The sequence below is a fragment of the Hermetia illucens genome, chromosome 4 (genome assembly GCF_905115235.1).
Source record: "Hermetia illucens chromosome 4, iHerIll2.2.curated.20191125, whole genome shotgun sequence".
Lineage (NCBI taxonomy): Eukaryota > Metazoa > Arthropoda > Insecta > Diptera > Stratiomyidae > Hermetia > Hermetia illucens.
In genome coordinates, this window is record NC_051852.1 from 157,929,038 (window position 1) to 157,984,026 (window position 54,989).

The following is a 54,989-nucleotide window of genomic DNA, read 5'->3' on the forward strand; positions in this document are numbered from 1 at the left end:
CGGGATTTGATGTATTCCTTTAAAAATCGAATATTCTCGTTGTCTCTCGCAATTATTTCCTTCAGCGTCAACACTGAACTTTGGTTGAACTTTGAACACTGACTTTTGGTTGGGTACCATTTCTAAGAGATTAGATTTTTGTTTACTACTTGTAGTCTAGTCTAAAATTGATAGACAAGGGGTACCTTCTGCAATTTTATAAATGTACATATATATTTCGGGGGCGTGTCAAATGTCTTATAGACGGTTTTGTCAACATCCTAAGTAAGTGCATTAGCTGGAAGCCATGTATCTATCTTAGCTGGTAGTTCGCTCATTTTATTCTTGGTTTCTTCTCAGGTTTCAGCTTCAGTTACTGCAGCTGCATTGTCGGCATATGCCAGGTTATTATCAGTTATTTCTGTTAGCAGATCATTCACATATGTATAGAAAGAAAAGTAATGGACTTAATAGAGAACCTTGCAGCACTCCAGTTTTAATTTCTTTATAGTCACTAAATATAATTTCTACTCTTATTCTCTACTGTATATTTGTTAGGTAACTACTTAGTAGTTTTAGTGTATTACCTCTTATTCCATAACAGTGCATTTTATTTAATTCACGATTTAGAGTATCAAACGCTTTTGCTAATTCAATGAAAGTTGCTATAAATGGTTTACTTTTATCCAAATAATTATATAAAACAATATAAGCTAAGGCATCTTTGGTTCCTACTCCTTTAATAAAACCAAATTGGTTTCTAGATAATATATTATGTTTTTTTTAAATTTAAAGATTCTCTCATAAACGAGTTTTTCAAATATGTTAGAAATTAAAGAAACTGGTTTGTAGCTTTTAGCTTTGCTGCCATCATTGGTTTTAAAAACTGGCACTACTCCGGCTTTTTTCGAAACACAGAAACTTCTACACATAAATTAAAAATGTTTGCTGGAGGTTCCGCTATACATACAGATATAGTTTTCAATACTTCTTAGAATTATTTTTAATATCAGTCTTTTTGTATCTGGAATTGAAGATACAACAATTATTTCATTTATTAATAATTCAATCGATATATTGATATCATAAAGCAGAAATTCATTCCGTTTGTTTTTATTTGCAATTATTCTTGGTTTTTTTTATAATTAATACCATACCAAGTATGATCGGTTCCATTATCAATTCTTTCTTTAATTGCAACAAAAGGAGTATAATAATCAGAAAAAACAGTACTTATCCAAATAGATTCAAAGACAAGAATACTAGTTTTAATGAAAATATTATCAATGCAAGACCCTCCACTTCCATTATCAGAAGGTCTTGTTACATCTTGAAACAGGGGATGAAAACTTTCATGAAAAGATTACTTAGATGCCCCAGGCTTATCAGATTTAATTCTAATAGATCAATGTTGAAATCTCCAATAATAAAATGATTTTTGCTGTTTTGACAACTAATCAAATACTCTTTTAGGCATTGTATAAATTCAGTTTTGGGTAGATCATGTGATCTATACAAAGTAGAGATTTCAATTTCACAGTTTGATTCTAGGTGAGTCCTTAACCTGCCATATTCCAGGTTTTATATAGTCTCTTTGAAATTTTATTTAATATATAATACAACACTGTCAGCTTGATTTATTTTATTAATTGGTAGTAATTATAGCATTGTAAATTCCAAGTTTCAGAACATATTATAATTGTTGGCTTATTTGTTAATCTTTCAAGAAAAAAATTGAAGTTTATCATTACAAGATAATATTCCTGAAAAAATAGTTTCCATTTGTAATATTTAATAATCTTCACCCACAAAACTATCCATTTCTTACTTCTATTTTTATTGCTGAGAATAATAAATTTTTGCTGTGATAGATGCGTTTCAATCTTCTCCCGATTGTAACATCAATTCTATTAAAATTTTGCTGTACTGTAAAAGATACTGTTCTGTGAAAGTACACTGATGAAGTCAGAGCATTTTCCCATTTTTGGTTTACTATATCTCTGGATAATAAATTTTAAGGGTTGCATTTTAAAAAATTTTAAAAGTCAATAAATTTTCAAATGCTCACGATAATGAAGGTATTATAGATTAATTAGATTAATTAATTTTTGGCATCTGTAATTTTATGTTCAGTTACATATAACATTAAGTTATTATAAACTAAAATAAATTTTACAAATAGATGGACTTATATTAAGTTTATCAGAAATAGATACATGTATCTAAATTCAAGCTATTTACAAAATGACAAAAACATTGAAACGGGCTGTCATTGGCATCACTTTGAACAACATTCTCCCCTATATTTGTATTTGCTTGAAGACAAACAGATTTGTGCCCAACAGTGTATCACACAACCTAGAGTTGAACGTTTTTCGCGAGATGGAACCAAATCTAATCTAATCAGGCTCTATTGTCGCGTATTCAGTAGCTAAGTGCAAATCATAACTTTATTAAATTCAATTTATTTTGTCATTTACTTGTTGATCTACGTCGATATATTACATAAAACCCGGGTACACTGAGACTGCGCATAGATTCCCCACCTTAGGTGGCCATACTAGGAAATGCGTCGTGCTTAGATTATGATATTTTAAATCATTCGCGATCCAATCGATATGTGAACAGAAGAATGATTGTGATAATTTTGGAACAACATTAAGTGTGAGGTTTTAATATATAAACATGTTACATACGATTAGAAATATCTCGTTTGTTTCTAGATAAGAGTGCTCATTGGGCTTTCTTCCAGGAACATTTTTTCTATAAAGTTAGTGTGGGTCTAAGCCCTGGTTCGAAAGGTTTTAGTGTAGTCGAGGAAAACCCACGAGATGGGTCCATTACTAATATTCGCAGTTGGTATCGTTTTCCCTGCATTGATCAGTGCTGGACCATATCCGAATTTCCATTCGGAATTGGAATTGCAGCTACTGGACCAAGAAAAAGATTGGTGGGAGTCAAGCTCCTTGTACCAAATATATCCTAGATCGTTCAAGGATAGTGATGGCGATGGTATCGGCGATATTAAAGGTATGTTGAAAACTCTAGAATAGTAAAAACTTCACCCCATCCATACAAAAATTAATCAAATTTAAGCACCTAAGATACATTTTTGTAGAAGTAGCCCTTCTTAGGGGCTGATCCTTTGTAATACGCTGCAGTTCGTGGGGATGTGCTGGGGACGTGGGTTGAATGGACTCAAGATAGCAGATACTGGGTCAAGTGTTCTGCGACTGCAGTCAGCACTGCCTCTGCTTGAGCTGGAATCAGAGGTTTGACCTGACTCCACGATGAAGTACTTGGTCTGTTGACTGGTGTGGGTGTCCCTGAGACGAATCAGGACGTCTTCTTCGTGGGCCGAAACTTAGCCGCTGGCAGAGGAGCTGCATGTACCTTTTTTGTTAGTTGGGAAGTCCTGGGTGGCTTTTGCACTGGAGTTTCTAATTGATGGCCTAGATGCAGTTGCGATTGGACCGGAAAATCCGCATCCTAAATTCGTGATGTGCTGGGCCTTAGTTCGAAAGACGGATTGTCCTCGTCGTATTCCAGGAAGGCTGGTTTCAGTCTTTCGGTAGAAATATTTACCTGTCGCCTGTTAAGGTCCACCTTGAACAGTACGGGCAAAATGCGGTGAATGACGCGGTGAGGTCCAGTGAATGGCTTTTCCAACGATCTTTTTGCGGCATCCACCCCAAAGAAGACGTGTGTTCAGGACTTTAAGTCCTTCTGCATAAATGAGGTTCGGTTGGTGCGGTGAGTGATGGTCGTTGGGCGAACCTGTTTGAGATGCTGATAGATTTGGCTGAGAAATACGCTGGGATCACTCTCGACGAGTCCAACCCAGGAACTATTCACCTAGCAACCGTAATGGGGTGCCGAATAACAGCTCTCATGCGTTCAAGTCTTGAAAGGACGGTGCCATGGTTCGATCGCGCGTTTGATGCCGGATGATATGTGTTTTGGCTAAGGCAGTGAAAAGTGACGATTCAAACAGAGCTCCCTGATCAGTGGTTATAACCCTAGGCACCCCGTAGCACGATACCCACGTCGCGACGAATGCGTCAGCAACGGAGTCGGTAGACTGGTCTGCCAGCGGTGTGGCTTTCAACGGGAGAATCTGTTCAGCATCCTCAAACAATACCTGTACCCGCGTAAAAGGGAAGGGGACCCACAATGTTCAAGTGAACCTGCCCGAATCTCCCGTCGGGCACGTCGAATGGCTGCGACGGTTTTTTTTTGTATGCTGGTCGACGTAGGCCGTTACGAGTCCATTACATTATGTCCTCTTGCATGCCTGGTCAGACGATAATCGCGTTCAGCGTGGAATGGCCTTCTGAATATACGCCTTTGAAGCGCGGCTGAAGCGAACGGTCGGACGTCCACTGATTGCTCTATGAGTGATGTTGAATTATCAGCACGCTTTTTGGAGCTGTTGGTCCTTCGTCAGTATCAAACGTTGTTGGTAGTGAAATAACGTCAACGCGCGAGAGTGCGTCAGCTACCACGTTTGCTTCTCCCCCGACGTAAACGATGTTGGTTAAAAATTCGGCTATGTACATCAGGTAGCGTACCTGACGACGCGATGCTTTATCGGCCTTTTGCCTGAACACCTAGATCAACGGCTTATGTTCGTCTTGATAACAAACTACACGCCCTTCGAAAACTGACGTAAGTGTCGAATGCTGCAGTTGATGGCCAACAGCTCTCTGTCGAACGTGCTGTATTTATGTTCGGAGGTTGAAAGCTTCCGGTGAAAAATTGCAGACGCGACAAGGATATCGTCGACGTAGCACACAAAAATTGAGCCCTCGCAACACTTCGACCATGAAGCGCTGAAAGGTCTGAGCGGCGTTCCATAGGCGATTGGCATTTGGTGGAACGCTGTTTGAAGGTCAATCTTGGCGAAAACGCGTTTTTTGTTGAGTCCGGCGACGATATGTTGTGTCGCATTGGATATCGATCCTGGGTTGTTATCGCGTTTAATCTACGGAAATCCCCACATGACCTCCAAGTTCCGTCCTTGTTGTCCCAAAGCCTGTCCGATGGTTGGCGATAACTCATGTAATCAAACTCCTTTCTTGCTACCTCCAGTCGATCGCGCTTTAGACGTCGAGGTCACTCTGCAACGGGCGGTCCGTTGGTAACAATGTGATGTTAACAATGTGGTATTGGACTCCATGTAGGCAATTGGCTTGAACGGCGGGGTTTGTTTTGTTGGGGAACTCTTTGAATAGCTGGTGGTACGTTGAGTTATCGATACTCCACACAGGCCAAGAGTCCACGCGATGACAACTTAGGGTATGGTTCAACGATTTGTTGGTTTCTGATATCGATTATTAGGCCATATTTCTTAATAATATCGGCACCAATGATTGACCACTGGTCGTCGGCAATGAAAAATTTCCAGGAGAATTCCCTGCGCAGACCAAGGTGATCACTTGCTGGCCGTGTGTGCTAATACACGATCCTTTGGAGGCGAAAAGTTTGGTGTCGCCGCCGGCTTTGATATTTCACGGTGGCGAGACAACTGATACGTCCGCACCCGTATCTATTAAAACTTCAGTCCGGTATGTTTGTTAAGGATATCGAGGCGACTTTGTTTGATGGCGATTCCAACCGCAGAATCTGCAAGCGCGGTAACTAGTTTTCCGATGACTCGCCCCTGGAAACCCAAGAACAAGGTTTTTTCGTGCGTATTCTCGAAATTTGTCCGAATAGCTGAGTGGTTAGAACACAAGGGTGTCGTACGGAAGGTCACGGTTCAAATCTCACTAGTGGCAGTGGGGTTTGTATCGTGATTTGACATCGGAAACCAGTCGACTCAGCTGCGAATGAATACCTGAATCAAATTAGGGTAATAATCTCGGGCGAGCGCAATACTGACCACCTTGCCTCCTATAGGGTACTATAATCCTGTAGTGTACCGTTACGGTCTTGAATGAAGTGCTCTAATACACTTCAAGGCCCTGATCTAATATGGATTGTTGCACCAACGATTATTATTACTATTCTCGGAATTTCCTTTTGAAATAGCACAAAGAGCTAGAATATAATTCCCGATTTTTTTTGGAATCCGCGCGTTTACCCCGGCTGGTATCGCGACGGCTTGGGAATCGGTTCGCACCCATTCGATTGCCAACTCCTTTCGGAAGTTTTCTTCCGCTGGAGGCCACTGGGCACTTGAACTTCTAAGATCTCATCGGTCGTCCCGACAACCGTGACACATTCGTAGCTTCTGATATGCTGAGGATGGCATGGACGCTATCTGGTAGGCGTTGCAGTCACAACGATTTGAGGACGGCGTCGGTAACTTTGTTACCTGTTTTTATCCTCATTCTGCGGAGAAGCAGTGTTTGATTTCCGAGTTGCAGATCCGTATGCTGCTCATGCAGTTCAACCTTCTCTGACACGGCATAAGCAGTAATAATCCTGTTTTTGACTGTTCGATATCGGCCAGTGAGTGGCGGTGACTCAGTAATTTTGGCCACTTGGCAAAAACCTCCGAATCCAATTCGCCCGCTACTTTGTCGAACTGGAGATCGTCCTTTGTCATCCGGTGTGTGCGGAATTCCGCTTCTGCACGCGCAAATCACAGAACTGGCAGCGCTTTCCAGATCGGAGACAACCGAAAAGCAGTTAGGCTGTTGATTTCGCTCTCCTACTGGTCACTTGGAGAGCTGTGGGCATGATCGAACTTCTCCTCCGCCATGCTGAATGGGGCATACAGGGCAGTAAGGCTGAAGCGGAAAATCCGTGAATTACGCATGAAATACGCAAACGATACGTTGATTCGCGTTATTTCCCTCGTCTGAACGTCACCAATGTAAGAGCTTGACTGGATTCGGTAAAATAAAAAGACTTAGTTTTGGAATTAACATACAAAGCAATACCGTTTGATATTCGCAACTCCGTTACAACTCCAAGTACAATAAAGTATGCAATAACGACGCCAGCCATTTGGTTGCTCCAATTCGACTGTTATGTTGCTAACCGAATAAGCGCCCCTGGTGGTGAGACCTTTTGGCACCTGAAGTGAGGTGCGCTTGAGGCGCTACAGTCTTTATGGTCCTTTCAAATTTAAACAGGAATTCTGACATCATAGTTGCATGGTATCCACTTTATTTATTCTTAATTCAACAGCATTATATGAAGGTGCTCAGATCTCAGATTAAAATTAGTCATGCAATGCAATGAGTAACAAATTGTGTTTAAAAAAAATACTACTTTGATCGGCGTTCTTCTCACTCCTATGCTACGAACAATGATTTCTACCCCTCTCTTTGCATTGTTTATTCTCCAAACCGACTTAATCATAATCTTTTTGTTAGAATATGAAATATATGTATGTACCTTTGATAATTATTTGAACGACATTTGATACTGAGAAGAATGCACATCCCAGTGTACATACTTACATATATGCTGTAATTATTCAAGATAATGGTGTTGCTTAGTGATCATCATCTGTTGTTGTCTATATTCTTTTTATTTCGTACGCGTTGCATGAACAATATGACGAATCCATGATTGCAACGAAATTTGTTTTTTGCGACAAGTGAATCAGCATTTTCTTTCTGATTGGAGTTATTTTTATTATTATTTGGGTTTTCGCTGAACTATTGACGTGATACTTAATGCTAAGAAAATAATTGCGCCTTTTCGAATCCCAACGAATCTGAGTTGTGTCTTCAAAATAAATCATCTGTGAAAGCTCGAATTGCTCGGAAGTTAAAAAGAAAACAATTTTATGTGAACATTTCTGAAATATAAATTCCGCACATTCTTTCTTCGTGTTAATTAGATCGTTCCTTTTTGGATTAATAAATTATTTTACGTTATTTTATTTTCATAAACAAGTCGGGGAAACGGAAGTTGGACGCTACAGGAATGAAAGGTTTTGTGTATTTCTTTTATAAAGAGATTTGAGCGTGCATTTGTCCCATTAGTATGTAGCACTAATATATGCATATATTATGTGAGATTATCTACTTTCAAGTGATATTGACACTCAAAGTCTGAATTTGCAAAGAAGTAACAAATTTGACCTATTATACTTTTGTTAGGAATAGTGCGATTTTCACCAAACTTGGTAGGATTATGCTTAAGGGGGGGGGGGGGGGGGGTTCTGCTACCAATTACAAAAAATTATAGAAATATAATATTATTAACTACTATTAACGGAGTCTAGGCACCATATAGTGGGAGCCTCTTGATTTCTTTTAGATTTTTCGGTTGAGTAGTTTCTGAGAATGGCCCCGTTAAAGAAATGAACATTCTCAACCCCCCTCATTCTCCACATTTCCAATAAATGTCAAAATTAAGACCGCCTTCGGAAAATACTGATCGAGACCTTTGATTTGATACTCCACATAACTATAGTTGGTAAAAAAAAATTTACTTTATTAGGTAAAAAAAATTGACCCTTCCCCCTGGAGTATCGAAGCTTCGAAGGTCAATTGTCTTTTTTGTTAGTAGCAAACCCGTGATACGCTATCAAACTTAAATTCAAATTCAAAATGAAAGGTAGGAAAGTCTCCCTGGGACTCTTTCAAACTAATATTTTGTTTTGGGGTGCCGAATAGAAATGGGAGATATGTAGATTTTGTTAGTATCTTCAATAATGTGTAGAAGAATTTTTCTGAGAGAAAGAAATTTCCTGACCTACTCAGTGATATAAAATTTTCAAATTGATCCGCTTCTTCAATAGTGGAACCACCTATGGCCAACCTTGGCCTCCCGGTTGTACAGTTAGCGTACGTGTCTGTGTTTGAGGTGAGGGAGAGTCAAAGCCTCAGAGCAGTCAGACCTTAGTGGTCCATTGTACTCGATTCCCCCGTCTAACGAAATATCCTGGATTCGTTTATGTATTGCAGGATTTTCGTTAGTTGATGTGATGCTACCCGCTGCAGTTGGAGCACAGCAGCACCAAAAATTTGATGTCTGATACATCCGTAGGCGGGACATTCACATAGAAAATTTCCCGTGGATTCCGCTTTCTCATTACAGGATGGACACATATCATCTTAGATAATTTCTAGCCTGAACATATGTCCAGCTAGTGAATTATGGCCCGTCAGAATGCCCATAATACTTCTGCAAGTCTTTCTGCTTTTCGACAGGATAAACTTTGCAGTATGTTTGTTTGATTCTGACAAGAAAATTTTGGCCTGTCTAGCAGCATTATTGCTTCGCCGCATGTCATTATGGGAAGCTTCTTTCCAGTCAATGCTACCGACACCCCAATTGCTGTTTCCGGTCGTTGCATGGGGAAATTTGCCTCTTTTGCTAAGGGATCCGAAATTTCATTTCCCTCTACAACTCAATGACCAGGTACCCAGTGTAAATCCACCGTATTGAACCTAGAAAAAGAATTCAATCGTTTTTTACATTCCTAAAGGATTTTTGAAGTGACCAAAGTACTACTCAACGCCCTCAATGCAGCTTGAATGTCGTTACAGATTGCGATGCGCCTGCCCTTCGACCGCTCATCAATCATCCAGGTTGTCGCCTTTGGGATCGCATACACTCCAGCTTAAAAGACCGTTGTGTATTGTCTCGAAGGAAAAGCCCACTTCTCGTTTTTATTCGAGAGGCAGACTCCTGCTCCAGAACCATTTTCTGTCTTTGAACCATCGGTGTAGAAGACGTCAGTATATCCTGGCACGCATTCTTCTGGTTCGCCCAGTTTTCTCTCCGTTTCAAGATAATATCATATCTTGTACCAAACAGATGTATGAGGATGTGAGAATCGGAAAGCATTACGAAAACTAGATTCAGTTCTCGTAATGACTTTTCCAATGCTCTGTGCCCTTAACGCCCATTGCTTTTCCATAGATCTAATCGAATTTGTCTATGAGCTGCTCTCATTGCAGTGCTCTGAATAAAGAAATCCAAGGACTGCAAATTGAGTAATGCATTCAGAGCTGCGCCGGATGTGGTGCTCATGGCACTGATGATTCCCATGCACACAGTTCTTTGCAGTGTGGCTAGTTTACAGCGAAAACTTTTTTGTTTCATCTTAACTCACCAGACTACGGATGCATAAGCGAACATCGGCCTGATGATAGCAACATATATCCATGGACCGTTTTCCATCTGTTCCAGGGAAGAGGTGAGGCAGCGTCTGACGAGTTGCCTCTGCCCTGGACGAAACCGTTTGTCCCTATATTTTTTAAATGCTTGGGTGCCATGCCCCAGGCGAGGGATCCGTGGACCAAAAAACGTGAGAGTGAGTGCTCTTCATTTGGTCCGGTCTAACATCAAGTGGATGTGGACTTAGGATCCCTCAGCTCCGCCTACACAGCCCATAAGCTGTCAGAGCTCGTTTCATCTCTATCTCTACATGTTTGTTCGAAGGAAGTTAGAATGATTCCCAGATATTTCACCACCAGTTTTCGCAGCACAACTGTCGCTTCTTCGAATTCGAGAAGCATAGAAGGGAAAGCAACCCTTATGATTCAGTACTCCAAACCGACACGAGGTCATTTTTCAGATCGCTTCCATTGTGATACTCTTTTTGGCGTTCGTTCCAAAATCTGTTGTCCGCTTGATATATTCTGTCTGATCCCCATTAACTTGGATGGCTCGTTCGAAGATTCAGCTCATCATTTAGTATTTAAATTAAATTAAAACAGCATGTTTGACTTTTGAATTAATATATGTATATTTCGTAGTATAAAAGGAACTTACTAATAAGTCGATATTCGGAGCGGCTCTCGGTAGCTGTCGCATCCGTACGCTCAGTCCTTAGGAGTAATGGTTCTCTATGGCCATCGCTTTGCCGTCGTCGTTCGCTAATCGTGTAAGAAGTCCTTCTCGATCGCCGGCTTCGTTTGCTGCTCATCCCAGAAGGAGAGAGGAAGCGTGGGTGACATTGCACTCGAAGGACATGTCAAGGATTGCCCACAAACTTCGAAGTGAGGCGCGGATCCTGTTCTGTCAACAGATGGTGCTACCCGCCGCAGCACTTCCCTGTTAGTGATAAAGTCATTATAAACATTTAGAGTGAAAAAGATATAAATTTGATCTTTTGGGATGTGTCATTGGCAGTAGGTCGTCCTGCAAAGCTGTTGTTGAGCTTGTGCGTCATCAGTAGGAATGGCTTGCCACTAATCACCTAGCTGCTTCCCAAGTATGTACGCAGGTTTCAAACGGGTGATAGAGATATTTGCCTGCCTGTCATAAATGTTGGAAAGGAAAATCTTCTCTGAGCGGCTGGTAATAGGAAAGGGCCCATCATACGGCATTTGCCTTACGAAGCCATGTTTGGTATAGACAAACTCCTTGAAGATTGTGTGTGTGTTTTGATTTGGGTTCACCATGCTGTTGTTTGCTCGTTGGCCTAAGCTGCGGGAAATGCCAATGCAGCTCGGTGATGGACGAAACCGAATCCTGGTTGTTGATATTTGTCAGCGTAAGCAGTTAACCAGGAAGCTGAAGAGGTTGGCCGTAAACATGATCAGCGGTAGTAGCTTCTAAATATTTGCGCCAGATGCAATTCGAACTGTCTTCTCTGATCAGTTGTCACTCGAAGAGGCATGCCGAAACGACATATCCAGCCATTATAGGATGCCCCAGCAACAGTGCCAACTTCTTAATAGCTAGAGAATCTCCCTACATATATGAGACAATATCGTTTGCCCTGTAAGCATGTTATAACGATTATGTCCATGTGTACATGCTCAAAGAGGGGTGAAATTGATAAGAAGTTACCCGTATCTGACTCGAGACTTTCGAACGCTGTCATTGGATACACGTTTGTGCCCTTGCGCGTGTGAAGCATAGTTTGGCCTTTCCTTTGACGTTGTTGACGAGAAGGAAATGGTGAAAGTTGATGACACTAAAAAACTGAGCAACTCATTGGCGGTGTTCGGCTTCGTATAATTATAGACGCCTTCGACCTTCTCTGGTGGTGGGCGAACACCGTTGGCGCTGAACAGAAGGCCAAGAATGAATATTTGAGGCACAGCGAGAACACATTTTACCAGATTGATGACAATCCCGTGGTCATTGAGGCGTTGAAAGGGGATTCGTGAATGCTTCAAATGGCCCTCTTCGTCTATGGATGAGGCGGGGATGTTGTCCATGTATACAGTTGCTCTTCACCCCTTGGTGGGGTATAGTGCATAAACCAGACCTACGCGCCATCGTTCGCGGTTACCTGAAGTGCGTTTCAACTTTCCCCACAACTGCCAGTGGCGCTCACATTCCTCCTCTAGTGATCTACGCCGAACACTCTCGGAGTGACCCACTCGTCGGCTATCTTGGGAGGGTGGATTCCACTACATGGGGTAGCCTGCAGTGCAATTTGCGCTCCTCCTTAGTCTGTATCCTATTCATTGCCACTTCCGTCCTCCGATCACAGTTCTTAGGACTGCCAGGCCTGTGCGCCAGCCAAGTTTTTCATTTTTTTCATTTCATTTCATTTCCAGATTTGAGACTGGACAGCGAAATCGGTTCGGTGCTGCTCTCTCTCTCCGCTCATCAATGCAGATAGGAAGAGTGCGATGACCCTTCAGAGTACCTTGGTTTTGTGTTCGTTCATTTTCATCCTAACTTTATATGACCCTTTTTCCAAATTCAGAGTAATTTGGTCATGGTTAGTGTCCCGGTGAGAGAGCAACCATATGTCAATAGCGAGCCCTCTACGTCGTCCGGCAACGTCACCCATAACAAGAAGAAATAACATCGGTGACAGAATGCAACCCTGGTCTACTCCGCTTTGGACCTCTAAATCCTCTGAGATTTTCCCCCAGTGCAGCAAGTGACATTTTGCGCCATCATTTCTCGCTCTCATAATAGCTATTGATTTCCCATTGTTCCAAAATGATCCGTAGGGTGTTGATGTGGTCAATGCAGGAGCATCCGGAACGGAAACCAACCCACTCTCTGTCTATAAAACTTTCAGGAGGTTTTTCGATGTATTCAGGATTATTTTGGCCGTTATATTTAGGACGGCAAGGAGCACGCAGATAGCCCTTCAATTGTTACACTCAAAACGGATCTTCTTCTTTGGAGTCTCAACGATCATCCTTTGTTCCATTTTCTGGGAGTGGAATTAGCAGATCTGCAGTAAATCTAGGTACAGCGATAAATAACGAGGAAACCGTTAAGCCCAACAGCTTTGCTCTGTTTGTGTTCATGGACGGCCAAAATTATTTCTCTCTTGCTTGGAGGAAGAGTTTGAGTTTCGATGACTAGCCATTTCATCTACAAGAGGAGAAACCTCTTCGGATGCAATACGGTTAAAGATCGTGGTGAAGTGTTCTTTCCACAACTTCAGTTGTTCATCATCGTGGATGAGAAGACGGCCGTTCTGAAATCATATCGCGTTCCTGACCAGCGCAATAGTAAATCCTCTTTTGTCACTGATTACACTATTCTGAACTTCCCGAGATTTCGTTCGGTATGGGAGTTTGAGCGCGCCACATCCGCTATTACTCACAGTAGTCAATTGAGCCTTCATCCCTTCCCGTTTAGCGATCCTCTTCCACGATTCCGCAGTCAAGCAGATTTTATGACGCCCTTGAGGATATGGGTAACGATCTGTGTAGCACCCATGAAAAGAGCATTTTTCGTGGTAACCCAATGTTCATCGATATTCTCATTCGGGCTATTGAGTATATCTACCGTTCGATCAGCAAGCTTTGCTACTGTGGGACAGCTGGATCCTACAGGCGGTCGGTAATGAGCTTGGGGAGTCACTGTTCTCCAACCCTGCGAGAAATGGCGGACGCAACGAGCAAGCAAAAGTAAGAGACCATCAGATCGCGATCCCCTTCGAGGCCGATGTCAGCGCCTCTCTCGTTACGCACATGCAGGAGACAATTCCTAAATCTCTTGCTGATCGCAAAGTGGTCAATTCGATTGCTCGTACGGTGTCGTCCAGTTGAAATCCAACTCACCTTATGACAGGCTCTGTGTTGGGACAATTTTCCACCAATGACGAGGCTGTGGAAGTTGCAGAAATCCACAAACCTCCCGTCATTATTGTTACGGTCGCTAAGACCGTGCTTCCCGAGCAAGGTGATGTCAGAGCCTACCTTGGCATTCAGATCACCCATCACGATTACAATTTTACCTTTAGAAAGCCTCCCCTGAACTGGGCGTAGTTGCTCGATGAAAGCATCTTTCCCCAGCATATCGAAAGTCTCCGTTGGTGCTTAATACTGTACAATTGTGATGCTCGTTAAGCTGGACCAGAATCTTGCAGTCAAAAATCTGCTAGAAACCGGCTTCCAGATCAATAGAGCGGCGCTTGCGGTAGCTTTCAGAAACAACCCGACTCCGGGTGCGCTTCTGATACCACCTGGCTTTCCAGACCACAAAAATACATTGCCAAAAGGGGAGAGGAGTACTGTCCAGAGTCCTACCATCTTACTTCGCTTAGGCTCGTTGACATTTTAACAAAATTTTAGATTGGAACAGGGGTGGGATTAGAGGCGGGGCATAGAATGGAAAAATTGCAGAATAAAGGTTGGGGATTAGGAGCTAGGGATCGATACTAAGACTGGGTAGGTTTTGTAAATTGGAGAGAGGATTTGAGGGAATAGATGAGTATAAAGGAGATTCTCTGCAACGTTACCAGTCTACATAACCTGGGCGATAAGGGGATTGTCTCACAATCGATTTTTAAATTAATGGTAATTATTTGGAAAGCCAAAAATGAGGAGTGGTCTGATGAATTGTTTGTAACAGAACAGTTTTATTTTCTTTGGCGTTGGGGCGCTGTATTTTAGGACGGTATACAAAGATTTTCCGTTACTGTCTGCATTATTCAATACTTTCGAAGTATGAAATACGTGGGTAAGGCGGGACTTCATGATCATAGATTTGAAAGAAAGGGTGCCAATGTCGTTCTTTATTTTCGTCGTAATCCTCATTTTGCCACGAAACAGAATTGTTTGACAATCCTGGGGAATGAGGGATAATTTCCAGCGGGTAAAGTATCGGTAAAGCTCGTTCAAAGGAGGGGCTTCGCCGTGGAAATATTTTTGCTGGACGTGTAAAGGACCAGGTTATACGCGTATTGTGATATTTTGATGGGATTATGGTCAGGACTCGGTTAAGGAAAATCAGCAGTGAACAGGGAAAAGAAAGAGGTTGAAAGGAGTGAACCTTGTAGAATGCCTGCTGAACATATATAACACATAGGAATGAAATGTGTTGTTGGATGCCAATTTGGGATTTTTGCCTATCTTGGAAGCAAAGCTAAGCTAATCTTATAGAGGTGCGAGTGGAAGTTCGGATTTTAGAAAGCTTAAAAGCGAGTGTATATTGCTATACGGGGTGGTTAATACCAAGAAGAGAGACCGCTTGAAGGACAAAAAGCGCGTGTTCATTCGAGTGATTTCATCAGTTGGCCAACTGGAAGTCGAAAAGTGTACAATTGCAGTCGCTTGAAAATTTTGGCAGAGGAAGGAGGGGGTTTTTATTTTTAAGGTTTTGTGTAAAATCTCCATGGATGCGAAAGGGGTGTTAAATTTCCTTTTTACCAAGTATGGCCATGTGGGGTATCAAATGAAATGGGTTGCTTAGTACGTTTCGAAAATGATCTTGTTTCTGATATTGAGTGAAACATGGGTGAGTGAGGGCTCAAAATGTTTGTCCTAATAAGTCAAATAGGTCTCGCTTTCAGAAAAAGGTATATAAAATGGATCATTTTAATAAAGAGAGTGATCTGACTTAAATTTTTTCTGAATTTTAATTGATGGAAGTATAAGATCTAGACATTATCTCGAAATTACTAATTTTCCGGCATAGGGTATCTGTTATTCAATTTTTATGGCGTGAAAAATAACACGTTTCAAAAACAGGGTCAACAGCCATCCCTTACGATGTCTGCTGGAAACCGGAGCGCTACTGCTTATATATTATTTAATATACTATATTTATCAATTCCGAGTTATATAAATTAACTGTCAAGACAGGCTATTTGGTGGGATTTCAAGGCTATTACCAATCTGAAGTTTTCCTCCCATTTTGTTTTGTTTTGCTTAAAAACGAACCTTGGACTGAAGCGCTGAAACAACTACCTTATTGTTTATTTAATCTAGATAATTCTAGTCTTAATTTTTGATAATTGGCATTGATCTTCAAAAGAAGTAATGGAGAAAATTATTTATATAACTTATCTAATCATTTCTGCCGGAAATGGTCAATATTTGTACGCTTTGATAATTGAGATTATGCGTTATCGCAAGGTTTAGACTATGCCTTCACGAAACTTATTTGTGGATTTGGTTGCTTTTTTTTTCAAATAGTTACCTAGTTTTTATGGGTTACGCTTTTTTTAATAGCCCACCTGCTGAACACTTCTCTTTATGAAGCTAGAGAAAGGGCTTGTAATATTCAGGTCCTAAAACTAAGAGAAATTGTTATTATTAGAGAGAAAATGACATACTTTTTGAATTGATGAGCGGCCTAGATACTATTAAGCGTTCTCTTTAATATACTTCATTTGCTACATAAAAACAGCAGCTCCTCAGTATTGACAATTTTCGAATAAGTTTGTTGGATAATAATAATAGATCAATATTTTTCAAGATTAGAAATCACAGTGGGTTTCAGCCTAATTATTGAAACTTATTTGACTGGCTATAATGATAACATTATCTTTTGATAATATTGAAAGTATTAAAATAAAATTTAGAATAACTTCGATATGCCTAATTCGAAGATTTCTGCGTAATTTTGCTTTTCGTTTTTCGAAATACTTGATCGAGCAATTACGTCAGAAAATGAAGAGCTGATAATGATAATCTATTGGTATTAGATATACAATACACTCATGTGCCTATCATTTTTCTCATATTGCAAAATACTTGAAAATAACATTTTATACGGTCATGGAACCGTTTATTTGCTGGGGGTTTTGCAAGGTATCCGGACTAGACCTGCCTTCATAAGGGACTCAAGACATCCCGGTTTTGTGCCAAGGTCCACCAATTCGATATCCCTAAATGCTGCCTGGCGTCCTGACCTACCCCATAGTTCCATCTCAGGCAAGGTCTACTTCGTCTTCTTTTTCTACCATAGATGTTCCCTTATATACTTTCCGGGCTGGATCATCCTCATCTATGCGGATTAAGTGACCCGCCCACCGTAACCTATTGAGCCGGATTTTATCTATTTTAACCACAACGGTCATGGTATCGCTCATAGATTTCGTCATTGTGTAGGCTACGGAATCGTCCATCCTCATGTAGGGGGCCAAAAATTCTTCGGAGGATTCTTCTCTCGAACGCGGCCAAGTGTTCGCAATTTTTCTTGCTAAGAACCCAAGTCTCCGAGGAATACATGAAGACTGGCAAGATCATAGTCTTGTACAGTAAGAGCTTTGACCCTATGGTGAGACGTTTCGAGCGGAATAGTTTTTGTAAGTTGAAATAGGCTCTGTTAGCTGACAACAACCGTGCGCGGATTTCATCATTGTAGCTGTTATCGGTTGTCAGTTTTGACCCTGGATAGGAGAAATTGTCCACGGTCTCAAAGTTTTAATTCTCCTATCTTTATTCTTCCCGTTTGACCAATGCGGTTCGATGTTGTTGATTGGTTGGTTTTCGGTGCTGACGTTGGCACCATATATTTTGTCTTGCCTTCATTAATGTGCAGCTTAAGATCTCGCGCCAATCACCGCCTGCTCGATCTGGATGAAGGCAGTTTGTACGTCTCGGGTGGTTCTCCCCTTGATGTCGATATCGTCAGCATAGGCCAGTAGTTGGGTGGACTTAAAGAGGATCGTACCTCTTGCATTTACCTCAGCATCACGGATCACTTTCTTGAGGGCCAGGTTAAAGAGGATGCATGATAGGGCATTCTCTTGTCGTAGACCGTTATTGATATCGAATGGTCTTGAGAGTGATCCTGCTGCATTTATCTGGCCTCGCACTTTGGTCAGGGTCAGCCTAGTCGGCCTTATCAATTTCGTTGGGATACCGAATTCTCTAATGGCCGTGTATAGTTTTACCCTGGCTATGCTATCATAGGCGCCTTTAAAGTCGATGAAAAGATGGTGCAATTGATGTCCATATTCCAACAGTTTTTCCATCGCTTGCCACAGAGAGAAAATCTGATCTGTTGCTGATTTGCCTGGAGTGAAGTTTCTTTGGGATGGGTCAATGATGTTCTGGTCGTGTGGGGCTACCTGGCCTAGCAAGACAGCGGAGAAAATCTTATTGATTGTACGCGGCAACATGATACCTCTATAATTGCTGCACGGTGTGATATCTGTGTGTGTAGTTGGCCTGAGCTGCTTGGTGTAGTTGGCCGCTTCCATATTTAACTAATTCGACTGTAATTCCATCGGTTCCTGGCGACTTATGGTTTTTAAGCCAGTGGAGTGCACGAACTGTTTCTTCCATGCTTGGTGGAGGCAGTATTTGTCCGTAGTCTTTAGTTGGCGAGACCTCCAACTCGCCGATGTTTTGGTTGTTGAACGATTTATTAGAATATTCAACCCATCCAATATGCCCATTTTGTCGAAAGTCAGATTTCAGAGATTAGAGACCATCTTTGCGAATCAATTCTCGTTCGCACGAACTGCTTGACCATACCATCGAAGACGCCTCTCTCGCAGTTTTCCACGATCGCAGATATCCTCATTTTCTGATGTGATGAAAACGTGTCATGCCACTAGTCCAACGCAACATATTCGTCTTCATTACGCAAGACGCCGTTCATTGTCTTTTATAGTCGGCCAACACTCAGAACCATAGAGAGCGATGGACGACATTGCGGTAAATTTTAGATTTGAGATGTTAGTTGATACGTCAATCAAAAAGAACACCAGTTGTGGAATGCTACTTCATCCAGGTTGCATTAATGCGTGAAGCAATTTCATAACGCAGTTCTACATTGGCTGATAGCATTGATCCGAGGTATTTAAATCGCTCAGTTCTTGGCAGATCACTGCCGCTGACAGTGATTGTGCCTGTTTCATGGGGATCGGTCGTCAAAAGTTCAGTTTTGTTTAGATTCAATCTGAGACCGTGTTGCATGAGGCGATCATTCTATTTTTGGACAAATTACTCGAGATCATGTTTGCAATCAGATGCTAGGAAAACATCATCTGCATAAAGCAGTGTGTAGGGCGCTGGACGTTGGATATCCCATGTGATGGTGTCCATAACAAGAACAAGGAGGAGTGGTGAAAGGGCGCTTCCTTGATGAACACCAACAGAGATACGAAGCGCTTTTGATATACCCGCCCTACTGCGAACTTTACTTTTCGGATCATGGTAGAGCAATTGAACGCAGCGCACGAGTTCTTCTGGTACTAAGTGTTGTCGTAAAGCATACCAGATGAGTTCGTGTGGCACACGGTCAAACGCTTTCTCTAGATCCAGAAATGCAATGTAAAGAGGGCGATGCTTCTCACGGTGTTTCTCCTCGAGTAACCGCGCAGCGTGTATTGCGTCAGTAGTTCCGCAGTTTTTGACAAATCTGGCTTAATTCACAGTTGTTTCAACGATTTCGCGGATACGGTTGTGAAGAATGCGTTCAAAAATTTTCATCGTATGGGAGAGTACATGACCATATTCGGTGAAAAAAAAATGTCCGTGCGTGGGACTCCCCTTAAGTTCAATGTGCAGTAATGTAATTCACTGCATGCGTAGGGGTTCATTATTTCAATCTTCTGCCGAAAAAGCGTGTGACAGACAGATGGATAGGTAGATAGACGGGCAGGCAGATAGGCAGATATAGTAAAGCGATTTTAGTAAGGTTTTGCTTTCAACAAAGCCTACTGTTGTTAAGAAAGCTAAAATTGGTGAAAGTTCTATTTTTTGGGGTGAAGTTAGTTCTCCCTCAAAGAGAAAATGTCAGCATAATACCGGAGTGGACAGTTGAACATAGTCAATACATAGATTCGTTGCTAACTGTGTTACGTGGCGCGTCTAATGCTCAAACTGTTTTTATCTCTGAAGATGTAAAGGGGGATTAATTCTTTGATGAGCCCGCGGTTAGGTGACTTCATATGACGCAATATTTTTCTTTTGGAGTACAGCAAGTCTTCTTAAACTCTGGGGGGCAGCATATAGTGACACTTCAAAACAGATGAGGATAGCGTGAAGTTTACCATTTTATTTTATTCCTCCCCGAGAAATGCGATTTCAGTACCAGCTTTACGCGTCGCAGGAATTCGGGCAGCAGAACATCCTTTAGGTCACCAACTCGAGTACGGGCTCCTTACAGAATTCCTAGGTAAATGCAGAAGTGCTGCAACTACCCCGTCGATACTGAGTTGCCCTTTGTAACCCCTTGACTCGACTCGGCAGCCTTTCTGCTCCTCGGATGGAATGCTATTGGTCTCGAGGTGTGCATTAACCTTTCCACTAATAATGGACGTTGTGAATTTGTAGAGGGTTGGTATATAAATAATTGGTCATGTGCCTATGAGTTTGGCATTAGGTCCGTTTGAAGATCAAGGTAGGTACTTTCCGCAGTGAGGAAGAGTGGAAATTCCTTAGGCCGACTAATGACCTGGTTTATGCTATTTGCTAACTTACACAGTTAGTTTTTTTTGTTACCAGAAATTCTGCACCCAATTCAGACCAGGACCCCTCCAGTTCTTCGAGCTCCACATCCACAAAATTTATGTTAAGCGTTGTGGCATGGTAGGGACCTCCGGCGGTGATCCAAGCAGCATGCTCTGCATTCTAGACGGGTAACCCCCACGGAGCACCCCCATTATTTTCTCGCTTACTTACCGAAAAGTTCATTTTTTGGGCACTCTGTTAGGATTTGTTGAGTGATCTGAATGAACTTCGCTGGTTTCTCGCGTACGTTGGGCTCTGGATAAATCTGATGACTTTCGCTATACCGTCGCAACCGACAGCAACTTTCTGTTTCAGTGTAGCCAGAATTTTAACAACAGGTGTCTCACCGAGGATGGTATAGTTCTTGAAAATCCTCTCTTATTCTTCATCCGTTTGCTGGCGTTGTCAGAACTGATTTGAATCACTCTAGTAATGCCTTACTTTAGTGAGTTCATTTTCCATGATGTATCTTTTCAGTGACTCAAACCATCTTCTGAGTTAGAGCAACGACATATCAGCATACAACGGAGATGCAATCTAATCATTGCTAGAATTTGCGGAGTTGCTCGAGATGCGTAGAGCCTGGGAATGTCTTGTCTTTGCAAAAGATCAATTTCCGAAAATTCGATACACGTTCTTTGGAATTCGTCCGAGCCTAAGCGGAAAATTCAGCCGGACTATGAAGAAGTTTGCTTCGGCTGAAGCTCGCACCCTCAGTGTGGCGTAGTGTTATTGATGCCGCCATCTTTGCCCTAATCGACTCTTTGCCAATAGTTTCCGCGATTGCCTTAAGTAGGACACGTTCCCTGATGGTCGCCAGGGTTGTGTCCCTGCAAGTAATGAAGCGGTACTGGTCTACGACTTGCAGCATAGTTATGTGCGCATATTGCGGGAAGCGCTCGACCATTCTCTGGTACAACAAGCGTGGTAAGATGTTGTACCTGCGGTAATTTCGGAGTAGCGGTCGATGATAAAAAGGTTCATTTTCTCAGTCCACTTTATCCGCTGCCTAAGCGAACCTGCTAAAGTGGTCGCCACAACGATACAAGTTCGGCAGGCGGAGCCATGCTTCTGGTCAGCGTGCCGCTTAGCCGTTGAACCGCCCCATGGTTAGCTGTTAATTACGGGATTCCCACTCAGTCACCAAGTCAAACGACCCTCGCAGGTTATCCGTACCAGAACTTAAATTCGTCCTTCCCCTCATTTTTGGATTTGTGTTTTATACTTAATAGCCAGGTGTACTGGTAGCTTCTTCAGTGGGCAATCCGCAAGACTACAAAGTTCCTGAGCTACCCTATTCATATTGAAACTATCCATTCCTCATCCTTTCACCACCGAGTTTGGGACCGGTTACAATGGAGTTTTTAATATTGATTATATTATTTCAGGAATAACGCAAAGCCTTCAATACTTGAAAGAAATTGGGGTAACAGGCACATGGCTCTCTCCAATTTTCAAATCTCCAATGGCCGATTTTGGATACGATATTGCGGACTTTTATGATATCCAACCAGAGTATGGAACTTTGGAAGATTTCGATGAGTTAATCGCGGAGGCTCGCAAACTCGGATTAAAAATTATCTTGGACTTTGTGCCCAATCATTCGAGTGATGAGTGTGAGTGGTTCCAGAAATCTCTAAACAAACAGGACGGCTATGACGATTTCTATGTCTGGCATCCCGGATTTCCAGATCCAAACAACTCGTCGAATAGATTGCCACCGTCAAATTGGGTAAGACAAGAATAGTAAACTCAAACAGGAAAAAATATTTTAAAATTTTATTGTGAATATCCTGGTTCTTTACGCAGGTCAGTGTTTTCCGAAAGTCAGCCTGGACATGGCGAGAAGAGCGTCAAGAATTTTATCTCCACCAGTTCGCGATTAAGCAACCCGATCTGAACTACAGGAATCCAGCAGTCGTTGAAAAAATGAAGGTAGATACATTTGCAGCCCAATCTGCAATACCTTGTTATTTTGCGTTCATTCATTTCAGGATGTGTTGACTTTCTGGTTTGACCGTGGTGCTGATGGTTTCCGGATTGATGCCATCCCCCATCTTTTTGAAAAGGAAACGGACAGCAATGGAAACTTTTTGGATGAGCCCTGGGGAGGTTGGACCAATGATACGGACGATTATGAATATCTTGATCACATTTACACTAAGGATCAACCGGAAACAATTGACATGGTATACCAGTGGCGGAAATTAGCTGACGACTACCAAAAGGAACATGGCGGTGACACAAAGTATGTTGTTTGAGATAACTTGAACCAGTCCAATGCAAAAGTTTTCATTTGAATATTAATCAACGGAAATTCTTTAAGGATTTTATTAACGGAGGCTTATTCACCTATCGATGTTATAATGCAATATTATGGAAATGGAACACACGAGGGTGCCCATATCCCATTTAATTTTTTGTTCATTGAAGAGTTAAATGGCGATTCAAACGCAAATGATTATAAAAATGTAATCAACAAGTGGATGGACAATATGCCGGCCGGGCGTACAGCCAATTGGGTGGTATGTACCAGGTCCAAAATATCAGTCAAGTTCAAAATTAACTAAGAAAGGCTCTCTTCCACTTCAATTTTATAGCTGGGTAACCACGACAAATCTCGAGTAGGAAGCCGATTCGGCGAGGAGAAGATTGACCTGCTGAACATGCTGATGATGGTTATGCCTGGGGCGACTGTCACTTACAATGTACCTTTTTTTAAACAGTAGCTTGTCCAGCTAAACTTAATTTGTCTTGTTGTCAGGGTGAAGAAATTGGCATGACTGATGTGTACATCTCATGGAATGACACCGTTGATCCACAAGCGTGTAACACGAACCCCGACATTTATCTTTGGTACACCCGCGATCCAGCTCGTACTCCCTTCCAGTGGGATGATTCTACCAGTGCAGGTTTTTCGACTAACAAGTCAACATGGCTGCCTGTAGCTGAAAATTATGCAGAAGTAAATGTGAAGCAAGAGAGAAAATTTATTAAGAGCCACCTTCATACCTACAACCGAGCAAAAGCTCTAAGAAGTACGAAAACTTTGCAAGATGGCAATATGAAAGTAGAAGCCGTGCAGGATCGTGTTTTGGTAATAATAAGGTATGGATTCATGTCCTTTTTTCCCTATTTGGCAGCTGAAACGATCTTCTTTTTATCTAGGGAATTGTCTGGACAGCCTACTTATGTTTACGTTGCGAACATCGGTTCGAAACTGGAACGTGTTGATTTGACAACGGTGACCAACCTACCAAATGTTTTGAATGTTGCTGTTTCCAGCATTCAATCTCCGCGTCGAATTGGGTAAATCAAGAAAGAGTTTTTTTCAATACCATCTTTGCTAACATTTATTCTTATTTTCAGTGAAAGCATTAAAACCAAAGAACTCATTTTATTGCCAAATGAAGCTCTCATTCTTCAGACGGGTAGTTCGTCAACTTCAATTTTAGGATACTATTTTTACCTATTCAAATAGCTTAACAAAGCGTGACTGTTTTTCGTTACCTTTTAGAAAGACGTACTTTGGATAAATTTTATGAAAAATAAAAATAATAAAAAATAAAACTAATTCCATGTATTTTTCAATCAATTGTTGAGACTCCGTAGGGTACAAAATTTGTAACTGGCTCTTTCCCTGTTTGGAAGAGATGCCAATGGATGAAACTACATACAAAGAGGAAACATGAGGAAGCATGGGGTTGTCATTGTTTATAATAAGAATAACTTTTCCAGCCTTTATAATAATAATTTTAGGATGACGGATCGGTTCAAACAAGGACAAGTGACTGACCTTCTTTACATCGGCCTTTTTTGGGTAGGGTAGGTGAATGCATTCACGCGCACAGGGTTGGATTCCCGGTTCGGCACGCTGTTTCCCATCGTCAGAGAGTTAGCCTGGAACCGTTTGTCACATTACTTCGGGCTAGTCCTCGCACTCTCCTACGGAGCCTTCAAATCAGGGAATTACTTTCACCAATGGGAGAGGAGATGAGGAAGGGAACTGTCAGTTCAAGGAACCCCCTCCTATCTGGCACCTCCTCCGGTCGAGCTCTATCTTCTTAACAACGAGAAGGACCCGAACGTAATGGGCAACATGGCTCCACCTGCCAGCACTCCTCAGCATCTCTTCGACAATGTTGTCTGAAGAGTGATCCCCTGTGTCTAAATAGAGCTGTTGACGAACCCCATCCCACCTTCCACAAGAAAAAAACGTGCGGTGAGTGTCGTCCACAACTCCATTGCAAAACACACAATCCGGAGATCGCACCCATGTAAAAATTGGGTAAGGAAATAGCCAGTCTCATCATGCTTCCGATTCAGTCATTCACCTAAGTTACCGATGAGCCGCACAGTCCGTCTCTAGCCTCTAGTTTCATTTTGCCAAGAGAACTGCCACTCGTCTAGAGTGCCAGTTCAGCAACGGGGATCACTCCCACGATCACCATCACGCCCGGTTCAGAGACAGTGTGGTACGCAGACGCCACCCGCAAAGCTCCCCGTCTCTGTACTTGCGCGAGATGTTTACAATATACCTCTTTGCGAAGAGCGTCAGCCCATACCTCTGCACCGTAGAGCAGGACAGACTGCGCTGAACTCATCAGAAGACGTTGCCTATTAGACATAGGACCCCCAATGTTTGTCATTAGCCTACCTGACGCGTGACGTGACTCTTCTGGCATGTCGAATTTAAGTAGACTATCATAAGTAGCGTTCCAGAGGTCCGGCCCTAGGATGGATCCCTGTGCTATCCCCGACGTGACCTCCATTCTCCTCTGACCCTCTTGTGTTTCATAGAGCAGGGAGCGGTTCCTCAGAAAGTCCCTCAATATCCGTAAAAGATAGCCCGGCAAGTGGAAAGTACTGTCTAGCGTGCCTAGAATGTCTTTCCATTTTATAGAATTATAGGCGTTTCTGACGTCAAGCGTTACGAGGAGCACCACCTGTCAAGTTCGGCGCTATGTGCCTCCGCTCGTCGAACGGCATCAACAACTTCTATGTCAGCATCAACTGTAGATCTGCCTGCTCTGAAGCCAAACTGCCGGGGAGATAAATCTGCGGCAGTGCGTATCGGTTCAGTGAGTCTACTTCTCATGAGCTTTTCGAGCACTTTTCCAGCCAGACGGCATCTCGGGGTCGCCATTCTCTTTGTAGATCAGTACAAGGCTCGCCACCGTCCAACAAGCAGGGAAAGTGCTCTCTTTCAGGCAAGCGTTGAATGCGCCGAGCAGTAGGTCTGTCCGGTGTTGGAATACCAGCTTGTATACCTCCGCAGGATTACCATCGGGTCCTGGCACCTTCTTGCTTTTCATAGAGACGACGGTCTGTTCCAACTCTTTTATAGAGAAATGTGGACAGTCCTCTGCGCTCTCCGCGCCGACGTCATCATCCCATACAGAATGCGCAGGGAATAGTGCCCTTATAATGCGGTGCATTTGCTCGGCTTTTCCGGATTTCGCAGAGTCCCAATTTTTCGGGTTACCAGTTTATAACCGAGTCCCCACGGATCCCTATTCACCTGAGGAGTCACCTTTTGGCTGATTTGTACTCCGTTGCTATGGTACATGCCCCTTCCGGTCGCTTAGACGTTGTGTTGAGCGGCGGAGCCTGTGACACTCCTTGCGGAGCTCTGCGATTTCCGCTGTCCACCAATTTATATAAGGTTTATCACCTCGCGGTGCCCTCCTGGGCATGGAAGCTCCGCAGGCCGTTGTTATCAGGTTCATAACTGAATTTACGACAGTGTCGGCTGCAGCGCCACCGCCCTCAGGAATACCCTCCAGCGCGGCCCCCCCTGTTCCAAGAGTTTCGATAAACCTCCCGGTGTTCACTTTCGTGACGTTCCATGTACAGAAAGATCGCCGGGGTGGCGCACACTGAGAGTTTATGTCCACCACTTCAGAAGTCTTTCAGAACTCCCCACCCGTCCACCAGCGACACCAGTGATGCCGACGGTTACGTTTGGAATGCTTCCCTCGCAGGGCGGGATCCGGTGTTTAGAACTACCAGTCCTGTTCTCGCCATCATTTCCAGAATTCGTTTCTCATTGGAGTCTTTGCGAGACATGCCCCATTTAAGTGCACTAGCATTGAAGTCACCCCCGACCAGGATCCGCCCATCTGTGCCTAGAATAGCGTCCTCCAAAGCATGAAGCCTCCGTCGAAAGTCCGGCATTGTCTCATTCGACGTAATATATACACTTGAAAATGTTATCCCTGAACACCGAATCCAGACAAAGTCGTGCCCTCGTCATTGGGTAAGAACCCTAAGGAGGGTGTCGTCCCGAACCCAGATGGCAGCGGTACCTGATATGCCAGCAACTGGGTCTTTGTTTTGGTACTTCTCCCTGATGAGTATTAAGTCAGCTTTGGTCTCTGCACCAAACTGCGCTAGCAACTCGTGGGCGGTTCCACTCCGGTACAAATTGATTCGTAGGATGCAAATCATGTCTGAAGATTAGACACCATCCCAAGCTCGCAGTGTGCGCAATGTTCTCATCGGTCGCCACGATCCTTGCTTAGAACGCAGCTCTCCTTTTTGTTGCAGGTGTTCGCTTTATGGCCTGCCCGACCGCATTTGCGGCCTACGGTCTAGTCCTCCTGGGTCTCCCCACCTTTTCTTTGAATGCTCCGTCCTTCATGTCCTCCTTAATTTTAGGCAGAGGTTTTTCTGATAGCGCGACATGTTGTTGTCTCTTGTTCCTCTTCGCCTTCTTCTTTTGAGCCCTGCAGAGTACCTGAGTGAAGCCTCCTTCAGATGTCCCTTCCTCGTTTCGTTTTTTCCCCAGATCGCTCTGCAATGAGCTGTCTGCGATCCGTTTGGTACTCGTAGTGTTCTTATCGGGAGGCGCGGTGGATTCTCCTTCCTGCAGATGTTTTCTTACTCTCCATGTCCACCTATAATATGAAATCCTGCCCAGGAGCTCCTCCAGTTCCATTAGCCCGTTTTCTACCCCTTTGCTGACGTTTTTCTGGAGGAATGTCGCGGATCGAATGTGCTTCAAAACTGCCGCACATTTCTTAATAAGCCTTTCCTATTCAGCCTGCGCTAGAGTAGTCGACAGCCTTCCCACTCGGCTTTTATTCGAAACCATTCGATTAGTTTGGGCAGTTTTCACTGTGCCTCTTTCCGCAATTATAGCGCTGCGCGGTATGGTCTGGGTTCCTGTCTCCGGTGCAGGTGCTGCATCACTTTGCGACCCCTCTCTACGTCTGCGCCTCCCGATGTATCGCCGGGTATTTCACTCCTTGTTACGTCCTTCACTGGGCGCTGGACGAGCGGCGCATTTTCGTGCTGCGAATAAACACAGCCACCTCACTCTCCGCTCCCACTATCTCCTTGTTTGATTTGTTTTTGTTCTCCATTTAAGTTGTTTACCAGCGTATCGTGTGAAAGGGGGCGGGCCGCAATAGTCAGGATTTGGTATACCCTCGGGGGGATAAAGCCCCTACTCTAGTTTCCTGGGGCCTAACCTATGATTAGCTTATCCCGGAACTCACGGACGGATCAGCGCTCCCTCGGGGGGCTGGCTCTTCATACACGCCCAAAGTTAAACTATGAAATTTAAGGGAGAGGGACCAGCTGCTGGATTATTTAAAATATAAGAAAATTTAATTATTTGAAGGATTAAGTGGAATTGGGAAGAAAAGGAGGGTAGTTGGGATAACTAATGGAGTGGAATAAATTTAAGGATTAAGAGACTACTCCACATAATTGGATGCATTATCAAGTCCAATTGACCCCGGAAAAAGCGAATAAAAATAACGCTCCTGTTTGCAAAGCCGAAGACACTACAGAAAGTTAAGGTTCGATTTGGAGACGAAGGACTCAGATATCGCTAAATCTCTTATTTTAAAACTAGGCTCAGAAATAAACTCCGCTTTGACACTTGCTTCACGCCATCTGTAGATGAAATTGCTTGTTACACTGAACCTAAATTTTTCGCAAAGATGCACAGATAAATGACGAGTTGGCTTTAATAAGATCTGATTCAGGTCAAAATGTTTGATCTTAGCTTAGGAGCGTTAGAATTGGAAATAACTGGGCGAACGATGAAAATATGAAAGAAAGTCAATCACGTTACGAGTCATTTGGGGACACATGCATGACACCTGCATATCCTTTATCCTAAAAATATTTGGTATTGGGTAAGGAAAGGCAAATTGAATCCACAGCTAAAAAGGAGTGGTCAGAGGGGCACTGCTAAACCTTTCTTTTTCATTTTATTTATACAAGCCTAATTAGGCTTAGGTTTCCAGCTGGTTTTGTAGCGGTGTTTTTTTTTTCACAAGCAGGTCTTGCCGGCCAATGTTACTGCTTCCAAACTTCGGAACCTATTGAAAGGGGCTCGGCTTCGTAGCGCATTAACCTCGTTGCCTTTTACCAATCAGAGAGGTGAAATTCATTGAGAAAAATTGCGAATACTGATCATTGAAGTTAGCATCCGCCTAATTGCAACTCCGAAAGGGTGTCTCTACTAACAGATCCTGGCTTCTTCCAATATTTGGATGGGAATATTGATACTTTGTGTATTTACATGATTATAGCCAAATTGCTGGGCTCTATATCTTGCCTCGCAGATCTGCGATAAGATGCATCTTTATGTTGTTTATACCAAAAATTCATGTAGCTACCCTTGTCCGCTGAGACTGAATTGGTACGGAGCTTGAAATCGGGAACTACCGAACACTATAAAAATTCCGTTCACCCACGCGGGTGGAACTCAACCATCCCGAAATCTGACCATTGCAATCAAAGACCGAGAAAAGGATGCTTGTTGCATTTTGGTTTGATTTATCCTCTATTGTGGGTAACCCGTCAGGGAGTGCCATCTCCACGTGCTCAAGGAAGGTGGTTAGACCTAAGTCGGCCAGGGACTCATTTGAAGTGGCTCTTCTCCCGTTGAATGAAGAACAGCGTTCACCCACGCTTAAACACTCTCCGAGGGTTGATCACCCCTCATCTACTATGTCGCTGTCATCGCCATTACCCCCTCTAACTCCCCCAGCTAGTTCATCGGTTCAGCTTCGTGGAATGATGTTCCTTGACAAAATTTTCCATCTCCTGAACTCTTGAGGCCTACGATATGATGGGTCCGGGCATTTGTGGGTAGGTAGGTATCAGTGGCCGCTCCGAGGAGCCCAATTAGCGCTTTGGTGCGCCGTTTTCATGCCACAAACTCCTAAGACCGTAACTGTTGTTATGGGAGCAGGGAAGCAGAGTCCAGCTGGCTCGGATCTTCAGAGCCAGCCCGTAGCATTCACGAAGGAAAGCAGCTAGAAATCTCTCTGAGGTCCCCAAAGAATGGTTTACCCAGTGTCCGCAGCCTGACTCCAGCCAGAGCTGGGTAATCGCAGAGAAAGTTCATGAGGGTTTCCCTTCCTTCTCCGCAGCTTCGGCAACGCGAGTTGTAGGGTAAGCCGAGCCTAGCGGCATGGTCCCCTATGGGCCAGTGCCCCGTGCAGACTGCCGTAATCTTGAATGCATTTGCACGCGTCTGGCACAAGAGCTTCGTGATCGGGCTATGTTATAAGCGGGCCAAATTCTCCTTGACTTGGCGCAGCTTGTAAGCCTTCGCCATTTCAGGCCCGCGGCTGCTAAGTAGTGCGGGTAGACTCGGCCCCCGACAGCCGCCAGCGGAACACCGACTGTATTCGCCGAAGGACTGCCAAGAGCAGAGCCTTGCTTGGCCAATCCGTCAGCCCGCTCATTCCCCTCTATGTTCCTATGCCCGGGAACCCAGAGGAGAGTGACCTTGAGCGTGCCGCCCGCGTCTTTGCACTGCCCCACCAACCGGGAAGATGTCGTCGTTGAGTACAAGGCCTTGATGGCCGCTTGGCTGTCGGTCAGAATGACTATGTTATGCTTGGGGTCGAATCACGCTGCAGCCATCGACAGATTTCCAATATCGCCAGTACTTCCGCCTGGAATACACTCGTGAAACCTGGGGGACCATACGACTTAGATACACCGTGTGTATTCGAGAAAACCCCCGCGCCGACTCCATAGGCCATCTTCGATCCGTCCGTAAAGAATAACGTGTCATAGTCTTGCAACACGCCGCCGGTCTTCCACTTTGCCCTGGTTGGAAGATCCACAGCAAAGTTTCCCGTGAAGTTCAGCTTGCGTATTTCATCTAGGATGTTGCTGCCCAGCATCCGGGCTCACGTAGTCTGACGGCACTGCACGCTGCAACATATTTGATGTGGAGGTCTAGGGGGAGGAGATGCAGGAGTACATTGAGAGCATCTGCCGGGCAGGACCGCAGAGCCCCCGTAGCATCTGCACGCGCGGTTCTTTGAATCCTATTAAGCTTCGTTCTATTGTATTTCTTCTTCAAAGCCTGCCACCATACAATAGATCCGTACGTCAGGATCGGACGCACTACAGCGGTGTACATCCAGAGAACCATCCTCGGCCGGAGACCCCATTTATTTGCAAAGGTTCTCTTGCGGGCATAGAAGGCTATACAGGCCTTCTTAACCCTCAGTTCTATGTTCAACCTCCAATTTAGTTTAAGATCCAGGATTACACCCAGATACTTTATATTAGAACCAATCTTTGTTCATTCAGCCGTGGTAGATGGAATTCAGGTATCCTTGTCTTGGTGGTGAATAGCATCAGTTGCGTTTTGGTTGGGTTTATGCTGAGTCCGCATCTTGCGGCCCACAGGCACACCTTTCCCAACGCTCCTTCCATGATGTCGCACATAATGGACAGAAACATATCTGATACTAATATCACCAAGTCGTCGGCATACGCCACCACCTTCACCGCGCTGCTGTCCAATGTACGTAAAATTTTGTCCATCACTATTAACCAGAGCACCGGTGAGATAGCACCACCCTGGGGCGTGCCTCTGTTCACAGCTCTGGTCAAGTGGTTGCCTCCCAGATCCTGGATTATCCTGGTACTCAGCATGGATATAATCCAATGCGTGAGATACCCCTCCAATCCAATACCGGTCAAGGCTTCCTTGAAGGCGTTGATACTGACGTTGTTGAAAGCTCCCTCTATATCCAAGAAGGCAGCAAGGGTATACTGCTTGTACTGCAGCGACCGCTCAACCGTGCCAATTACCCCGTGGAGGGCGGTTGCTTTGGATCTTCCTTTGAGGTAGGCATGCTGGAACTTAGAGAAAGGCGTTCTCTCGATAATCGTCCTTAAGTGAATGTCCGCGTTTTAGGGTCTTCAGCACGAAAGAGGTCAGGCTGATTGGTCGAAAGTCCTTTGCGGACTCATGACCGCGCCTGCCCGCTTTCGGTATGAAAACCACCCGTGCGCGCCTCCAGGACTGCGGTACGTATCCTAAAGTGATGCAGCTCCGGTAAATCTCAACAAGCCACGGCACAATCCTTTCCTGCTGCCTCTGTAGCATGACTGGCATTATGCCATCTGGCCCTGGAGATTTGTATGCGGAGAAGCTGTTTATAGTCCAGCCGATTCTATCCCCGGTAATTACCGATTTGATAGTCTCGCACAGCTGGGGTTGCCGCAGACCCTCCAACCTAGGTTTTGATTCAGAGTCCTCCTCGCTAGAAGGAAAGTGCGTTTGCACCAGCAGCTCCAAGGTTTCGCTAGAAGATTCCGTCCAGGAGCCTTCCGACTTTTTAAGGAAGGATGGGCTCTTATGTTCCTTGGGCAGAATCTTACAGAGCCTCGCGGATTCACTAGTGCTTTCAATGTTCTGGCGGTCCTGGTGGCCAACATGTACTTCTTCAGGCAGTCCTTGTATGGCTGCCAGTATTTTTGCCTTTAGTAGATGTTGAGCATTTATAATGAACTTAAAAGATTTAGATGGTCAAATGAATGTTTATAGTTGGGATGATAGAGCTTCAGACCTTCATGATTCACTTGGCCAATTTCATTTAGGTTTTGGGATATGTCTTCCCTCTAGGTCATCTTGGCCACTCAGGATCTCATTCAGTTCATTATAAGATTTAAATCAGAAATGAAGTAAAAATGTATGAGCTGAATTTATAAAAAGATTTTGGGATAAGAGCCTTCCGATTACGGCTCTTCTACATATGTTACGACCCAATGGGCAGTTTTGATCAATGTCATATCTGAATAGATGTGAATATACATTAAGATGAGTTTTGATTCTACTTTTGTATTATAATATTTAATGAAGATAGCAGATAGCAATTAAAACATTTTTAATTTAGATTTTCATTTCATTCTGTTTATTTGAATATAGAGCGGACAAATTTTCATGAATTCAGTCGAACTATTCCAAAACCAGGGACTCATAAGGATCAAGAGTGATTGCTGATACTTTCACGGTTTCACTGCAAATATATATAAAACAGTTTCAAAATCCATGTCTTCCTTTACTAAATTTCAAAAACTCACTTGACATTCCTCTTCGACTGTACGGAAGCAATCCGAACTTTCATAGAAGAAGGGATCGCAGGTGACCACTGCTGCACCAACACAGTTTGGGACTTGTCTGATATATTCATTAACAAGAGTATTGTGTTTGATCCTGATAAGCTCCTGTAAATTTGGTGTGTGAAAGGGATACTTTCATTATCCTTTTGAGTTAATAATTAGGATGCGGACTCACCTTTGAATAGCGAGCACGTTATCATTCAGTGCCTTATATTTGAGTTCACCACGTTGTAGGGTTTTGGATGTCTTGCAAAGTTGGACTAAATCCTTGAAGACTTTCAAATGGCTTGTTGATGCGGCTTGCTCTACTTTCACATTGACTTCTTTGTAGTTGGGGTGAATGGGAAGCTAGGTTTTATTAGCCGTCGAAAAACCTTGGATGGTAGAGTTGATTATTAGTTTTATGGCCATCATGAGAGATCAGCGAACCAAGAGTTTTTTAAATCTTAAAGCTTTACCTGCATTCTTGGAATCATCCCATTGGAAAGGTGTCCTTGCCGGATCCCGTGTGAACTGTTGGTAGATTTGAGGATTTGAATTACACGCACCTGGATCGACCGTATCATTCCACGAAATGTCAGCATCCAACATGCCTATTTCCTCACCCTGCGGTAGGATAAATTTTAGGTACTCTTAATCTATAAAGTGGTAATTTGGAATAAAATCGAAAAATTCCTGAGAAAGGAAGCAGATGATCGAGTGATTGAGGTACGTGGTAACATCCATCAAGGCACCACATGGAGGAAAGTCGGTTGCAACTACTGAATTATGCATAGATACTTACGTTATATGTAACACTAGCTCCGGGCAATACCATAAGCATCATGTTCATGGCATCAATCCTTTCAGGACCGTAGCGGCTTCCCACTCGTCGGTTGTCGTGGTTTCCAATCTAATTTGTAAAAACAGATATTGGGAGAATGAGACTAATTCCTTGTTGCAGTTTTTGACAGTTCATTGTATAATAGTTTAGTTTATGCTTACCACCCAGTTTGCAGTGTACTGCTTCGGCATGTTATCCATCCATAGAGATATAATTCCAGCGTAGTCTTGTGCCTTAGAGGTCGCATTGGCTCGCTTGATGAAGTTGAAATTGAATGGAATATGTGCACCATTAATGGTACCATTTCCGTAATACTGCATTATGATATTAATAGGCGAATAGGTTTCAGTTAGCATTATTCTCGTATCGCCACCATTTTTCCGTTGGTATTCATCAAGGAAAGCTCGAGTTATATAGACAAGCTCAGTGGTTTCTGGTTGATCTTGTGTGTAAATATGTGTCAAATAGTCGAAATTGTCTGGGTCATCGGTGTTCCCACTTTTTGGCTCATCTGGGTATTTTCCTTTACTATCAGCTTGTACTTCGAAAACATGGGGAACTGAATCTATGCGGAATCCTGCTATACCTTTGTCAAGCCAAAATGTTAGGACATCTTGCATGGCTCCAATTACTAGTGGATTACGATAGTTCAAATCTGGTTGTTCAGCTAAAAACTGGTGAAAGTAGAATTGTTGCCGTTTGGTGTTCCATTTCCAGGCGCTTCCGCGAAATACTGATAACTGAAAAATTAAAGAAATCGTAAGTTACTGACGATGTTGTAGGAGAGAGGAGGCACTTGAATTCTGATTCTTTACAAAGGAAGAGCAGCCTATTACACGCAGTGTTTCACTTATTGGCCTTTACAGAGTAGTTCTACCCAGCCCTTGGTGAATTTTGTACAAGTCAGATGCAAATGAATTTTTTTTGGAAATTTCCTTTTACCACGGAAACTTAGTGCGGAAAAACAAGAATTGAACATAATTCCTTACCTAAAAAGTTTACACCAGCTGCAACTGGATTTGCCAAACTGACCATCAGAAGAGTCCCTCTGTGTGCGCATCCAGAGATCTACACCCCTGTACGGATAGGCGAAAGCTCCCGTAGATATAAAGATACAACAATGGAGTGGAAATTAGGTCTACACTCGATCCTTTGAGGAAAAGTTTGAAGCTTGGGAGATGGACGGTTCACTGATAAGCAAAACGCTTTTAGTGCAAAAGGCGAAAACAGAACAGTGTACCTTTTACTTGAGGTACGTATAAAAGAGCCATTTAAGTTGATCAAGAAGGGATGAAGTATCTATCGAACCTTCTTCACTTTGATAAGAGATAAAGAGAAAATTGCCAAGCACACAGCGGCAAAGTTACGCAGAAAACCCAGCTAATGTTTCTCTAAAATAAGGTAGACAAGTATGCAGAAAAGTAAACTAGAGACAGTGCCAATGAGCCCTTGGGATTCCAGGCACTTTGCAAAGAGAAAACAAGTCTTCACGGTAGATTGGTGAACCGGCAAAAATACTGGTAGAATTCGGTGGTTTTTCCACTACAACCTCAGCGTGGTAATACTGGAAGAATCCAACTTTTAGAAGCACGAATGAATATAGTCAACCAGAAAAAGACGAAATAACTCGCAAAACCGGAAGCTGGACGGACTGGACAGGTATGAAAGGTTTTGTGTATTTCTTTTCCAAAAACATTTGAGTGGACATTTGTCCCATTAGTACCTAGCATATATGTGAATGTATGGTATTATCTGAGAATATCCACTTTTGTTTGATACTGACATCTAAAGTCTTGAATTTGCACCGAAGTGATAACTTTGACCTATTATAACTTTGTTAATAATTGTGCGATTTCTGCCAACTGGTGGGATCATAGCCTACATTTCTGCAAAATTTCGTGATTTTAGGATGAACTTAAAGGGAGTTTCACAGACATTTACTGAAAATTATAGTAATATACTATTATTAACTTCATTTAAACCTATATCGGTATGGAAAGTATTTCGGCGCCTAGGCACCATATAGTGGCAGCCTCATCATTTCCAGATTTTTCGGTTGGCCAGTTTCCGAGAATGGATCAGTGAAAGAAATCACCATTTTCGACTCCCCACCCCTTTCAAATAAATGTTAAAACTAACACCGACTTCGGAAAGTACTAACCTTGCGAGACCTTTCATTTGATATCCCACTTGATAATATTTTGGTAAAAACAAAAACCCTGTTCCATGTGTGGCGACTCCCCCCTTAAATTCGACATAGAATGAGGTAACTCACTGTATGCGCGAGCGTTCATAGTTTTGGTGTCAATTACTATAACCGTTTCCGAGAAAAATGCGTGTAACAGACAGATAGACGCCTTTCGAACTGTTGAAGGAACAGGAGGATCACGATGACCTACAAAGAAATACCAAGGCTTCACTCGCGAGCAAGCGACCGTCCGTGTAAGTTGGCCAATGGTTACGATGGAGTATAAAGATCACTACCAAGGAGAAAATTTGTACAGCGCTCAAACACAAATTGCAACTGGTGGACGAGCAGGAAAGGGACATCAAGAGCTTAAGGTGGGACGCAAACAACGACCCTAACTATGTCTGTCACTTCAGCACTATTTGCGGGTAGAGTCCGCATCGATTGGGTCGTGTACAGGCTATGCGAACAAATTCCACTAAAATTTCAAATGCCTTGAATTCGAACATATGGCAAAGGATTGCACTAGCACCACTGATAGAACCAAACTCTGCAGAAGATGTGGAGGGGAAATCATTTGGCGGAAAACTGCAGTAAGAACCCTCACTGTCGTCTATACACGGATCTCAAAGATTGGGATTGCAACCACATAACGGGTAGAGCCAGGTGTGCAGCCTTCAGGATCGCTTTAAGTAGCCTACGTAAATGAGAGTCAGCCCGCTGAATTTAAAGCTTTGCCAAGCCGCCCAGGAGCTGCTAGCGTAGGAAATGTATGAAGAGGAAATCGATGTTGCTATTTTCTGCGAACAATACAAAAGTTTCAATCAAGGCGCTTGGGAAAGAGACATAAGTGAAAATAAAGTTGTTTGTGCTTGTGGTAGCCGAACCTTTCAGCAAGTAATGAAGCATTGCGAACTCGATTTTGTGAAGGTTAAGATCGGTGACCTCTACAATTACAGCTGTTACGCTGCTCCAAGTACCAGAGTATTGCATTATGCTAGGTAGACTGGCGAGAGATGGCAAAGATTGCAACCCCAAAATTATTGCAGGCGATTTTAATGCTTGGACAATGAAGTGGGGAAGCCGGAAAAGAAACAAAAAGGGAAGAATCCTACTGGAGGTTTTCTCCTGTCTAAACGTTACATTGGCCAATATCGGGTAAAAGGGGGAAAAAGAGAAACACTTTTAGGCATGGAGAACTAGGCCTCGCAGTGGATCTTACTTTCGTAAGTGATTCGCTGGTCAAGCGTCTACAGTGGTATGCAAGCAAAAAGTACACGCATAGCGGCACCAGGCGGTAGGGACCCCAGAATAGTAAATCCTCACCTGAAGAAATGTTGGGCATCAAGAGCAAGAGCAGTGGTCAAAGGGTAGTATAGGTCTCGGGGCGAAACGTGGATTGGTACCCACGATGGAGCATAAAACCTGGGAAATGCCTGCTGAACCAACACCAACAGCTCTACTACCAAACCCTATCTCCACCTCCACGTGGTGACCGCTCGGAGCTCTTTCTTGACGAAAAGCTGCAGACGGAGAAGGATGAAGGCGAGTCTCCCGCGCTTAAAAACGGGACAAATTGTACCAACTGGTCCTCCAGGTTGGGGGTTGAGTAGGGCTGACAACCCTACACGGAAAACAACTCGTTACGAAGCCACAACAGGAGCCTCGGACAGGACGGATTTTAAAACGACGGACCCGGCAACGGCAAAGGAACAACGATCTGCGTATTTTCTCATGGAACGTGCGCTCCCTGCACAGAGATGAAGCTGATGAGCAGCTAGCCGATACCCTGTCCCAATATAGGGCTGATATAACAGCGTTGCAAGAGATGCGATGGACAGGGACCGGTTTCCTGGAGAAGAACCACTACACCATATATTATAGCGGTCATCCAGTAAACCATGTGCTCGGAGTAGGTTTCTTAGTCAGCCAAAAAATGAAACCTGCTGTTATCGGCTTTGAAAGCATAAGCGAACGGCTATGCACTCTGCGCTTGCGAGGCAAGTTTAGAAATATAAGCCTCATAAACGTTCACGCCCCTACAGAGGAGACTGCAGAGTCGGAGAAGGATACCTCCTACGAGGCAGTAGAAAGAACCCTCGGAGCCTGTCCCAGATATGATATCAAAATCATACTTGGGGATTTTAACAGCCAAGTAGGGAAGGAGCCCGTATTCAGGCGATACGTTGGCTCCCATAGCTTACACGAAAAAACAAATGATAACGGACTTCGGATTATTCAATTATCAGGGTCACACGAAATGGTTGTTGGAAGTACCTGGTTTGCGCGGAAAGCGGTCCACAAACATACGTGGGCCTCTCCAGACGGGGCCACTTTCAACCAAATTGACCACGTGTTGATCGAACGCCGCCATCTCTCAGCCTTGATGAATGTCAGAACATATAGGGGGGCCAATATAGACTCGGACCACTTTCTCGTTGGCATGGTGCTCCGAGCTCGAATAACAATACCACCTAGAATCCCCTCTGACAATCAGGTGAGAGTGAACACTGAAGCCATCCACAACACAACCCTCCGCGACACCTATAAGAGGGAAATGGATGCCGCAATAACCGCAGTCAACAGAGGACCTGGAGATGAAGCATCAACAAATGATCTTCACAACCACCTGAAGAACGTTATCATGGATACGGCCACAAATATACTTGGCCCCAGCCGTAAAAGGAGTCGGAACGGTTGGTTTGACGATGAATGTAAGCTAGCAACGGAACGGAAGAATGTCGCATACCGAGTAATGTTGCATTCTCAAAGAACGCGGGCACGCGCGGAGACTTATCACGAACTCCGTCGAGCGGAGAAGCGACTTCACAAACGGAAAAAGGAAGCCTGGGAGAACCAACAAGTTTGTGAACTAGAAAAGTACAGGGAGCAACCGCACCAGGCGCGGAAGTTTTACCAATAAGTCAGGAGGATGAAGCCTTATACACCTCGATGCTCATCCTGCCGAGACAAAGAGGGAAATCTGATTTCCGGCAGAATGGGCATATTAGAGCGATGGGTTGAGTACCTTGATGAGCTACTGAACAACCAGAACATCGGCGAGTTGGATGCCCTGCCAACTGAAAACGACCGACAAATACTGGCACCACCAAGTTTAGGAGAAACAGTCCGTGCAATTCATCGGCTAAAAAATCATAAGTCGCCAGGAGCCGATGGAATGACAGCCGAATTGGTTAAATATGGAGGCGACCAGTTACACCAAGTGGTTCATCAACTTGTGCTCAAGGTATGGGACAGCGAATCAATGGCTGACGATTGGCAACGAGGCATTATCTGTCTTATACATAAAAAGGGAGATATCATACAGTGCAGCAATTATAGAGATATTCTCCCCTATCTTGCTAGGCCGGATAGCCCCATACGCCCGGAACATCATTGGCCCATACCAAAGAGGCTTCACTCCAGGCAAATCAGCAACAGATCAGATGTTCTCTGTGCGGCAAGCGATGGAAAAACTGTTGGAATATGGACAAGAGTTGCACCATCTATTTATCGACTTTAAGACCGCCTATGATAGCATAGCCAGGGTAAAACTGTACACGGCCATGAGGGAATTCGGCATCCCGACGAAATTAATAAGACTGACTAGGCTGACCCTGACCAATGTGCGAGGCCAGATAAGAGCAGCAGGATCACTCTCAAGACCATTCGACATCAACAACGGTCTACGACAAGGGGATCCCCTATCATGCGTCCTCTTTAACCTGGCCCTCAAGAAAGTGATCCGTGACGCTGAGGTAAATGCAAGAGGTACGATCCTCTTCAAGTCCACCCAACTACTGGCCTATGCTGACGATATTGACATCATGGGAAGAACCACGCGAGACGTACAAACTGACTTCATCCAGATCGAGCAGGCGGCACGAGATCTTGGGCTACACATCAATGAAGGCAAGACAAAATATATGGTGGCAACGTCAGCACCGAAGACGAATCAACCAACAACATCAAAGCGCACTGGTCAAACACAAACACGAAGAAGAATAAGGATAGGAGAATACAACTTTGAGACCGTTGACAATTTCTCCTATCTAGGGTCGAAAATCACAACCGATAACAACTACGATGATGAAATCCGCGCACGGTTGTTGTCAGCCAACAGAGCCTATTTCAGCTTACAAAGACTGTTCCACTCGAAACGTCTCACCATAGGGTCAAAGCTCTTACTGTACAAGACTATGATCTTGCCAGTCCTCATGTATTCCTCGGAAACTTGGGTTCTTAGCAAGAAAAATTGTGAACTCTTGGCCGCGTTCGAGAGAAGAATCCTCCGAAGAATTTTTGGCCCCCTACATGAGGATGGACGATTCCGTAGTCTACACAATGACGAAATCTATGAACGATACCATGACCGTCCTGTTGTGGATAAAATCCGGCTCAATAGGTTACGGTGAGCGGGTCGCTTAATCCGTATGGATGAGGATGATCCCACCCGGAAAGTCTATAAGGGCAATATCTATGGTAGAAAAAGAAGACGAGGCAGACCCTGCCTAAGATGGAGCGATGGCGTAGGTCAGGACGCCAGACAGCTTTTAGGGATATCGAATTGGTGGACCTCGGCGCAAAACCGGGATGTCTGGAGTTCCTTATTAAGGCAGGCCTAGACCGGATACCGGTTGTTGGGCCGTTGATGATGATGATGAAACCTGGAAACCCTTTCGGATGAGGAAGGTATAGTTTCATTTGCCATTAAAACCCTCTTTCCTAGTATACCAGTAAAGGAAACACTGGCATACGTAGATGAAAACTAATTAATATCGACGAATCATCGTGGGAATGGAGAAGGAAAGTATGAAAACATTTGAAGTTAGGTACCCTTTGTATAAGTGAAAGCTTCTTTAAGTTCAGGAATCGATACTTTAAAACCATAGGGGGCGCCAACATGGGTAATCCGCTGTCACCGTTTATCAGCGACATCTTTATGGAGCGAATAGAGGAACGTATAGAACAACTCGGTATTCTGGGCCAGATATGTTGACGACATTTTTGCAATTGGGAAACGAAGTCAGCTTGAAACCATACTCAACAAATTTAATACGGTCCACAAGAGTATTACATTAACCATGGAAGTCCACCAACTACCCTTCTTGGACTTACTCATCACTAACAATAGAGGAAAAATCGAATTTGACATTTGCTGAAAACCAACATCCACGCTCTCTAATGGGGTCTCTGACATAGTTCACTGTCACTTGGGGCTCTAGTAATGGGATGTGAAACAGTTTAGTTTATTTTGTTTAAGGATTTAGAAGTCCTCAGTCTGCATCCACTTGATGTCGGACATAATTTGCAGTCATGTCGTATTCTGCCGATTATATAAAGGAGGATTTGACATCTGCGAACCGCTTCTGTCAAGCTGCTCCTAGGCCAGGTGAGACAGCGTCTGGCGATTTGCTTCTGCTCTGCTAAAAACCATAAAACCATCTTCTCCTTGAAGTTTAGGTTAGTTTTGTGGAGAAACCGCACCTCCAAGAATTGAGACCCTTTTCTAGCTTTATTCTACTATCCCCGAAAATCACCTATTCAATGGCTTGCCACTTGGACCATTTGTTAGCTTTTATAAATCTGAAAAGATTTGTCAGAGCAAAGAGTGCGCAGATTCTTCGTTAAAGAAACCTTTCCGAGGTTTGATCGTCTATGGTCTGAAGAGGATACATATAGCTGAGGCCACCACCCCAACTTCTTTTATGTGAAAGTTAAAAGTTTACCAGGATTTGTATGTCCCACTTCTTAAGAGACAATAAAATGCCACTCTAGTTTGCAAAAATGCGCATGCAGAGATCTAAACCCCTGTACAGATAGGCGAACGCTCCCGCACCCATACAGAGGGACTCTTCATCCATGGGGATGCAAATTGGCTATGGGAGGATTACTCAGAAAAATGGTGCAAATATGGAGGAGGAGGAATTTACGGTGGAGGGCTTGGGAGACCTAGTATCGGCGGATTCTAAGGGTGAGCAAACCGGTCCATATTTAGACACCATAGTGGTTATGGTTGCTTCCAATGTTAAAAGACATATAGAGATAATAATAAAGTAGATCTAGACTTTATTCTTGGAAAAAAAGTTTGAAGCTTGGGACATGGACGGTCCTCTGATAAGCAAAACACTTTTAGTGCAAAAGACGAAAACAGAACAGTGGGGGGGGGGGACGAAATATCTATCGAGACTTCTTTACTTTGATAAGGGGCAAGGGAAAAATTACCAAGCACACAGCGGCAACGTTACGCTGAAAACGCAGCCAATGCTTCTTCAAAGTAAGGTAAGGTGAACTAGGGGCGGTGCCAATGAGCCCTTGGGATTCAAGGAACCTTGCAAAGAGAAAACGAGTCTTCACCATAGAACCGTAGAATGGTGAACCGGCAAAAATACTGGCAGAATTCGGTGGTTTCCCCACTACAACTTCAGCGTAATAATATTGGAAGAATCCAACTTTTAGAAGCATAAATAATGAATACAATCAACCAGAAAAAGACTCGGAAAACCGGAAGCTGGACGGACTGGACAGGTATGAAAGGTTTTGTGTATTTCTTTTACAAAAATATTTGAGTGAACTTTTGTCCCATTAGTACCTAGCACTTAACATATGAAGATATTATGTGAGAATATCCATTTTCGCGTGATAATTTGCACAGAAGCAACAACTGTGACCTATTATAACTTTGTTAGTAATGGTGCGATTTTCACCAAACTTGTGAGGCTCATGCCCTATATAATAGTCTATATTGCCGGTTTTAGGATGAACTTAAAGGGAGTTTGACAGTAATTTATTAAAAAAAAGATATCAGTATGGAAAGTACTTCGGAGGCCAGGTACCGTATAGTGGCAGCCTCCTGATTTGTTCCAGATTTTCCGGTTAGGTAGTTTCTGAGAGTCCGAGAAGGAAAACGCCACTTTCGATCGTCCACGTAAGTTAGCCAATGATTACCATGGAGTATAAAGATCATGACGAGGTCACCACCAAGGAAAAAAATTGTTCAGCGCTCAAATACTAATTGTAACTGGTAGAAACGGACATCAAGAGGCTAAGTTGGGACGGAGCCAACGACCCTAACTATGTCTCTGACTTTAGCACTATCTGCGGGTAAAGTCCGCATCGGTTGGGTCGTGTGCAGGTTATGCGAGCAAACTCCACTAAAAAAGTGTTGCAAATACCTTGGATTTCGACATATGCACTAGCACCACTGTTAGATCCCAACTGTGTTGAATATGCAGAGGGGAAAATCATTTGGCATTGAACTGCAGTAAGAACCCTCACTGTCGTCTATGCAGGGGTCTCAAAGATCGCGATTGCAACCACATAACGAGTAGCGCCAGGTGTCCAGCCTTCAGGATTGCTTTAAGTACCCTACGCAAATGAGAGTCATCCAGCTGAATCTAAATCTCTACTAAGCCTCCCAGGACCTGCTAGAAAAGAAAGTGTATGAAACGGAAATCAATGTTACTATTGTCTACGAACAATACAAAAGCCTCCATCACGGCGTTTGGGAAACAGACATAAGTGGAAAGGCTGTGTTGTGGGCTTCTGGTAACCGATCCTTTCAGTATGCAATAAAGCATCGCAAAAACGATTTTGTAAGGCTTAAGATTGATGACCTCAACATTTGCAGCTTTTATGCCGCTCCAAGTATGACAATACCAGAGTATTGCAACATGCAAGATAGACTGGCGAGAGGCGGCAAAGTGCATAGCCCCAAAATTATTGATGGCGATTTCAACGCTTGGGCAATGGAGTGGGGAAGCCGGGAAACAAATGAAAGGGGAAGAGTCCTACTTATGGTTTTCTCCTGTATAAACTTCACCCTGGCCAATTTTGAAAGTGTAAACACTTTTAGGCGTAGACAGCTCAGCTCCGCCGTTGATCTTTCGTAAGTGCTTCGCTGGTCAAGTGGCATGCTAGCAGAAAGTACAAGCATAGCGACAACCAGGCGATAAATATTACTATCGGTAGGGAATCCAGAATAGTAAATTCTCACCTGAAGAAAGGTTGGACATCAAGAACACTTGATGAGGATATTTTTCTGGAGGTATTGCAGTGGAATACCGAGTTTACTGGAATGAAGACTTCCCTCCAGTAACCGCAGACGAAGTTCTGGACACAGTGAAAAGGGTGTGAGATACCGCAGCCCCCAATATTGATCGAATTTCCAACAAGTGCTGAAACTGGCAATTAAAATGACACCAAGTATATTCCCACTGATGTTTACAGACTGCAAAAAAAAGGTGGCTCCTTCCCCGCAGAGTGGAAAATATAAAAGCTTGTGTTGATCCTGAAGACTGGTAAGCCGATAGGTGAACCAACATCCTATAGACCTATCTGTCTTCTGAAGACAATAGGCAAGGTCCTCGTGCTATGGTAAGTAATTAATAGTGGTGGTTTTTAATTAAATAGGCAGTTTGGCTTCCGGAAGGCCCGGTCAGCAATTGATGCTACCAAAGTGCCTTTTGAGCTAGCCAAAAAAGTCTACGACGGAGGGAATACTACGCACTGGTGACTCATAACATATATATTAGATATAATATTCAACTATTTCCGCCGGCAGAAGTTTAGTTCGGACGAAGGGTCGAAGATGTGTGACATAACGGCTGGAGTTCCGCACGGTTCTGTTCTGGGTCTTCTGCTATGCAACTTAATGTATGATGGCGTATTACGATTCCAAGTATTCGCATTACGTGTTTGCGATTATATCTAAATGGAGCGATTATCATCTGCCGTTACTTTCGGTCACATTGCTCCCAGGGCACAAGTCGAGACCTTTCATTTGATACCCTACACGACTATATCTGGTGAATTTTTTTTTAGATCCCCTCTTTCCATGTATGGGAAGCCCCCTTTAAACTCCACCTAAGTTTATCTCACTCGCTGTATAGGTGGAATTTCATGGTTGCCATCTATCCACCAAATTTCGTTCGGGTCGGTTTAGCCATTTTGGAGAAAAGTGCATGTGACAGACAGACAGAGAGACAGTGAATCGTTTTTAATAAGGTTTTGTTTTACACAAAACCCTAAAAACCGTTTTCCTTGATCAACGAAGGGCGGAATATCCATCGCAAGATTTGGGCTATGATAAGAGGCAAGAGGAAAAGTGTGAAGCAAGCCAAAGAGGCAAAGTCACATGGGAAACACAGATGATATCTCCACAAAATTAGCTATGCGAACTAGCTGGAAAGCGGATTAAGGACGGTGCCAGTAAGCACATGGGATTCCAGAAACCTCCTGAAAAGCAAAAGCATCTTCGGCGCCGAATACAGACCCGGTGGAAATACTCGCAGGAATCGGTGGTTTCTTGTAGCTTAAGTGCTTGTAATAGTAAAATAATTCAACTCTTGGATACACGAATGAAGGATAAAGCCGACCGGCAAAAGTGGAAGAAATGGGGAGAATGAAGAGGAGAGTCCGACATCCTATTAAGCGCTATACCCGTAGGGTCCACGGGGATATCTTTTTCGACATTGAAGGTGAACTTGTAGGGTTGGTTGGTCTATTGGAACTTTCGAAACGGACATCTGAAGCGTATTATATTATGATGGCTTTTTCACGATACCTAGAAACGTAACTACTAGCGGAACCAGGAAATTGTACATACGGGTAGCCTATAAGGGCAATATCTATGGTACAAAAAGAAGACGAGGCAGACTCTGCCTGAGATGGAACGATGGCGTAGGTCAGGACGCCAGACAGCTTTTAGGGATATCGAATTGGTGGACCTCGGCGCAAAACCGGGATGTCTGGAGTACCTTATTAGGACAGGCCTAGACCGGATACCGGTAGTTGCGTCGTTAATGATGATGATGATATGAGTAGCCTAAAAAAGTCGTACGAAAAATCGGCAGCAATAACTCTGGAGCATTTCTTAAAAAGCTGCAATGAACAGATACGTAGGTAAAAACTGCCTAATGTATCCATCCCCTTTTTTTACCGAGGAAGAGGATCGTGGCTCAGCTCAGATTTCACCAGGACATCTTCTCGATTATTAAGGTTACTGAGGACAAACTACTGGAAAATCTCAGATGACGTAAAGATAAAAAGTTTGGTGGAAATACCAAGTAAAAATGCAAGTTCTGTGCATTGGGGGTGCTAGATACCAGAAATGTACTTGATTTAGTTAACGAGCAAAATACAGTAGTAAATTGCATATTGGACGGGTGATGAAATTCATCCTCCTCTACGACACTTGTATCTGAGCGGAACTGTAAACTACGCTGAAAACCGGTGTTACAGGGAAATACTCACCCAATTATTTGGAGGAAGTCGGTTGGATGAGTTCTTAGGATCCGGATAACCATCATGCCATATATAGAAATCCTCATATCCTTTAACTCGATTCACTGACTTTTGGAACCATTCATGCAGATCACTCGTATGATTGGGAACTAAATCCATTATCAACTTAATTCCGAGCTCCTTTGCCCTTTTCAGAAGCGCCTCGAAGTCAGCCATAGTTCCGTATTCTGGTTGAATGGCTTTAAAGTCAGAAATATCATAACCGAAATCCTTCATTGGTGACTTGTATATAGGAGAAAGCCATGCTGCCGTCATGCCTATATCCTTCAAGTGGGAAAGTTTTTCCCGGATTCCTGAAAAGATACCAGAGTTAAACTTCAGTGATTTCTTCAAGTTTATTTGGTCAATCTCACCATTAAGATCTCCAATACCATCACCATTTGAATCTTTAAATGACCGAGGATAAATCTGATAGAACTGTGCCGTTTGCCACCAATCATTTTGAGAAAAGATCGTGGGAACCCAAAGGGCCAACACTAGTATTAAAAACTTCATTTTCACAATGGAATTGGATTGGTATTACGCCAGTGTCCATTTTATAAAGGTTTCATTATCTTCAGCGATTAATGAAACACACTTTTATGCTGTAAACAAAGTCATTACAAATTGAGAGTAAATTAAACAACCACCAATTGAGAAGTACAACTAACTTCATCAATTAAATATTTACAATGAAATTTACTCTATCAGTGACTCTTGGGATTTCAAGGTTTTTGTTTTCAATAAGTAAATATTGAGTGTATTACCTCATCGGAAAATATGTTGAGGTATATTCAATAGCATAATAATCATTATGTAAACTTTATTGTCGATAGGTTGGATAAGAAAACGGTTGAAATTATTTTCAACAATGTATAGTCGTCGTAAACAAATTGAAATTAAGGAAAAAATTTAGATTAAATCAAATCAGATCCGTCAGGCATGGGAATTGGGACTTCTCTAAAGCTTGATGACATGCTCTAACGATCGAAATTAAGATAGTTGCCTCTATAGATACTTCATGGGGTCAAGCAGTGCACTGCAGGATAGACTAATGTGGAACATAGCTTCCTGTGGCCAACCTATCTTCCTCTAAGGATGAGTTGTCTCTCCTCTGGGACGGTGTGTGCCTTTTCAGGGGCCAAGCCTCTCGTCTACCAAGACCGTTAGTGAGTGGTGATAGCCACACCCTGTACGAGGTGACCCTACTATTAACAAAACGCTACGGATCTAGACTGGGTAGTCGAAAAACACCTCCCCCAATCCAGGGTGTTATGCGAACCGTGCCCATTGGATAGTTTGCAGTCGGGGGTAACTGACTGTATTCGAACGGAGCCTCACTGATACCTGGTCGCCTCAGTGAGTAAGTTAGATCTTACCGTGCTACGGGGGGCTATGGCACGGCGGACCTCTTAACCCCCATACTCGTGGGAACCAGAAAAGAAAACAAAATCCAAAAACGCGGGGCCCCGTACCGCACCAAAACTGGTTAATCAGGCGGAGGCACGTCTCCGAATTACTGAAAGCCAGGTGACTACACCCAAGAAGGGAGAAGTTGGGACGTCAAGCAGTGGATCCAAGGTGAGCATTGGTATACTGCGTGGACTACAGCCAATGAACACCACTGCTCAAAGAGCAGGGACCAGCAAAAGCACGTCTGAGATAAAGATAACAGATGTCAGGAAGGAGACAGGTCTCAGTGGCGCCGGGGTTAAATGGTACCTGCGCTATCTGAAGGAAGGCCTGAAACCAGAAGAGGCCCTTAAGAAGGCTCAGGACAGACCTAAGCCATCTCTACCGGAGCCGAGAAAGCGGGGAGCAGCAGAGATCAGCCCGCATGAAGGGAATGCTCCCAAAAAACCCAGACCTGAACCCCGGGAGGAGAAAACCCGGGCAGGTCAGGAGTGAAGGCAGGACCCAGGAAGCCCGGCATTAGCTATGCTAGTGCGGTCAAGGGCATTCGGTTGGCCATACTGCCAAAAAGGTTTCCCGAGCAAATACTCACTCGGGAGGAACAGAAAATCATTGAGGAACTTGTCGTCAAACAGATGAGCAAGGGTTGGACGTCGAAACTGGTGTTCACCGGGATACGCTTTCGACCAGGCCTTATACTGGTGGACTGCGCGACGGAAGGTACCGCAGAATGGGTTAGAACCATAATTCCTAGATTGCGAGGCTGGGAAGGGGTGGAACTGTCAACATGTGCTGGAGATGATATACCAGGAGCCCACATGGTGACAGTTTTTCTCCCAAAAGCCGCGGCAATAGTAACAGAAGACCTTATGAGACTCCTAATTGCTCAGAACGAAGATCTCTATACTCGACTATGGAGAGTCTTCAGAAGCAAGGTGGAGGGAAAGGGTAAATTCCTCACGATTGGGGTAGATGACCAATCCCTAGAGGCAATTAAACGTTGGAGCTGTCATATCAACTACCGATTTGGCAACATACCCGTGCATGTGCACAAGGAAAAGCCAAGAAAAGAGACCTCGGAAGAGGCATCGGGTGGAAAACTTACCGATGTCCCTGAAGAAGTCGCGGAAGCCATAGAGGCGGAAAGAGCTGGATCAACCAGGGAAATAGACCTGCTGCCCAGTGAAGAGCAGAAGCTGGACGACCTAGACCTAGGACTCCTAGGGCTCGGGGTGGACAGCGATGCGCAGGAAAGCGCCATGTCGGAGGAGGAGGGTAACACTCCGACAGTGGAGAAGAGCTCCAAACAATAACGGAGCCAATGGCCAGCAGTAGGATAGCCCAGATAAACCTCCATCATGCGAGAGCTGCATCTGCAGTGATTGCAAGGGCGAATTCCAAGGAGAACATTGGAATAGGGCTGGCTCAGGAGCCCTGGGTGTACCGGGGGCAGATTCGTGGTCTGCAAGGGGGAGACATGCAGGTAATTTGGGACTCCTCTTGTAAAAAACCAAGAGCTTGCATAATTCTCAAACGTAATTTAAAATACATATGTCTTTCAGAGTTCTTAACCGGGGACCTTGTGGCTATCCAAGTCTCATTGGAAGCCGGGAGGAGCACTCGAAAGGTAGTGGTAGCATCGGGATACTTCCCAGGAGACGAGAGCCGGGCTCCACCGGAACAAGTCGCAAAGCTGACGGAGTATTGCGCGGAGATGGCGTTACCACTTCTTCTCGGCTGCGATGCCAACGCCCACCACGAAGTGTGGGGAAGCAGTGACACTAATCGTAGAGGTGAGTACCTTCTCGAATTTATTCTTAGTAATAAGTTAGAAATATACAACGTAGGGAACACTCCAACATTTGTGACCAGCACCAGACAAGAGGTACTAGATATAACTCTAGGAAATACCCTAATGAACGGGATGGTCAGGAATTGGAGGGTGTCGGATGAACCCTGAATGTCTGATCACAGGATAATCAGATTCAACATTGAGGGTAACTCCGAAATAAAAAGAATAATAAGGAATCCCAAGAGAACGGATTGGGAATCCTACACAATGCACCTGAGCAACAACATTGCCCACCTTCAAGGGGGCGGTGACATCAGGAGCGAATTGGAATTAGAAACGGTGGTGGAAGACCTCAACACAATCGTCATTGACGCATATGAGGCCAGCTATCCGGCCAAGACAGTCAAGTCATCAAGGGTTGTACCATGGTGGAACAGGAATTTAGCCAGAATGAGAACGGAGGTACGAAAACTCTTTAACCGGACAAAATAAACCGGGGACTGGCGGAGGTATAAAAATGCACTGACTGCGTATAGCAACGCCATCAGGGAAGCGAAACGGAACAGCTTTAAGGAATTCTGTGAAGGGATTGAACAGATCACAGAAGCAACCAGGCTGTACAAGGCTGTAGCCAAAGACGGGGGAATATCACACACGCACACAGAGATACAGGATGCCCTGAGCCGCAAAGGAGTTTGAAACACCCTAGCACTCTGGATGGGCAAAATGCTAGAAAGCAGACAAATAGAGGTACAAACAGGTACAAATTCTATTATCATGAACACCACTCAAGGCTGTCCACAGGGCGGAGTACTATCGCCGCTGATGTGGAGTATGGTAGTGGATGAACTCCTGGACGTGCTAACTAATACTGGAATACAAGTCCAGAGCTACGCGGACGACATTGTTCTAATCTGTAGGGGCAAATATGAAGATACCCTATGTGATAGAATCCAAACTAGATTAAGGGTTACTAGTGCCTGGTGCAGGAAGGTAGGACTGCGGATCAACCCAACCAAAACCACTACAGTACCATTCACTAGGAGGCGTAAGCTGGATCACCTGAAAGCCATAACATTACATGATATGGAGGTGAAACGAGAAACAGAGGTCAAATATTTGGGAATCAGGCTAGACCAAAAATTACTCTGGAAGACACATTTCGGAAACACTTGTCGGAAAGCCACGAGGGCTCTGATGACTTGCAGATCCATAGCAGGAAAAAAAATGGGGTTGCAGCCCGAAGATACTACTTTGGAGATATACTGCAATAGTAAGACCAATGATTACCTATGGAGCGGTAATCTGGGCAGAAAGAACCCAACTCAGCACACAAGCCTGGGAATTACATAAGCTCCAAAGGCTGGCTTGCATGTGTATCAGTGGGGCAATGAGGATATGCCCAACGGCATCCATGGAGGTCCTTCTGGGATTAACCCCTCTCCATCTGCACATACAGATGCAGGCAAGGAGATCAATATTCAGGATAGCCGGTAGCATGAGTGAGGCGGGGAGCTCTCTAAATCGAAGGAAGATTGATATTCTTTCTAGGCGGTATCCCGAATTACTGATACCGAGGGACAACATGACAATGAGGTTTCACTTCGATAAGAAGTTTGAAACACGTTGGAGTAACAAGGCAAACTGGGAGAGCGTGGCTGGGACATACGGCTTAAACCAGCAACCGATTACTTGGTACACTGACGGAACCCTCACAGCAGAGGGAGCGGGTGCCAGTGTCATTGGTCCAAGGAAAATGTACTTTGAGCCAATGGGCAGGTACACTAGCATATTCCAGGCGGAAATTTACGCCATAGACAAATGTGCCTCCTTTAACCTGCAAAAGGAACTACAGGGGGCAGAACATAGCTATTCTCACCGATAGCCAAGCAGCGATCAAGGCACTTAGGTCCAACCAGGTGAACTCTAAACTGGTATGGGAATGCCTTGAGAGACTGAATACACTCGGCTCGTCCAACAAGGTCTGGATACTTTGGGTTCCAGACCATGCTGGGCTGGAAGGCAATGAGGCAGCGGATGAACTAGCCAAGAAGGGAGCAGGGATGCCTTTACACGGGTCAGAACCCTTCTGTGGAATCGGAAACGGTTTCATGGCTATGAACCTAAGAAACGAAGAGAAACGGTTGAGGGAACTATACTGGGCGGGCCTACCAGGGATGGAGCAGTCCAGGGTGCTAATTGGGGGATACGAACCCATGCGCACAAAGGATTGCTTAAACCTCAGCAAAAAGAACCTTCGAATCATAGTGGGAATTCTCACTGGTCATTGTCGGCTGAACTACCACCTAGGGAAGCTAGGGATATCTACGGACATTGCCTGCAGGTTCTGTGAGGAGGAGGGCGAAACCTCTATGCACGTCCTGGGACAGTGTCCGGCACTTGTGCAAAGTAGGTCGATACATCTGGGAGAACACTTAATACCAGATGCAAAGCTGAAACTTCTGGAAGTGGGGAACATACTAAAGTTCCTAACGGTTACAGGCCTGCTTGAGATACTATGATCAACAGGTACACTATAACCAGTAAAAGGGGCACAATAGTTCTTCAAGGGCGCGGTGCGACTTTCCCTTAACAGAATAATAATAATACGAAGCCATGGAAGGAGCCTCCAACCAGCTGAAGAATTGATACGACTACAAACATACTTGGGCCCAGCCGCAAGAAAAGTGGGAACGGCTGGTTCGATGGTGAACGCAAGCTAGCAACGGAACGAAAGAATGCAACATACCGAACAATGTTGCATTCTCAAAGAACGTGGACACGCGCAGAGACTTATCACGAACTCCATCGGGTGAAGAAGCGACTTGACAGACGGAAAAAGGAAGTCTGGGAGAACCAACAGGTATGTGAGCTCGAAAAGTAGAGAGAGCAACCACACCAAGCGAAACCTTACACACCTCGATGTTCATCCTGCCGAAACAAAGAGGGAAATCTGATTTCCGACAGAATGGGCATATTGAAGCAATGGATTGAGTATTAACATAGTGTGCTGATCCCAAGCCCAGATAAAGGACATACCCTCCTCCTTATTTTGTGCTATCCTCAGTAAAACAAAAATAAAATGCTGAGACCAGGGAAAGAGATAAATAAAGTATAGTTGGAGTTATTCTACTATGCTGAATCCTACCTGACCTCTCTTGGTGACAAGCCCCGAGACAGGCCGACCAAGAAAATGCATCCATTGTCGTTAGAAACAACATGATCGGATCGGGTAACAAGCCTCTTAAAAATACTAGGGCGTTTCCCTCAGTCAAAATAGCAGGACAGGCGCCGGCCCTGTCGAGAAATGGGCAATGTTTCTTGACGCATGGATGGCGTCAGGACGTAACTTAGCCAAAGCAAAACAAATACGTGTTTGCACACTAAATGTTGGCACCCTAATTGGAAAAACCGAGGAACTCGCAAGAGCCCTTCGGAAAAGGCGCATTGATATCTGCGTTCGATGATCTGCTGCCAAAAGCTGCTACACTGAATGCGAACGCAACAAAAATGGCTATAAACTTCTGTATTTTGGTAGCCCATACATATGCGCCACAGACAGGTCGATCTGATGCCGAGAAAGATACCTTCTGGCAACTTCTCGATGAAAAGACTTGTAACGTGCTCGCTGATGACTGTATCATCACTGCTGCTGACCTTAATGATGATGTGGGTGGAAAGGCAGACGGTAACAGGTGCCATGGGGCAAAGGGGTTTGGAGCCATTGGCAAAGGAAGTGCCCTCTCACCACTCTTCTTTGTGCTTGTCATGGACGCTGTCACACGAGATATTCAACAACTATACACTGCTTTATGCAGATGATGTTTTCCTAGCATCTAATAGCAAAATTGATCTGGAGAACTTGTCCGAAAATGGAATGATCGCCTCATGCCACACAGTCTCAGATTGAATCTCAATAAAAACAGGCACTGTCAGGGGCGGTGACCTACCCAGAACTGAGTGATTTAGATACCTCGGTCAACTCTATCAGCCAATGGAGAACTGCGCTATAAAATTGCTTCACGCGTTAATGCAAACTGGATGAAGTGGCATTCTACAACTGGTGTTTTATTTTCATCGTCGTATCCACGAACGTCTCAAATCTAAAATCTACCGCAATTTCGTCCATTCTGTCGCTCTCTATAGTTCTGAGTATTGCCCGACTATAAAAGACAATGAGCGGCGCCTCGCGGTAATGGAGACGAAAATGTTGCGTTGGACTAGTGGTGTGACGCGGTTTGATCATATCCGAAATGAGGATATGCGCGATCGATATGGGGTTGCAGCGACCGTGGAAAAATTGCGAGAGAATTCACTTGAAAAGATTGGTCTGAAAATCAAAGCCGATGGTAAACGACCGAAAGGCCGGCCAACACAACGGTGGCTTGATACACTAGATGGGGATTTAAAAACCTCGAGATTGCATCCAATTCAAGCATTTGATAGAGCCAAATGGCGAAACCGATGACGATGAGCCGACCCCGCTTGTGAACGGGGCAAAGGCTGAAGAAAAAGAACAAGATGCAAGTGATAATATTAAGGGACGGAACTCCAATGACATATTGCAACGTAACTCCAAAAATATTCAATGCAGTCATAACCCTATTTTTAAACGAGGCAAAGAATGAAGCCCAAGGGCCAAGCTGGGTTATATTCGCGAAGCATTCAAGGCACATCAGGATAAAATTAACACAAGAGCAACGCGAAAGGAACCTTGAAAACCGTAACGGTGGAAACTTTACATGTTGAGGATGTTGGGAGTTCTGAGTCCGCACCCACTTGATGACAGACCGGATTCAGGACTCCCAGCATCCTCAACAAAAAAAAAAATCACTTCGGCCTGGTTTAGGTCTCAACTTACGACAGATTTCGCTTCATTATAATTCGCACTCATGTCGTGTTTGCGATTATATATAAATGGAGCGATTACCTCTTCGAGTTACTTTCGGTCACGCTGCTTCCAGGGCAGAGGTGAGGCAGCGTCTGATGAGTTGCCCTGGACGAAACCGTCAGGCAACATTTTTTTACAACATGGTTTACGGTCAAGTATCCGCAAAATTATTGGACAGTCCACTAGGCTGTTGCAAAGCTTGAACAGAATGCAAGCGTCTATCAGTATTATTCGGTGCGTTAGGAATGCTGGGAAACCAGAGGTGACACCTGAAGCTAATCGGTAAACAAAAACCCCAAACCATGATGTGACTACCGTGTGGTTAAGATGTGGCCGTGAACTGTGAATTCTGGGTACCAGGCGATTCCTAGTTTGAACTAGTCTTGTCTTGGCAAGAAGAGGCTCTGCCGAGTTCGACTTATTTTCTTCGGTAAAACAAAAGGCCATGGCTGCTAGCTATGAAGAAATTAAAAGCCTAAAGCAAAAAAGACAACAACAGCATAACAATGATCATGGCAATCCAACCCTGAGCAAAAGGCCAGCCTGAGCGCTTCGATGGAGAACCTGAGTCCAGACTCAAACTCTCCACTTATTCAAGTGGGAACCGAGGCCGAAGCGGTCCCCTTCTGTCAGCACTCCTGACCCCGGGTTCAAATCGGTGCCACCTGCTAAGACTAAAGTCTTAC

The 54,989-nt window shown here is 44.0% G+C and overlaps 1 protein-coding gene and 1 pseudogene across 2 annotated transcripts; one reads left to right on the forward strand and one right to left on the reverse strand.

The window, feature by feature from the left end:
* Window positions 1-2,350: 2,350 nt before the first annotated feature.
* On the forward strand, window positions 2,351-24,023 carry LOC119653554 (maltase A3-like). 2 transcript variants are annotated; one of them, XM_038058266.1, is made up of 10 exons: window positions 2,351-2,643; window positions 2,703-3,009; window positions 21,905-22,248; window positions 22,326-22,451; window positions 22,511-22,764; window positions 22,843-23,041; window positions 23,117-23,224; window positions 23,281-23,624; window positions 23,685-23,825; window positions 23,886-24,023. In XM_038058266.1, the coding sequence occupies exons 2-10, from the start codon at window positions 2,811-2,813 to the stop codon at window positions 23,995-23,997; spliced, it is 1,827 nt and encodes a 608-aa protein (XP_037914194.1). In that variant the 5' UTR covers window positions 2,351-2,643; window positions 2,703-2,810; the 3' UTR covers window positions 23,998-24,023. The 2 variants fall into 2 exon arrangements, with proteins under 2 accessions (XP_037914194.1, XP_037914193.1); XM_038058265.1 differs by having other exon boundaries at window positions 2,351-3,009.
* Window positions 24,024-32,681: 8,658 nt separating this feature from the next.
* On the reverse strand, window positions 32,682-46,755 carry LOC119653559 (annotated as a pseudogene).
* Between the last annotated feature and the right edge of the window lie 8,234 nt (window positions 46,756-54,989).

What these genes read in the sequence shown, in the direction of transcription:
- LOC119653554 (XM_038058265.1), top strand. Translation starts at nt 2,811, where the DNA reads ATGGGTCCATTACTAATATTCGCAGTTGGTATCGTTTTCCCTGCATTG. An exon ending in GATTGCCACCGTCAAATTGG is followed by an intron (nt 22,249 to 22,325) that starts GTAAGACAAGAA and finishes TTCTTTACGCAG; the next exon opens with GTCAGTGTTTTCCGAAAGTC. An exon ending in CAGTCGTTGAAAAAATGAAG is followed by an intron (nt 22,452 to 22,510) that starts GTAGATACATTT and finishes CATTCATTTCAG; the next exon opens with GATGTGTTGACTTTCTGGTT.